We start from the raw sequence: 72,089 nt of genomic DNA, 5'->3' as shown, positions 1-72,089 counted from the left end.
ATCTCTCGTTTCTGAATCCAAAGGCTAAAGAACAACTTATTGTCTACAAATGCAATGTGTTCTCATCTGATATGTTCACTATATCTAAATTCTACTTTAAACGAAGAAATTACAAACCTGGATACTGTAAGTTTCTCAAATACGGTCAAGAAAGAAAATATCTTAAGTAGTACATCATCTACAAGTATGTCGTTGATACACGCTGGGTGGTCTTTTGTCTTTTTTCCTGTCTTGTAAAAATTTGATTTCTCGTCAGCATTTGCCTTTGATTTCGTCAATCCCTTCGCCGACTCTTGACTTGACCCATTTTGTTAATCTTTTATATACCTACATAAAAAAAAAAGAGAAAAACAAAGATTAAACTAATTAAAGTCTCGATATCAGAGAAGTTAAGGGGCGCGATCTTTTGTACGTAATAATAGAGGGCCAGGGATTCACTCTATCATTATAAAAAATATTTGAAGAAGTCAAAGAACCCTAGGAATAAAAACTGTAGTGTAATTTACGCCAGACACAATTTCTTTTTATGGTAAAAATTAATTTTTGTAATCCATCAAAAAACAAACGTTTTATACCAATTTTAAATTTAGCCTGAATCCGGCCTCAAATATGGCACCTCTCGCCCTTTTTTAGGTCAAGGCTGTTTTTACCATTATGCATCGAACCATTGTTGAAGCTATTTTACGTGCATGTACAAAACACCCAGGAGAAAGAATGAGGCCATATACTGTTGAAATATCTTTTGTTGATTTCTAATGATAAAGTCATGATGTCGTAACTTTTAAGGTCAAATTCCAAAAACCAAAACAAAACATTGCGACGCAGATATTTCCCGACTTACGCAATTTCATCATCACATCAGTGTCTTTATTATTTGTTTGAAACCTTTTCCAAACGCCCGTGCTATTTATACATAAAACGGCCAATCTATTTTTACAAAACACGTCATTTTTTAGTAAACAAAAGGCTAACGATGCCATTATGATATTTGTGTTTTGTAGTGTAATACTCCTCCGCTCAACTGCCACCGTGGCCGAGCGCTAAAGCGCTAGAAGCGTAATCAAAGGAAGTTTCGAATTGCTGGTTCCAGTCCCATCGAAACCCGTGGACACTTTTTTTCTTCAAAGTTCATGATCGCATTCCGAAATGAGTCATTTGTCCGTAAAAAGTGCATCGTATCCTTAAATGCATTTTAACTTGGAAATGCGAGTTGCTGTGAGTTGTGACAAAAAAAATCGATATATCGGTAACGCACCACACCGCAAAGCAATTGTGGCATAGTATGAACGAACCTTAACGCCATAAATAGGAAGTAGCCCTTTAATGTTTGATTTAACATTGATTATCAACATTAACTAATAATGAAACAGATAGAACACATATTTCACTTTCAAATGCTCCTAAAGGTGTTCATATCCTGTTTGTCTTAAAATCGGCTAGTTTCCCTTCAAAACAAGGGTTTGTCTACATTGTCACAAATAACAATTTTAAATACACCTGATTCGAACTCGGTTCCCTCGAATCACCCTTAATTATATCTAGGACCTTTAGGTGGATAATATTTTTGACTATAATCCTATTTTGCGCATTTTAACAAACAAATGTGACCAGCTCCAACAAAACCCGAACAGGTCGCCAGACATGTTTTTGAGTTACAGGCCTTTAAAGATGATATTCCCAAAATTACAAATCAAATTTTGGAACTCTTAATTTCATGGTATTTGACTGTGGGACTAAGTAGACTTTTAAATCCTTAAAAGTTATTATTATGCTATTTATATATTTTTGGTATCATTTTAAAGCTTATTTTCTAGAACATACATTATTATTCAAATCTTGAAATGTCAAAAATGCGACTTGTTCCTGCTTTTGTCAGAGCGGGTCACAAATTTAAATTAAATCCCCCTTTAAAACCACTTTCCCCAACCTGGAAATTTTACATGGTAAAGAAATTCAACAAATTCAAAATCAACGCCCCCTAAATTACCATAAATCATTTCTTAAACCTATAAGTGTGCCTTACTTTTGGTTAATTTTAGATAATTTGACTACAGATCAAATGAATTTGAATTAAATTCACCTGCAACTAGCACATTTTCACAACCTAGCATTTTTTACATGGATATATTCCAACTCAGCATCTCTATTGTAGAGCATACACCACTAAATCACTTTTCAAACCTTTTACGCTTGGACATTACACTCTACATGTAAAATATGTCACCTGGTATGGATCTCTTACTACGTATATCTACGTGTACATGCAATATTATATATACTCACACTAAAGCTTAAATGTCACGTTCTGGTTATGATAATGTAGGTACGTATACGCAGTGAACATGTACGTTAATTCCACTACTGTATGAATATCACAACCATCCAAGCGCCTGATCCATCCACACACATTACATAGCTTCGAGTATATTTTATGTCGTGTGTACCTGATAGTACATGTTGTACGGATGAAATAAAACTGTGTTTTTCAACAGGGAGAGAAGGTGGATATTAGTAATACACAGTCATATATCGTTCGTCATCTGATGACGTTCATGGCCATTAATTCACGACAACATCCGCTTTTCCATTTTGCCATTAGTGCCCACGCGCAGTATGCTGCAGCATTACATATGATTGATCGCGTTATAAAACGGATGTCGTTGTGTGGTGTAGACGAACTTGTTACCAATCTACAATTAAAAAGACAGGTACCAATAGAAAAAAAAGGAATACACACCGACAAAAATTACTTGTGCGAGTGGGGGTGGGTAAGTCAATGCGTAATGTGTGTGTATTTTGTTTCAGTGCAGAGTCGTTTGTTTAAACCACTTGCCTTTTTATGTGAAACGTAAGCTTTCCATTTACCGGGTGAACGTTAACCAAAAAAAGAGGATTAAAATATCCAATTTAAGAGAATTTTCATGGTTTTCCCGAGAACATGAGCAAAGTTGGAAATTTATCAAAGTAACATGTAAATAGAGCACAAGCTCATAAAGTTACACTTATAAAATGTTTGCGGAATAAATCGACAAAATAGTAAAAAAAAAAGGTATTAGAAAGAGTTTTCTAGTTCGATTATTAAAGCAGTTTGACTCTATCGACAATGTAACATGTAACTTGGCCGGTGTTTCTAAGACGGGAAAAGTGTTTATTAAAAAGTAACGAATTGAAGCTTCTGTTGATCTCGTAACAAAAGTAGCGACGTACTAATATCACAGCTCCATGTAAAATGTCTATTTTTGTCTTTTAGGTGGTGCCTAAGCTGGTAGTGTCTGTGCTGCAATATTGAGAAACTTATAGGGAAAGGTATGGGTTTAATACGTGATTTTCCATGGCTTATTTAAATGAGCATGATTTTGTGTGCATGATTTTCACTGGGAGGGTGGTAATAGAGAAAGCTTTCGTTTTGACCGATTATTTGTCATAACAGTTTTATGGAAATTTAAACGTAACCTTGGCTTCATTGACTAATTTCCTAGAAGATCAATGTATTACCCTGCAAAGAGGCCGATATGAGACCCACTATTCACTAGCAACCTATTTTATTAGTTTAAATAAGGAAGGTGCAACAATCTGAATTTTGTACTTAATAGGCCAATATTCTGTGTGTAGAGGGATGTGTGTGATGTATGGGGTGTGTAGTTTTTACCTATTTCACAGACGACTCCGGTAGTTGCATGGGGGCTTTTAAACGCCACTTTATAAAGCGGGTTCCTGTCAATTGATACTAAATCTTTTGTTATATTACCCTTGGCATTCTATTAGTCACTCTGTTTTGAAACGCATTAACAAGCACTAATCTTCATTTCATATCGTCTCTGCCCTTAAGCGTATCCATTTTCAGATGTATTCTATTTCCGCGTGGCGCCTCATCTGGTGGCTCCTGGTACAGATACTAATGACATGCTAATAACATTAACTTGAGTAGGATGTACTACTGTAATATTTAGTGGGATATACTTGAGCAGACGACGTCAGGACAAAAATATAACATTAAAAAAAAGCGCAGTGATTTATAGTGCGCTACGCACAGGCACAACGCCAAGACGTTGATCCACAAGCCTCAGCACACTCTACAGGTACTAATGCAAAGAATTTCACACGATGTGCCTTGCAATTATTTCTCAAACGATTGTCGGTGATGTTCTCATCGATTTTCTTAAAATTAATTCACACACCCCACCTCCATGCGAACAACTTGACGCACACACACCCCCACCCCCTACACACACAAACCCGTACAAATACAATACTCACACAAACACCTCCATTACCGTGGGCGCAACCTCCTCCATACCCCACTTCGTGCATTCGTATGATATCAATCGAAAACCAAGACATCAACGAAATATTTAATGTGTCTAACCTTTTCTGGTAATTCAACAATAATTTTTACCCAGATTATCCTTTGTAGTTCAACTGTTTAACCTTTGTTTTTTGGAATTTGAAATGGAACGCTTTCGTATTGTTTTTCAATTATCTTTATGCAAACATCAACTGCCGAAATACCCTAAACACGCTCTAGATACTATCGTAAACCACCCTCACCCATATGACATACACCCCTCAACATATGACGCCATACACAGAGAATCACATATTGTTGGTACCACGACACAAGGTTAAATACCACTAATAGGCCTGGGAGATACATTGAAATACAGGGTGTCCCAAAAAAGAGGCCCCTCATTGCGCCCTCTTTTTCTCCTATTTTAGAAAAGTTGATCAAGTATATGTTGATATGTAAAGAAGCCTTTATCCGTCAGCTTTAATAAACCGAAACAATTATTTCAATCGGCTCATAACTTTTGAAGATATGCCCTTTTAAAGAAATGTATCCGTTTTTCACTCTGTCCACGGAGGAGGTTTGGCAACTTCAAAGATTGAAAAGTACATATACCATGCATGAATATAAAACATTCCTTGATGATAACTTTATAAAATGACAACTTTATTTTAGGGAATGGGCTTTATCGGTGGGCTTACGGGTTATGGATTTTGTTAAGTGTCGTTAATTTGGGCGAAATTGAAGTGGGATGGGACTTCTTTTGCTATACTTGCATTTATTTATGTTTTTCTCGGTTATTTTATACCTTTTGTTTTATTATGTTTCTTACTTTCTTGTTTATTGCTTTCTATTTATTGACAACATAAGTCATTTCTCTTTTTGGAATAAAAGGTAGCCCCGAAAGGGGCTGTTTAGTTTGTCTTTGGTTCTTTTAAAGTGAGATTACTGTGCTGCTCTGCCCTCTACCTGGTTGCCTCCTTGACGAATATGAGGTCTGGTGATCTTGCAGGCCACTCCACAGCATGACCCATCGCAACCACTCTGTTTGCTATCCCTGGACAGAGTCTTTAAATAAGCATGTCTTCAAAAGTTGTGAGCCGATTGAAATAATTGTTTTGGTTTATTAAAGCTAACAATTAAAGGTTTCTTTATATACCAAAATATATTTGATCAGCTTTTCAGAAATAGGCGAAAAAGAGGGCGCAATGAGGGGCCTCTTTTTTTTTTGGGACACCCTGTACGACGAGTAACTATTTGTTTTCATGGCATTCGAAAAGACTCCATTAAAATCGCTGAAATTGATCAAGTTATATAGCCAAAAGAGTACTTTTTAGAGTTTGATGCTTCAAAATGGTACATTTTCTCTCATTATATGACATTTTTGTTGTAATAGTACCAAAATTCATTCGCACGGCTTCGGTTTTTAGTAAATATTCGCCCTATCATATTGTAACTTTCAGCTTCGAGGGCGCACTGTCATTGTAAGGTGTTTACGGTTCAGTGCGTTAAAACAAGAAAAGTCTCAGGTCAACCTATGTTGAATTTTTGATTATTTGGCATCTAAATCATATATTTTCACCTGATATTAGTGGCATTGAACTGTGAGAGTTCTGAATATGAGAAAATTCCACCCGAAATAGGCATTTTCCCATTGAAACCCGTGTAATACATAATTAGTGGTATTTAACCACAACATTTTGATATATTTTTTAAATTAATATTTAACCGTGAAATGGAAATGCTTACGCTTCACATTTAATTGATTTAACAATTGATTATAGCAAACGACCCACTCTTCTGTCGATAATTCGGTCTGCAATATTTTATAGAGCATGCTGCCTTCTTTAATTGTAGACAGTATATACGTCGCGTCGCCGGTAGCACAATCTCCAACAACAACATCCATTTTAATCATAATGCGCATGATAGCAAAGTAGAATATGCGGATATTGCCACGGCTCTGTCTATTGAACGTCATAAGATGACAAACGAGTTAAATAGATGACTGTGTAAATACTGAGATCCACCTTCTCTCTCTCTCTTGAAAAACACTGTTACATCTTTGGCTCTTTGCTGCCTATATACTACGTATACTCGACAGGGTCGCAATTTGTATCTCTTACGTACACGATACTACATACTGTGCATGATTGATTAGTTGCAATGCATCATTACTAGCGATGGAATTTTAGATGCAGGGGTGTACATAATACGTCTACTCATTATCCAGAACGTGGAATATATGCAATGCTACATTTATAGTGTGAGTATAACCAGCACATGCAGATAAATAAATAGATATACGCACATGCAAATGATTATTGGTAGACATTTTATATTATTACATGAATATTATTTCTGGAATCATTATTGTTGGTGGTGCAAGCATATGGTCCTATTTTGGTTTTAAAGTGTTACAATAATAACGATTGAATTATGTTTATGTTAACGTGTATAATTCATAACATAACATATTTAGTCATAACTATCATTGACCATGCCCCTACATGTCACATGAAACTTGTGGGGTCAAAGGTCACGTAGGGGTCATAGGGGTCAAAAACGCAAAATGCTTCTTCTCCCACAGATTACGTAGGACAGTGACGCCACTTGCACACATGCATTGTTATTACCCAGTGTCTATGGGGTCCTCACAGGTTTGGGGTCAAAGTTCATTAGGGGGTAATTTCCGGTATAAAACGAAAAACCTTCAAAAATTTTATTTGCTAAAAAAACATGGGCCAGTAACGGTATGATCATAAATGAATTGCGGTTATCCAATGTATGTGTGGTATTTTTTAAATTGGGGTCAAAGGTCATTAAGGGGTCACTTCCGGAATAAAACGAATGACCCTTAAAATGCTTCTTCTCCCACAAATTACATAGGAGACCAATGCCACTTGCACACATGCATTGTTAATACCCAGTGTCTATGGGGTCCTCGCAGAATTTGGGTCAAAGGTCATTAAAGGGTCATTTTCGGTATAAAACGAAAAACCTTCAAAAATTTTATTTGCTAAGAAAAACATGGGCCAGTAACGGTATGTTCATAAATGAATTGGGGTTATCCAATGTATATGTGGTATTTTTTAAATTGTGGTCAAAGGTCATTAAGGGGTCACTTCCGGAATAAAACGAAATACCTTTAAAATGCTTCTTCTCCCACAAATTACATAGGAGACTGATGCCACTTGCATGCACACATGCATTGTTAATACCCAGTGTCTATGGTGTCCTCACAGATTTTGGGTCAAAGGTCATTAAGGGGTCACTTCCGGTATAAAACGAAATGCCATCAAACATTTTTATTAACCATAGTATTGTAACGGTATGTTTATACATGAATTGTTATTACCCAGTGTTTGCGTGGTAATTTTTTTTTCATTTGGTGTCAAAGGTTATTAAGGGGTCACTTCCGGTCTAAAACGAAATTCCTGCAAAATGCCTCTTCGGGCACAAGTAACATATACCAGAGTGATGCCACGTGCACATATGCATTGCCATTGTCAATGGGGTGTTCAGAGATTTTGGGGTCAAAGGTCATTAAAGGTCACACAACGGCTGTGTTCGTGGTCTTGAAACGTTATATTCACAACTCGGATCTGGCAGGGGTTGGATGCCAATATTTTAGTGAGTGTATAGATGAGTTGACTTCAATGCCTGGCAGTATGCGCACGTATCATCACAATTTAAATTGTTTTTTACCTGTCAGTATGCGCGCGCATCATATTTTGTTCAGGGCTCGTGTTTTTAAAACTCCCGCCAATCACAATAACAGCGTGATTATAGTGGGAGCAGATGTGCAGTACATTGCGGTATAATTTCTATCCGGCCAGAAATTATCCAGATACTTGCCCACTATAAACATTAGCAGTATAATGTATATACGGTATATCGATATCCTTCTTAAAGGGAATCTGTACCATAAACCAATCAATGGCTATACCCATAGCAAAAAGAAAAGTTTCCCGGTGACCACCCGATGACCATTCGGTGGTCATCAGAAACCTTTCGGGTACCTTTTCCAGAGTTATCCGAAAGTGCCCGCTAGCGGATACCTTGCGGATACCTAATCAAGTTATCCAAAAGTTTTCGGGTAGACATCCGGAAGTCTCCCAAAAACTCAAATATTTCAAATGAGTTACCCAGAAGGTTCCCAGAAACTTGGATTCTTTGCAGGAGTTACCCGGTGGGTATCCGCTTCAAATTTGACTTTGAAAATAGCATTAAGCATCTTAAGAATGCATTGTGGGTGGGTATATGGTCAAAGGTCACTGAATGAATTCAAAATGGAGAGGCAAGCTGTTGGCAGTTGGAATATATTTGTGCAGAATATTTAAGTTATTTGTGGTCCAAAATGTATGGATTTACATGTAGGACATTACAAGATGTTTACTAATTAATCTGGAACATACTGTAGGAATTATAAAGCATTGAATGCCTGATTTCATATGACAATGCAGGTAGGAAAATGTGTATGAAATGATTTGTATTGATGCAGTCTTTGTACACTATGTATACCCATAACACATTTGAATGTTTTAGTTTATATCTTTTTTAGTAAATCATACATGATTTTGACAGTAAATTAATGCCAATTAAATTACTAATCCTCAGCTAATGTGTCAATTAACTGATAAGCTTTATGTTAAGCTATTGTTGTAAATAAATTATAATTTTTTATATACAAATTATAGTCTGTCAGTGATGAGATCACATTTAGGTACTGTAATACATGTATATAAGTATGCTAGATATCATAACAATTTGGTTATGTACATTAATTAAAAGGTATGCACTTTATAAAGGTATGGACCAAATTAAATCAGAAGAATATGTTTGTACAATAACTACAATTACATTGTACACTTTCAAGTTTCTTATAGCAAGATAGCACACTGCCATGACTGCAGAGTTGTATTTCTCCAAAAACTACAATTCAAATAATAAGCTAAATTGCCTAATACATTTGTGCATACTCATGAATTTGTATTTCTGCATTCCCCAAAAGGTCAACAGGAAGTCTCCAAAGAGGTCACCAGGTATATCGTCACCAAAAGTTATCCGCTAGGTCCCCGAAAAGTTATCGGGTAGTTATCCGCTAGTTCCCCCAAAAAGTCATCGGGTGGTTACCCGCTAGTTTCCCAAAACAGTCATCGGGTAGTCATCCGGTACCTATTACCCGAAAGGTATCCACTATGGTAGCTTATGGTTTCCCAAAAAATTTATCGGGTAGTCACCGGCTACCTATCTAATTTGCATGTGAAATTTGCCGGTGTCTACCCGGTGACTATCGGGAAGTTATCCGAACAGGTCTGATTTTTTGATATGGGTAGTTGCAGTAATAATAAAAACGACAAACAGTAAAAGTCCCAAGCTTAATTCCTTACGACGATCAGAGGTGAGTTTGGGATCCATGGTGGCTGCCATATTGATACCCGATGTATTTTTTATTACGCTGTAACGGTACCCTGATTTTGAAACCAGCGAAATCCGTGCCACAAGCCTCGTCCCTCGTGAACTTTGGTGACACGAAGCGAATACTACCAAAGTTCAGATTCAACATTCGTTCAAAAGAAACCGCGAACATTTTTACCCATAAAACTACAGAAGAACATGCCATACAGAATGCCATACAGCAACACACGCTCGCCGTGGGTCTGTGTGAAAGGTTACACTTCCGCTTGTGGCAGAAAGGATTCACAAGCAGCTATCATGGCGGCTCCTTGAATCGCAGAAACGAAAGATTAAAAGTGCTTTTTCTTGGTTAGGAATATTCCGAAATTCATATAGAGCGTCTGTTATGTTCAGTGGCGTATATAGCTGCCGGGGGGGGGGGCAATTGCCCCCTGGCAAAAATTGTCTATTTGGGCCCCCGCCCCCTCAGACCCTGCGCCCCCTAGCGCTATTTGGGCCCCCGCCCCCTAGCGAAGGAAAAAAAGGGGAAAAGAGAGAGAGAGAGGAAAAAAGAGAGGGAGAGAAGGGGAAAAGAGAGGGGGAGATAGTTAGAGGAGGGAAAAGAGATGGGGAATCCATACGATATGCAATACCATACGATTATACTCAATAAGCCTGGCAAAATTGTCTATTTGGGCCCCTGCCCCCTAGTGCGGGGAAAAAGAGAAAGGATGGAGAGAGAGGAAAAGATGGGGCAAAAAGGGAAAGAGAAAGAGGGAATCCATAGGCCTACGATATGTAGGGCCATACGATTATTATCAATATACTCGACAATATACTTGTAATGACTTCTTGGAGACAAAGAAATATAAATCTTTTGAAATGCTAATTGCACAAAAGCACCTATAGGAACAGTATATGGACTAAAACAATAAAATGGTCGACCCAAAAAGAAAAGTCGAAAAAGGTGGTCAAGAAGGCTGTGTCCGACATGTTTCTTGTAGCATGCCCCAACCGAAAATTTTCAGTATCGACACAAAATTGGCCGATTAAGTCATTTACCATTGAGCTATTTCAAACTTGGGGCCGGATTTACGATTAGACCAGATGGGTACCGGGCCAGTCCAGGCCCCTAAAATAGCCTAAGGTATGTTCCCCAAAACACCATGTTTTGGACCGAAATATGGTAACATTGCTCAATTTTGCGCGCTTCGAGCGCACGGGCCTGTACGTAAAATTTGCCTTCATTTTGGGCTAAAATTGTCTGAAATTGGAAATTTTTAGCGCACTTTAACCAGGAAATTAGCAAGAATTATGGCCAAAATCCATTTCTATTAAGACCAAATTAGTAATAAAAAAGCAAATTTTTCTTAGTAATAACTCAGTTTACCATTTTCTCTCTTGGGCCACTGTATTGCCAAATTTAAACGTATTTACCTTTGTTTTTTATTTTTCTTTGATATATTTATATATATGATATATGATATATTGATATAAAGTGTACTTTTCTTTGAAAGTACACTTTCTTTTTCGATGGGGGGGTGCGGCGCACCACTCGCACCTACCCCCATTTTCGTTTGGTGGATTTGGGCCCCGCCCCACACAGGCTTGCCCCCCCCCCCCCCGGGAAAAAAATCCCAGCTACGCCACTGGGTATGTTTAATTTAGGGGTATATAACTATATTAGCCATTGATTAGTTTATGGTACAGATTTCCTTTAACCGAAGGATATTGTTGCGCGATATTTGCACTATAAACACACCAGTATAAATTGTGTGCGGTATTATCGGAAGTAGGAGCTTCTTCATGATGCGCAGAATGCGCGCAGGACATTCGGAACAATTCTCACCCCAAGAGTTATCAAAACAGGAGCTACATGTTTGCCGCCACGATCATAATTGCATGGGCTGTTTATAGCTCGTGTCACAATATTTACACATTCCCCATGTGACCTTGGGGTCATTGCAAATGTACGATAATGTTAGTTGGTATATAATTTGTGCGGTAACTGTGTCTCATTATACGCCGTAGAAGTGACGTAGTTAATCGGATTAACTACCATAGCAATAGATGAATACAATTTTGGCTATATCGCCCCGCACTACAACGTTCATGCGATACCGATCAGGAATTAAAATTAATGTTGTGTATTCAAACTTTGATTTAGACAAGCTGTTTTTCTACGTATTCAAATACGTATTCTATTATGATTTTTTATCTATATAATAACTATATAATTTAAATTATGTATCTAGTAGAATTATCATTATCATCAACATCATCATCTGATTTGGTTATCATAATTGTTATCATCAATTCATCATCATCACTACCACCATAACCGTCATTCTCTCTATCAAAAGGATTAATTTTCTTACAAATTACACGTTTTCACTCATTTTTCCTCATTTGTTTTATAAAAAAGACTTGGATGTTTAATATTATACGTTTGTTACTAACATACACATAATATTATTTATAGTACAACCTGAACAGTGCACATATATGCCCATAATTATAAAAAAATCCAGTTAAATTATTTCATTCTTTCTTTCTTTCTTTCCTTCTTTTCTTCTTTCTTTCTTTCTTTCCTTCTTTCTTTCTTTCTTTCTTTCTTTCTTTCTTTCTTTCTTTCTTTCCTTCTTTCTTTCTTTCTTTCTTTCTTTCTTTCTTTCTTTCATTCTTTCTTTCTTTCTTTCTTTCTTTCTTCTTTCTTTCTTTCTTTCTTTCTTTCTTTCTTTCTTTCTTTCTTTCTTTCTTTCTTTCTTTTTTTCTTTCTTTCTTTCTTTCTTTCTTTCTTTCTTTCTTTCTTTCTTTCTTTCTTTCTTTATTTCTTCTTTCTTTCTCTTCCTTTTTGCTTTTTTCTCTTTCTTGTATCTCCTTCGTTTGTTTCCTTGTATATAGCGATTAACCAAATGGGTCAAGTCAAGAGTCGACGCAGTGGATTGACGAAATCAAAGGCGAATGCTGACGAGAAGTCGAATTATGACAAGACAGGGATAGCGACAAAAGATGACCCAGCGTGTATCATCGACATACTCGTAGATGATGTACTACTTAAGATATTTTCTCTCTTGACCGTATTTGAGAAGGTTACAGTATCCAGGTTTGTCTTTTATTTCGTGAATTCACCTTGGTTTGGGCCGACATTTTATAAATAAATTGCATTGCATTACATCTTTAATTTCACGGCCATTTTATGGACTTGGAGCTTGGCTTGCCATTGTACATTTTTAGATTTTTGTTAGTACAGGGTGTCCCAAAAAAAAGAGGCCTCTCATTAAACCATCTTTTTCTCCTATTTCTGAAAAAAAAAAACCTTGAGTCGTTAGCTTTAATAAACCAAAATAATTATATCAATCGGCTCACAACTTTTGAAGATATGCTCTTTTAAAGAAATGTACCCGTTTTTGTGGCGCCCTCTACGGAGGCGCCACAATATAGGCATGATTTTGAGAGAAGCTTCTAATTTCACTCTTGCTAGATTGACTTCGCAATTGTTTTGCTAAAATTATGCCCAGCTCAGAAATAAACCACAATTTGCTTGGATTTTATTTTATTGTTGTTTTCTGATATGCACGGGATAAAATGGTGAGCGTATATTCTTTGTTTAAAATACAAAATTAGGATTTATAAAAACACCAAATAAATCCTGACCTTTGTATGCGTTCAACCAGTTTACCGTGTGCCTTAGAACCCAATAGACGGTGACATTTGACCATACACTAGGATCCACAACATGCTCATCTATCATGGGAACAGTTCTTAAACCCTAATACATTTGTACATTCATCCTTTGAAAATATGGGTACACAAACTCATACTCTGCAACTTGAGGTCAAATTTTGCACTATGATTATGTAATTGAGGTTATTGGACTATGCCATTGGGATGAGATCCATTAACGAGGCCTCTTAAACTGATGGCTTTTGTTTGCTAATTACCATAGAATCTATATAGCGGTTATTCATTGGATTAAGTAAATAACTAAATCCTGTTATCTACCCAGCAATGTTTGCTTATCTTAGTAACAAACTGTATTGTACAAGACAGAAAAGGCATCGCAAACAGACAGAAATTTAGAGTTTTAAATTAGAGAGTTTAAAGAAGTTGTAAGAGTTAAATTGTTATGGATATGATTGGTGTAAGCGCGAAAATGTTGAATGTCAGATCAAAGTCATCTGAGGTGAATTAAGTAATGTCAATCACAAATTGTTACAGGTCATTTGAGGTGGACTAAGTTTATATTTGGATCATCTTCTACTCTTCCCTAGAAAAATCATTATAGGCCCTAATACCAAATCTACACACCATGGATTTCACCATATCACGTCCAAGTTCACATTGGGCGCCACATTCCTTTTTTAAAGGAATTTTTATTCACTCTGTCCACGGAGAAGGTTTGGCTAATTCAAAGATTGAAAAGGAGTACACATACCATGCATGAATATCAAACATTCCTCAATGACAATTTTATAAAATAACTTTATTTATGGAATGGGCTCTACCGGTGGGTTTATGGGCAATGGATTTTGTTAATAGTGTCATTAATTTGTGGGTAAAATGGGTGCCGAATGGGACTTCTTTTGCTTTACTTGCAATTACTTATTTTTTCTTCATACTGCAGTTACTGTCCGTTTTCCTATACACAATACACAGTGCTCTTACCATTGACGCGTGACCTCTACAAATAGCGTACGTTATAAGTATGGGGATTTGCCTAGTTAACGTCGCTGTGTGAAAAATAACCGGCCGATATTAAAAGTACTCTTCTAAAATTCTAGAAAATATAGTTTTGTAACATGTCTTAAATTTTAGCTAATTTAGATGTTTGGAAATATGCGTACTTTGGTGTTTTAGTGTATGTTATAGGTAATAGTACATTGCCTAGTTAACGTCGCTGTGTGAAAAATAACCGGCCAATATTAAAAGTACTCTTCTAAAATTCTAGAAAAAATAGTTTTGTAACATGTCCTAAATTTTTAGCTAATTTAGATGTTTGGAAATATTCGTACTTTGGTGTTTTAGGAAGGATATGTAAACGACAGATAACACCAAAAATATGAAGAAATTATTTCCAAACCGTGTTAAGTCAACAATCATTATGTTGCTCATTTTCAAGAATGCTGGTTAACAAAAAGCAGGCCATTGTCTCATTTCGTGAACAAAGGTCCACATACCATTGTTTCCTTGCGCTTCCTTTATAATCGGTTACCCAACTGAAGCTATAAATACCAGCTCATTGCGATACCGCACATATAAAACAGACACATGTGCACAACCAGAGAAGATCTGATTAAATCAGTTGAGCTGTTTTCAATGAGTGTTATCTTGGTTTAATAGCTTTTAATGGGGTTTAAGTCCTGCAAAGGTCGCGGTGAATTCTACTGTAGACATGACTGCATCATGTGGTTATTTATACCTTTTTGTTTTATTAAGTTTCTTACTTTCTTACTTTGTTGTTTCTTGCTTTCTTTTTTTTTTTTTTTTACATAAGTCATTTCTCTTTTTAGGATTAAAGGTAGCCCTAAAAGGCTGTTTGGTTTGTCTTTGGTTCTTCTGAAGTGAGTTTACTGTGCTGCTCTGCCCTCTACCTGGTTGCCTCCTTGGCGAATACAGGTTTCAGCCCTGGTCCTCATTGCATCAATTGTGTTGCGTACCATCCTTGTGCGCCGGATACTTGCAAACTTGCATTCAGTAATATGTTTGCGAAGATCTTGGATTTTGCCACAAAGGAAAAAAATCAAGTGGTGTGAGGTATAATGGTGATCATACAGGCCACTCCACAGCATGGGCCATCCCACCCACTCTGTGCGCTATCCGAAAAACGGGTACTTTTATTCAAAAGGGCATATCTTCAAAAGTTGTGAGCCGATTGAAATAATTGTTTTGGTTTGTTAAAGCTAACGAGTGAAAGGTTTCTTTACATACCAAAATATATTTGATCAACTTTTCAGAAATAGGAGAAAAGGAGGGCGCAATGAGGGGCCTCTTATTTTGGGACACCCTGTATAATATTGTTTTCCCTGATTTCAAAGTTTAACATTCAGATGTGGATGATTTGTGCACAATACTTACAGTTTTTGAATTAAATGTTTTCCACTTTTGCCTAATTTTGTCGATAGGTAAGAATATATAATAAACTGACTTCCTAAGATTCGGTGTTTTTTTCTCTGTTTTTGATTCGGCAGAACATGTAAACGGTGGCACAGTCTCATCAGAGAGCCACACTTGTGGCAAACTGTAGACTTTTGGAATGGCTGTAACCTGCACCCACCATGGCAGAGTCAACAGGATGAAGCTGATTACACTAAGAAGTTAGCAAACACAACAATGCGAATCCTTCAATCCTACACAGACTCCTCGCTGAGAGTGGTGTATCTCAGGGCTTCAAACTGGGCCATTATGCGATACTTGATCAATAAGTGCCCAAATCTAAAAACGCTTTCATTTCTTTCACCAGATCAACACACTCCTTCTACTTGCAATAATGTTATAATTAGGTATTTTTCCAAGATCAGATTTAGTTTACCTTTACAACTTGAAAAGCTTCAGCTATCCTTCGTTGCTGACAGAAAATATGAACGTTCTGGGTATATACCTAAAGAATTTTGGATAGTATCAATCAGACAATTCAGAAACACTGTCATGCCAAGAATTCTACAATGTCAAAATTTACGCCACCTAACACTTTATAAGTGTAATAAAATATCACCAGAAGACGTGGAAATATTGACGTCTGGATTACCAAAGCTTCAAGAAATATGTCTGCTTTATTTCATCAATGCAGCTCTAGAAGAGATCCTAAGCATAATTGTTAACAACCTTCAAGACTTGACAAGCCTTCATATAATAACGTCTCAATATTTAAACAATGATGGAGCAGTTGAGTACTGTATAAACAATATTTTACATGAATTAAGTCATCGAAGAAAGTTTAAAGATCTTCACGTCACAGAGGCTATATTTAACCCGGTATCTTTTGCTACTATGACTCAAGCACTACCTAATATGACAGAATTGGGGCTTTATGATTGCAACTGCGTAACTGATGAAATTATGACAATAATAGCACGTGATCTATCAAATCTAAGAATTTTATTATTAAACGAGTCCGGACCGTACACCGACATAGGGTTAAAAGCATTGCAGTATCATCCGTCTTTGCAATCATTGACTATTTGCAAGGAGCCGCGACATAGACCGAAACTATCGACAGTTGTAATATTTGAAACGCTTCTGTCGTTACCAAAGCTCAAGGAAGCAAAACTTCTGTTGCGCAGAAAGTCCGATCAAGATATTATCTTCCAGCCATATTTGGATGAACTTCGCGCAGTTAAGCCACATGTAAGGATCTTCACCCAGCAGCAGTTTGTGCTCGGGTTTTGCAGCACCATGTACGTTGGAATGGATATGAGAAAATTTATATTTTTTCCGTAATCAATCACCCGCGCTTTTTGATGAATGAGCTGTATGTAATCAAATTTACATTCTAACCATGTGTGTTTGTGTGTTTGTTGTGTTTGTATTTTCAGTTGTATAGACTTCACATTTAATATGGAATCTATTTTTGCACAATTCCACGACTGGTCTGGACGGAGTCTGCATAAACCATACGGGCTAAATATTAATTAGGGTGTTTCGGGAGGTGGTGTAAAATAATTGTTTGATAAAGAATGTGCTTTCCATTGGTTTACATTATGGATAATGTAGCGAATTTGCCTAAAATGGTGGATTTAGGGATGCTGAATTTGAGTTTTGTGGATTACAACATTGTTCTGTTATTATCAGTTTATTAGGGTTTGAGGTTTGGGGTTTGATATTTCCTAAACTTCAGCAATTGGCATTCATCACAGCTGAAATACACTTGCAATGTACCAATTTTTTTAACATAATTATGAGGAGCTTAAAATATGGCTCTTAAAAGTGGTACTTACTCAGACCGTTTGAATGGTCCCCTGGGGTCAAATGTTATAAACGGACGGTACAAAAGCAACTGCACGAATTCCTGGTTGTCCAGTGAACACACGCTCTTTCGTTGTGCACAGTAAGTTTTTAACATTTGGCCCCAGGGGGCAATTCAAACTTTCTGAGTGCGTACCAATTTTACAGCAATGAAATTCATTATCCTTAAATCCGAGGCTTTTTATGCTAATTATGAGCGCCATAATGTAAACTAATGGAAAGCAAATTTTCTATCAAACAATAATTTTACACCATCTCCTGACACACCCCAATTAATATTTACCCCATGCGGTTTATGCAGACCCCTTCCAGACCAGCCGTGGTATTTTGCGAAACATATTCCATATTATATGTCAAGTCTGTATAATTTGTTATTTTGTGTCTCAAATCCAATGCAGAGTCAGAGTCAGAATTGATCATTCACCTGCTTATAGCGAGTAAGATAATGGCATTACGTGTATAAATTATAGAAATGACACTTGCCATACTTGTTAATGTTAGTTTCAATCATAAGAAATTTTGGGCATCGTATCCCAACAAAAATAAACATGTTTTAAACACGTTTTGGTTTTGGTCAAAACGTTTAAATAACATTTAAATGGCGGTTGAGCATCATTAATTGATTTCGTACACTGGTAAGTAATGTGTTGTTTGTACTGTTTACTCTGACTGCTTATATCTATAAGTACCAGACTTTTTATCAGGGACAGCCTGTGTGGTTCAGTGGTTAGCGAGCTCCCCCCGCAAGCGAAAGGTCTTGGTTTTGAGTCCCCGCACAGGCAGGTATGTCCGGAGTCTTTACTCTGGCATATCTGCCTATGCATGTCATGTTTCCATTTGTATGTTTCCATTCCCCTGTATATTGATATATTAAGAATAACGATTAAGCATCATTAATTTGATCTCGTGCGCTGGTTTGTAATGTTTGAATGTTTCTATATTCCAGTGTATGATGCGTAAGCCTCTTCCCTTGTTTGTTTAATATACTCAAAGTCGGTGACGTGGAAAACATTTATTCATCATTCATTTTAAGATTGCTCAGTGCCGTGTCTTGTATTTGGTTTTGAACTACAGCATGTAGTTTTCGTTGTTTAAATTAATATTTTGTCGTCTGTCCCTGAAGAAGAGCAGTTTATCTGCTCGAAACGTCGGTTGATTTTTTGTCTGTTAGGTTTCGTTTGTCGATTATGTACACAGTGATTTTCATCACTCCAGTCTACTTATGTACTGTTTTCCTGACACCTCTGTGGGTTCTGGAATTGGCAATTTTGGCCATTACACTTTGGCACTCGGCACCGAACTTTGCCTGTTTTTAGGCCTACATTGGTTGTTTGTTTTTTGTCTAGTTATGTGCTCAGTGATTTTCATCGCTTGTTCTAGTACACTTTTTGTCCCCCTCCCCCTTCGTACTGTCTAGTCTGTATTTTACTTGTTCCCCAACGTCAACATGGTCAAGTTGGTGTACCTTGCTTTTTTTTCTTTCCAGTTGTCACAGTTTGTTAAAAAGATCTCATGATAAATAATTTATATCTACGTGTGTGTTATTGACAATAATACGCAACAGATTTTCAACATTGATTTTATTTACATGATGCTGTAAACATCAAACAATAATGAGATCATTTCAAGCAACTGTTACGTATAGAAATAAAGAGTAAAATATGATTCACAATTGATAAATTATAAATTACTTTGATAATGTCTATTTTATGAATAAATTTGTTAAGGTCCGTATTGTTGAGTTTATAATGTCGACTTTGTTTACAATGTACCATGTAGAAAACATCATTAGGACCAGCTGTGATTAACGGGTTTTACAATGACTGTAAAGATCTGAATCGTGGCAATTGGAGAGTAAATTTTAAATGAGAGTAAATTTGCTGAATTTTGAGGACATCCTTTAATTGATCGCTACGGCTGCTCTTTATAGTGAATGAATTTACCAAATTTAAAATAAATCATCTTCCCTCAAATGTTGAATGACGTAAGCTATATACCGAGATCATAACTGCAAACATGTGCATCAATTCCCGGGGACAGGGGGACATCCCTCATGTTTTAGATGGGTGATACAATATCACCCCCCCATGTTTTGGCACAATGCAAATTTTATGTCAGTAGGTAATACATTAATACCAAATTACAGATCTCGAATTTGACAAAGTGATAATGAAGTTTTGTTTTGTTTTAGGGGGTTTCCGCGAACATTTTCTCTTGACTCTCCGTGGAGAAATGGACCACGAATAGCTTAAAGAATGTCTTGTCTTGTCATAGCAAATTATCAAAACGAATAGTTTGCACTATATAGGATATTTTGTTTAATTTGCTACCAATGAAAGGCAAAAAATGGGTCACAATCAATAGAAATTATATGTATTGACCTATTTCGGTGTTAACTAGATAACGAAGCATCTTACGTATTGCCAGCTATTACTTAAATTTAGAAGTTACTTGGGTTAAGTGGTTTACGTTCATTGCAAAGATCACGTGTCTTGAGTAGCGATACGTCATCCATCACTTCTCCAACCCCAGTGCCGAAGGAGTGATGCTCGGATGAGCCACGAAAATTTCACGTAAGTTGAAATTACCCTTGCTTTTGAAAAAATTCTTAAATTTGTCTACATTATGTCTACGCCACATCAATTCAAATTACATTCCCGTCTCAAAAGCGAACTTGGCCGGATGATGGCAACAAAACTACTCAGACGTATGGAATTTCTGGAAAGAAAATCGCCCAGATTTAGGAACCACCTTCATTCTTAAAAGAGGTTTCTGTCAATCCGTGCCGTTTGGATATTTACCTATTATGTACTATAGGGTCAAAGAGACCGTTTTAAATAGTGTTAGAAGTTGCATCTCATCGCAGTCCATAGGAGTCAGCTTTCAAACTATACAGTAGGCTAGGTCTATGCATGTGTTTGTTAAAGAAAACCTGACTGCTATGGACTAAGGTGCAACTTTTAAAACGGCCTCTTTTCTTACACAATAGCCATTGTGACTGAACGCAATGACGTGTGACAATATAGACTTATTCTATATATAAAGTATTAGGGGGAACATATAAGGTGTGTACCGTATATTAAAGTAAAGTCATGATCAACGTGAACGCAGCGGTTCTTAAAGGTCCGTAACCCAAATAGATTTATTTCTGAAGAAATCGTGAAATGACCGTCCGATTTCACGTTAATTTCATATGCCCCTGAGAATTGTGGGTAGTGCCAGGGATTCCACTTCGATGAAATCTGTAGTGGACGAACGATTAAATGCAGCTTTAAGGTCATGTTAAAGGCAAGGGAAATCGTGAATTCCAACAATTTTGCAAATATCTCCAAAACCTTCCATGATACAATCTCTAGTGAGTTTGTACTTATATAGGGATATGTTGGCCATGTTATGAAGGTAATAAAACCGTTGCCATGGTAACCAAGCAGTCGCTATTGGCTTCTGACCAATCACATTGAAAGTTGTTTTTTTTTTCCTGTTTTTTCGCAAATCACTTCATTTGTCCCAATAAAAGTATACTCACATGTTGAGTCATGTTCCTGCGCACCTCCACTGATTTTCCCCCTGGTGGGTCAAAGTGAAATTTTCGTTTTTTGCCCACAGATTCCATATTACTTACAAACTTTTACGGGAAATTCAGCAGAGGTCATTCGTGATGTTCTTGAACGATTTGACACCCCAAATATATTTATTTGGACATGTGCAATTTCAACCGCATGAGGGCAGTATCCAGGTCTGAAATTTCTCGGTCCCTGGAGAGCAATAATCTGAGGAGGTAGGGTGCTGAAAACACTGCCGAAATTATTTTAAAATTATTATCTTCTTCTGTGCCAAAGATGAAAATCTTTAATCTGCATTTAAAACCACCTTAAGGAATGTATAATGGGCAGGAACCTGGTTTGGATTCCAGAGGGAGTGTTCCTGTAAGAGACACATCTATCAGAAAAGGACCAGCTCAGATCGCGCGCCAAATAAGTTTGCAGTTCAGAAATTGCATGGGACTTCCCTGTTGAAAAACTCAGTGCATTACCACTGAGCCAACCAACTAAACGGTTCCAAATAAGTACGCCCCCCCCCCCTAAGACATTCTAGTAAACTCCAAAAACGGCTTGATCATTTCTCTTGTTTTAAAGTTTGGAACGTAGACTGATTAGTTATGCATCAAGTGAATGGGGTTTTGATGCTACTCTTTATCATCTTCATTGCAAAATGCAGCCATTTATGAAATTCTCGGCCAAAAAAAGCATTTTTCTATATAGGCTTTTTATGCTTCAATTTGCGTTTGACAATTCTTCCCCTTTAAGTGAGTAATTTAATCAAAAAGGAGCATAATTTAATTAAATTAAATTTTGGCTTTTCCTGATTTAGGTGTCACACATTCAAAAACAGCTTTTATGGTTCAGTGAATAAATTAAAATGAATGCTGCAGCTTATTAATGTCTTTCAAAAATGAATATGCCTTCCTTCATGTGAGATGGCTTTCAAGCATCGTTCTTCTCTGCTGTTGGTCAAGCTGGTTCCCCGCATACTGCAAGATTTGCTGCAAAAGTCCTTTAAGGTGGTGTTGAGCCTTGCGACGGCCACCTATATAAATGTTTTTGACCATTCAAGGAAACAAGTGTATAGGGATCCAGCATAAAAGATCTAACCAGGAATCTGTTGGACCATTTGTTGAATTAATCAATGAACACAAGATTTATCATTGAAGTTACGGTTGTTCCTTCATAATAAATTTAATTAGAATGAAAAACTTGTTAAATTTACGCCTTTGAATGCATACAAAAAGCCAATTTGGAAAAGTGCAACTATAGGGTGTTGACACTGTGCAAAACGCCGATCTGACGAACAAGAAACGATTTTGACCTTCCCTCGTATGTTCATTATCATTGACTGTTATGATCCTTTTTGTTTGTAACAAATCGTTATAATAAAGGTACAGCGATGTGTTGAAAATCGACTACATTTGTACGCGATGTCCACACGCAGAGATTGCCCATTGAAATGTGTGTGATACTTTGCGTACAAAAAATGACATTGCGATTTCCCATTTTGGATTCCAACGTAGTATAAAACGCAGATGCTACGTTGAAATATGCTGATTTTACCTCATGTCGAAGTTCATAAAACGCGCCCAATTTTCAGGACGAAAGGGCCTCATTTTTGAAAGTAAAGTCATGATATATGGATGTAGTGTTCTTTAATCTGCCAAATTATATGTTTTTGGGCAACTTTAATATTTGGGGAGCATAAAAAACAATTAAGTTTATTCCTGTTAAGTCAAAATTTTAGTCAAAATCAAAAGCGGGCTGTTTGAATTAGGCAGCGACTCAGTAGTATGTACTTACTGTTAATTTTTGAATCACTATGCCCTCTATCGACCTAGATTAGATTAGATCAGATTTATAGTCTTTATTCCAGCCGACTTTTTCTCCTTCGTGACGAATGAGCACAATCGAGACTAGCAATATTTAACACCGTATTAACGTACGTCAAAGCGTACGTGAAAACGTACAGTTCACGTGCTGCGTTTGGAACATCGCAATCTAAACTATTTGAAACAAACACTTGGTTTTTGTAGTGTAACAAAAGGCAACAGACTGAAGCAGAGTCGTTATAAATCCGTGTTTTGAAATGCATAAACAACCACATGTTTATTTCATTTATCGACTGCCCTTAAGCGTATCCATTTTAATATGTATTCTATTTCCGCGTGGCGCCTTGCATAGATATTCGACATGCTAAAAATAACTTAAGAAGGATGTTCTACTCAAATATTGAGTGGGATGTACTTGAGCAGATGACGCCAAGACAAAAGTAAAATATTTTAAAGTAATAATGAAAACATATTTTTACACGGCGGTGACATACCTTGTATTTTTTTCTAATATTTCGATTATCTTAATTGATAAATAAACAATACTTATTTCTCACATTACCCTTTTTAGTTACTGTTTACCAGAAAATGTAAAGCTTTCGTGTTGTGTTTCAATTATTTTTATGCAAATATGCCAAAATACTAAACACTAACGCACCCACCCCTCCTATGACATACACTCCGCAACATATTACGCCATACACCGAGAATCACACATTATTGCCATAAATAGGTACCACATCTTCCTCAAGCACAACACAACATGATTTTGATATATCAATATTTTTTTTGCTTTTTGTTTAGTTAATGTTTAACGGGAAATGGGAAGCCTACGTTTCACAATTAATTGATTTAACATTATTGATTATAGCAAATGACCAAAAGACCGAACAAACACACAAACATACACACACACCGACCCACCCCTCCACACAGTGGGAGCGGGGGTGTGTGGGGTGGGGGTGTGTGTGGTGTGGGGTGTTATTTTCTTCTGTCGATAATTCCGACTAAAATATTTTAGAGAGCATGTTACATTTTATTAATTGTAGACCGTGTGTAGCGTCGTAGGTATCACGATCCTACACAGCGACATCTATTTTAATCATAATGCGCATGGGCAATGATGAAAAAGTAGAATGTGGATATTGTCATGGCTGTGTCTATTGAACGTCATAGGATAACAAACGAGTAAGGGCTGTGCAATAATTATGAGCCCCCCCGGCCAAAAATCGCCCCCCCCTCTCGGCCCGCCAAAATCGCTTGCCCCCCCTCTCGGCTCGCCAAAATTCTTTGCCCCCCCTCTTGAACATGCCAAATTTTGGGATCCCAAATTGCAAACCTTAAATGGTCTAGATGTATGTTGCGAGCGCAGCGAGCAGGAAAATTTGCATATTTAAGCGTTTCCGTACTGTTTTCCTAAGTCTTTTTAGAGCGTGTTATTAAAAAGGCGCCCCATGAATGCGTGCCAAAAACCCCAATTTTACCCTCCCCCCAGGGCTCATAATTATTGCACAGCCCCTAAATAGATGACTGTTTATATACTAAGATCCGCCTTCTCTCTCTGTTGAAAAAACACTGCCAATACTGCATATTTGCAGCTTACATAATTTATAATACACGTATACTCGACAGGTTCGCATTTTATTTTATCTCTTACGTACACGATAGTACATACTGTGCATGATTGATTGATTGATTGATTGTGATGTATGTAGTAGTACTGACATCACTAGTGGTGGATTCCTATAAGCATGACAATTGTTCATGTACCAACATCTGTTCATTATCCAGACCGTGGAATGTATGCTACGTTTCATTTTATAATGTGAGTATACCCAGCACATGTAAATAATAACTAAATATACGTACTTGCAAATGATCATATTGGTAGATATTTTATAGTATTACATGAATATTATTTCTGAAGTCATTGTTGTTGGCGATGTAAACACATTTCGTTTTTAAACTATGTTGCTAAAATGCTACCTAAATGACGATTGACTTCTGCAAATGCAACAAAACAAGGAACATGTCAAAAAGAATACTTTTTAAGACTTTAAATAGATATTTCTTTCTTTTTTTTAATTCACCAATTGATGAGGATTAACAAAAGTGAATTGCCAATAGTATATTCAAATAATCCTAATTTTCTTACTTTTAAGTTTAAAACCAATTGTTGTGGTATGTTTCTTTTAAAGGGCCATTTCAATTCGTGATCCACTGTCTTATCCCACCAACTTACTACAAAACAGTTTCGAATCTTATACCATCAGAAACCTACGATCAAGAACAAATGTGACTATCCACATCGAAACGCTCGTAAAGTCGGCCCCTGGTCAATTTAGTTTTCTTCCGTTTTTAGAAAATGTATATCATAAGCTTTACAATGATATATCATTTGACTTCAAACGATATCCAGAAGCGGAGTTATGGCTTGTTCAACTTTGCTCCTTCAGTAAAAGGGTACATTATTTTGGTGCTACAATATTTCTCTTTTTCTACATTGCTGGTATTAAATAATAAATTGTGATAATTGGCGGTCACTTCAAATCATCCCCAAGTCAACGAGGTTCAGGAATTGTTAATTGTTGGTTCACCCACCACTTGAACAGGATTTAGCCATAGCAAACAAAGACTAAAGCTATTTACTATAAGTATAAGCTTATTATCCTCTTCAACAATAGGATTAAAGATTGATGTGCGGACTGGACTGAAATGAGAAACTTGTAGGACAATTATTGGGTACATTATGAATACAAGCTTGATGCACATTTTGGACTGTAACGCGAAATACAATTTGCCGACTTTACGAGCGGTTTGAGATGGATGGTCACAAATATAGTTGGCACACCTTGACAATATATAGGATACTCTGATAGTTCAGCGAAATTATTGTAACTATGTTTCATTAGAAGTACAAACCATCCCCTTTCCCCATTCCCACTCAATCAATGTTGGAGAAACTGGGAAGCCAATGGTAAAGTGCTTTCATCAACATTGATTGGGGAAGAGGGTGGGGATTTACATTTGAGACCGGACACTACGAATCAGCCGTGAAGTCGGCCCTGGTCAATTTTGTTTTATTTCGTGTTTAGAAAATATATATCATAAGCTTTATTGTATATCTTTTGACTTCAATTGATATCCAGAAGCAGGGTTATGGTTTGTTGAACTCTGCTCCTTCAACAAAAGTCAACGAGGTTCAGGAATGTCCTCTCATTGTTAATTGTTGGTTATACATACCTAGACAAAATACAATGCAATTGTAACCCACCACTTGAACAAGATTTAGCCAAGCAAACAAAGACTAGCGCTATTTAATGATTCTATAGAAATAAGTAGAAGATTATTATCCTCTTCAGCAATAGGATTATTGATTGGTATAAACGTATCAAATGAGAAACATGTCGCGCCTAATTGAGGTACCTATGAATACGACCTTCACGCACATTTTACACTGTATCTCAGAATACATTTTGCCGACTTTACGGTTCATTCGTATGGTACGCTCACATTTAGTATACCAGAGTGTCCCAACATTATTTTCCCTGATTGTAAGACTACAGAATGTTTGCGTCCATATTAACTCTCTTGTCGATTCGGTCGTTTGATAAAGATATCGTCCAGTATTATATGTAATTATGCATAGCTTGCAAATTCAATATCCGAATCAGCTGAAATTGTAGAAATGTTTTAATATTGCTATACTATAGAGATCCCATTCTTTATAGTCAGCGTACAAGCAAAGAATTTTGGGAGTCGTGTATAATATCAACAGTACGTATATAGAGTGGAGTCAGCCCGAAGAAAGATCAGGAATAAAAATCTAAGTTGTGTATTCAAGCTTTGATTTTAGAGAAGTTGTTTTTCTACTTGTACATTATACGGTATACTATTATAGTTATTATTATTATATTATTCAGTTAAACTCTTTAATCATTTTATCTACCACTACGTATGAATATCCACTCGTATATTTTTCTAGTAGAATCATCATCACCACCACCACCAGGATCAGCGTCATTATCGCTAAATTTCCTTTTGGTCACGCCCTGCCCAATAGGTAGATCTTCATTCTATCCATTATAACAGTTTTTTGTATTAATTGCCTGTGTTTTCTCATTTTCTTTCTTTCCTTCCTTCCTTCTTTCTTTCTCTCCTTCCTTCTTTCTTTCTTTCTTTCTTTCTTTCTTTCTTTCTTTCTTTCTTTCTTTCTTTCTTTCTTTCTTTCCTTTTTCATTGTTTCTTTCTTTTTTCATTGTTTCTCTTTCGTTTGTCTCTTTCGTATATCTCGTTTGTTTCTTTGTATATAGCGAATAACAAAATGGGCCAAATCAAGAGTCGGAGAAGTGGATTGACGAAATCACTGACAAAAGATGACCCGGCGTGTATTATCGACATACTCATAGATGATGTACTACTTAAGATATTTTCTCTCTTGACCATATCTGAGAAGCTTACAGCATCGAGGTTTGTAATTTATTTTGTTATTATTATTAATGAGGCTGCGCGCAGCAGATATCGTGAAAATATCAGATGAGAACACAATGCTTTATTTTGATGTAGTCATGGTAGTGGATAAAAAGAAAGCCTAGAAAAAGTAGAACCCAAATTTAAAAACATTCCTGATCTGACATGCAGGTTGCAACCCTCCTCATTTCTATATTAAACATATCAAAATAAGTATAGATACTTCCCAAATAATATCGCTATGGCGTCGTAATGTGTGTAAAATTGGGAAATGCTAGCCATGTACTTATAAGTATAAGTAAAATTGATCTACGGCTAAAAATTCTACGTTTTAGTTCGCCAGTGACAAAAAACACCCGGGGTGACTTGTCAGCTAACGGGAAACTAAACAAAGGTAGCCATCATTTTGTTAGTATTTAAATCTTCTCTAACTATCTCAATTTGGCAGAACCTGTAAAAGAAGGCTCAACCTCATCAAAGAACCTCACTTATGACGAACTATAGACTTCTGGAATAGATACCCATTAAAGGCAGCAGTAGTCAAGACATTCCTAAAGCGGGGAGTTGTTGTTGATGCTAATACCAAGTGTTGCAAATACTGGTTCCTTGTTGAAATGGGTGTACCTCATGGCGTCAAATTTGGCCCTAATGCGATGCTTAACCAACCATTGTCTGAATCAACAAACACGGCCTTTTTTGTCACCAGAACAAAATAGTTCCTAGTTTGATTTCGACATCAATGACTAATTTCGTTAGTGATTGACCGTCAACGTATGTCATCGATCGATAAGAATCTGTACTGACCGCGCCCTTTTCATTTTGAGGATCAGTCTGTTGTTGATTACCTATCAAAAGCGTATATCTTTCTCACCAATAGCATAGGAACATTCCAACTCACACCCCCTTTAATCAAAACTGTGTGATTGTCGTGTCTTTTGATCAAAAACCACGTAACTTGGACATATTTCAAAGTTGATACCTAATCAGGTCTTGAGGTGAGTACATCAGTATAATAAAGGATGTAGCACAACATTTTGGCACAGATTTGGAATCATCAGCTTAGAGTTTGAGTTGGTCTCACATATCTGATTTTTGCGTCCTTTGTGCACGTTGTCTCTGTTCTTGTTTTTGTATGGCAGTTTGTTCATGTCTTCTTTTGCTTGTAAAGGACCCCAATGGAAATAAGCTTTCCCAAGGCTTTTTGGACTATCCTTGGTACTTATGTTGATTTGTAATTTCGTTATACTTCATGTTCATGCAGCAATTTTGATGTGCAATTTATTTTATTTTGTTATAATAATACTGTATATGTAGTGTAATTTGTATGTTATTCTTATAGTACCAAATCAAATCAAATCAAATCAAATCATAAGACGTACGTCAGCCTATGATGATTAAAATCGTGAACACAAATCCCTTGCCAATGAACATATAATTCATGAAAAGGAAAACATGATCATGATGTCCCATGTGTTAGAATTAACGTCACAATTAAATCATGTATGACTTTGAACACTGTAAATAACTGTAATATGGGACGAATCAGATAATAACGCGATGTCATAATAATTCTTGGCATTTTGTTTTCATAGATCTATTCTTTGTCGCAAAATGAAGTTTTCATTTCAAGAAAACATCATTACAGGGAAGCACTGCCGAGGATTCCATTATGTACACTCTAGGACATGTTATGCTCACAAATGCTCAACTTTAACATTGACATTCCCTTATTTCAAATGTTCAACTTTAAACGTAACAGAGTATATGCATATTTAACGCTGATAACCGGATGTGAATTATGTTTGCACAAAAATTCAAAAACGACTGGTGTTTTTAAAACATTATATTATTTGTTTAATATTGTTTTCCACTTTTGCCTGACTGACTGACTTTTTAAGATGCTTTTTTTTTTCTTTTTTTGATTTGACAGAACATGTAAAAGATGGCACTGTCTCATCAAAGAACCACATTTGTGGCAAACTGTAGACCTTTGGAATGATTGCAACTGGTATCCACCACCACACCCAACAAAATATAAGCAAACTGATAAGTCTGTAAATACGACCCTGCGATTCCTTCAATCCTGCTCTGACTCCTCGCTGAGAGTGGTGTACCTCAGGGCGTCAAACTGGGCCCTTATGCGATACCTAACCACCAAGTGTCCAAATCTTCAAACTCTTTCATTTCTTTCACCAGATCAACATCCACTGTATTATTGCAACAAGGACATAATTAAGTATTTTTCGAAGACTAATTTTGCTTTACCTTCAAAACTTGAGAAGCTTCAGTTATCATTCGTTGCTAGGTATAGCGGCTATGTTAATTGTGTACATGATGAATTTTCAGAATTTCAGATATTCTCAATTATACAATTCAGAGACATTGTCATACCAGGAATTCTAAAATGCCAAAATCTACGCCACCTAACACTTTATAAATGTTACCATATATCACAGGAAGACGTGGAAATGTTGACGTCTGGATTACCAAAGCTTCAAGAAATCTGCCTGCTTCACTTCACTACTTCATTTAGTGTCAGACGCGGCTATGGCCAGGCTGCAGTTCTGGAGGAGATCCTCCAAAAAATTATTAATAACCTTAGAGATCTTACAAGCCTTCATTATATAACGGCTAAATATGTTGCTGATGAACATGCAGAGGAATACAGCATGGACGATATCTTACAAGAATTAAGCCATCGACAAATGCTTAAACATCTTCATGTAACAGAGGCTTTCTTTAACCCGGAATCTTTCACTACTATGACCCAAGCTCTAGGTAATATGACAGAACTGGGGCTTTGCGCTTGCAACTGCGTAACTGACGACATTATGAAAATAATAGCACGTGATCTATCAAATCTAAAGGTTTTATTATTAAACGATTCCATACCATACACAGATATAGGGTTAAAAGCCTTGAAATATCATTCGACGTTACAATCATTGACTATTTTCCAGGAACCGATATACCATAGTTATACTCATATAGCACCGATACTGTCTACAGAAGCCATCTTTGAGACACTTTTGTCGTTACCAAAGCTCAAGCAAGCAAAACTTCTGTATTCAAGACGTCAAGATCAAGATAAAATTATCTTCCATCGATATCTGGATGAATTTCGCACAATCAATCCACATGTTAGGATCTGTTCAAAGTACGAATTTCAAATGTTACCTAACCCGTCTATGGTCACGATTGACGTTAATTTGAGAAAAAGGATATTCTTTCGTTAAACAAGCCCATTAGAACTGTTAATTTATACTGTGGATTTTGTTCATTTTGAACAATTCCAAAGGAAAATGAAGATGCCTGCCCTTGTTTTAAAAGTGCCTGCCCTTGTTTTTGCAGTTGTACAGACTGTAACAATAAATATTATATAATTGCAATTTCGCTTCTCAGAAAAATTTAAAGTGATCATGGTAACAATGTTATGCATTAGACTCGTTTGTCTTTTAATGAATGTGGTGAAATTTGGAACCAAACACGATTGAAGACCTGAGCGCAAGAAGACCGTAAGTCAACTTGGCTCCTCAACATGTATGCACTCAAGTTGCGTATAGTTTCGTATAGTTTGGTTATGTTTTATACATGTTCAGGGGCGAAAACAAATCTTTCACAACCTTTCATGATGTTTTCACCCTGTAACATGTATTAAACATTATGAAACCATAAGAAACTATACGTAACTTTAGTGCACACATGTTGAGGGGCCAAATGGACTTTTTGCGCTCAGGTCTTCAATTGAATCTCTCTAATCATATCAACCTCTAATCGCACCTTTTAATATTATGCTTCTCAAATCTGAATTTTTGCACTTCACACAAACATTCCTCATCACCCCAAAGTTTCCATAAAATAATAGATCAGATTACCATAAAAACAATAATCTCTAGAGCTGAGCTACGGAATATCCCGTTATCTTAATTTCCTAACTTTTTCAAGAAGTATAAAGTTGAACAAAAAAGCAGTTATACCCATTGTAATTCTCTTTGTATTATGTTCTTTATATTATTCTATGAATATAGTTTTGTTATTTTTTGCTCTGAGATTACTGGTTTTCTTTTCTTTGTGTTGGTTTATGCGCTTAATTCGTTCTTGATTCAGTGAACATGCCTCCTCTGTGGGTCAACCCCCCTCCAAATAAAAAAAAACATTTTTGTCCAAACCTCACACATGTATTCATCAACTCTTTGACACTCTAGATATTTAATTTCAGGGTTAAGACCAACAAATCGAGCAGAATGTAAATGCCCACATCGACACCCTCAAGATGCACTGCCTTTAAATCACCACCGAACATTGGTGAATTGAAGAGTAAGTGCTGTAAAAGCTTAAACATGGCTACTTATATGTGTTATTTTGGTGGCAGGGGCCATCATAGATTTGAATATTAAGGAATGTGTCAGCGTTTTCGTTAAATACAGAAATGAAATGTTTGGCCTTTTAAACCTTGTCATTAAATCCTACAACAGATAGGCAGTAAATTTGGTATCACTGACTAGGTTTTAGGGGTTGTAGAATTCATTCCTTCCATTACCTAAAACATTAAAAACATCCATTTTATTGAAATCCAAGATGGCCGCCAACATACCTATCATAAGTAGCTATATAAAGTGTAAGAGCAGTTCAATTCGGTATCGATGACGTTAACGGGCATGAACTCAGGACAACATCCGCTTTTTCTATTGATTTGCTATCACTGCCCCATGTGTGGCAACAGATCGAGTTGAAACGGATGTCGTTGTGTGATGTAGCCTATCGCGTTACAAATCTACATGTATTAAAGAAAATGCTGCTCTATTGAGTTAGTAATAGAAAAAAGAAAACAAAATTACACACCGACAAACATTACTTGTGCGGGTGAGGGGGGTGTGGGTCACCACTGTTAAACCACTTGTCTTTTTGTTTTAATGTGAAATATACGCTTTCCATTTCCTGGGTGAAATTTAACCAAAAATATTCAATTCAAGGGTAAATTTTAGTGTTTCTGCGAGATCAAAGGTGGAAATTCATGAGAGTAACTTGTGAATAGAGGATAGGTTTATATATATACTTTGCACATACATGACAACCAGCACAACAACAATCTAACCTTTAACTTCTTCACATTAAACAATAATAACTATGAGCAGCCTCATTTAGTTAATGTTTAAGCAGAAATTGGAGCGCTTACGTGTGGTTTTCATACATTTTATGTCAATGAATGTCATCCGATGACGTTCATGTAAACATATGACTGTGTATAACTAATATCCACCTTCTCTCTCTGTTGATAGGTCTGTCACACTACACCGAATAGGTCTTCCGTACAAGAAACGGATGGCATTTTAGTAAATCCGTTGTTGTTCGTCAATGATCGTTTTATGTTCTTTTTATGTCCTGCTATCATCCGCCAAATGCGTTTCGTGTTAGGTGATGTTCGTTAAGTCCGTCTGCAAGTTTTGTGCATACACAAAACTTTGAAACGGAGTGTACCGAATACACATGTTCGGTATTTATCCGATGTGTGTTCGTATGGTGCTGCATATTGCCGGAGTTTGTTCGCTCTCCTTTCGTTCATGTTCGTTCTTTGTTCGTTGCACTCGGCCCGTGTTCGTTGCAAATACGTTCCTGTGAGGCCTTCACCACCGGATAGCATATTTTTGCATTCGGTGATGTACGTTGATCCAGACCGTCTTAGTGTCACACTACACCGGATCGGTCTTCCGTATAAGAAACGGATGGTATTTTAGCAAATCCGTTAGTGTTCGTCAATGTTCGTTTTATGGTCTTCATATGTCCTGTTATTATCCGCCAAATGCGTTTCGTGTTAGGTGATGTTTGTTTAGTCCGTCGACAATACGTTTCAAGTTTTGTGCATGCACAAAACTTGAAACGGAGTGTGCTCGAATACACATGTTCGGAAGTTGTCCGATGTGTGTTCGTACTGTTCTGTATATATACCCTGGGTTTGTTCGTTATTCTTTCGTTTATATACCGCGGGTGTTTCGCAGGCGCTTGTGCCGGATGTAGGCCTATGGCGAACATGTGCATCGATCATGGGGGGGGGGGCTTTCTGAAGGGTGTGTGACGCAATATCATATTTCCCCCAGTACTTTAGTGACTGACAAGTAGAAAAAAGGGGGAAAGGAGAGAAAAAGAAAAGAAAGTGAGAAAAATTGAAGAGAGAAGAGAAGAGAAAAAGTTAAATTGCACGTAATTTAGTAGTAGGCCTATGCATGTAAGTAGTATTAAGGAGGGCACTTTCTGAAGGGTAGAGGACGCAATATCAAATTCCTACCAGTTTTAGTGATTGACAAGAAAGAAAAAAGAAGAGAAAACATGGAAAGGTTAAATTGTATACGTTATTGAGTAGGCCCAGGACAGTAGTACTAGTAAGCCTAAGTATAGGCCTGTGATTATTATAGACAGTGCTTAAATGTGGTTCCTTGGCCAAAAAGCCTGTGAAAATTACTGCCGGCCAGTCCATATGCAGGGCCCGTGATATTTTGTCACCAAAGTCAGTATTTAAGACGGACTTATAGGTCTATTCCTGACTTTAACATATCAATCCATGCATGCTTTACCTGAAATTACGAGTCTGAAGTGTTATATCTAAGTGTCAGTGGATCAGTGTAACATTTTAAATTTTGCAAATTCAAATCGGGCCTTCTTTGTTTTTTGTTTAAGGCAATAATAGTGTAAAAATGATGCACTAAAAACAATTTTCCAAATTTTCCATTTTTAAAACGAAATTTATACACAATAGGCCTAGGCCTAATAATGTAAATAGGCCCTACAGTCCCCATGCAAATGGCTTCAATTGGACCTTCATTTTAAAAAATGGACAAGTCTTCCTTTTTGCTTCTGCTATATGGACATCCACGTGTTATTTTTAAAACAATTGTTTATATTATAGGCCTACAATAATGGTGAAAACTTTTTAATGGCTTCAATTAGGCTTTCGTTTCTTTCGGTACTAAAATAGTACCCAATAATAGTGCTAAAATTGATCAAAAAAATGGCAAATGGCTTCAATTGGGCCTTCATTGTCCAAAGGTTTCTCACCTCTATTGCCCCGGACGCTGGTTGCCCTGATATATCAGATTTGTAGCCCTTTTGTACTTATTCATGTTATTAGCCAATATTTGACCATTTTCGTCAAAATTTACCCCCTTAAAAGTTGTCTTTCCCCACTTTGTTCACCCTCTGAAAAAGTGCTTGCTACGTCACTGCCTCTAAGGGGTCAAAACCCTCTCAAACACCCTCTCCTCCCCACTTTTCTGATAGGGTGGACGTCCCTGTTGGTGCCACATGCGACGGATTCGCCGGTCATTTGTCGGACGTTGAACGATTGAATATAAAACGCCTGCAGGATTATTAGCGGCCACAACGCATAGAGAGACGAACGGGAATCGGACCCCAAATCCGGACATTTGTCGGACGTTGACCCCAAATCCGGTCATTTGTCGGACGTTGAACGATCGAAAATAAGACGCCTGCAGGATTATTAGCGGCCAAAACGCATAGAGAAACGAACGGGAATCGGACCCCCCAAATCCGGTCATTTGTCGGACGTTGAACGATCGGATATAAGACGCCTGCAGGATTATTAGCGGCCACAACGCATAGAGAGACGAACGGGAATCGGACCCAAAATCCCACCGAATCTTCTGCCGGACTGGTGATTTTTCCACCGAATAAAATATTTTTGTATTCGGTGATGTACGTTGATCCAGTCCGTCGTAGTGTGACAGACCTATGAAAAACACAGTTAATACTGCATCCACAGTGTACTGGATCCTTGCAGCCTCATATTTACTTGGTACTCGACAGGTTATCAATTTTTATTGTGTGCATGGATTGATACATGTATCTTTACATCTAGTACTTGCAGACATTTCATTCATGACGCGTGAAATGTATGGAATAGATGGAATCATTATTGTTGGTACTTGTTCTATGTTGGTTTTATTTTGTGTCGCTTAACCTAATAGGCTACAACGATGGCAATTGCATTTCGTTTATGTATTGTATGCACATGTGTGACAGTATTCCACAAAACTAGGAACATGTCAAAAAGCATTTTTTATGATACTTTTGTATTGATTTAAATTTGTCATTTTTTGTTCATTCACTGAACCCATAGCAGTTTCAATTTTTTGTTTGTAGATGATGCCGTGGAAGGTGAAGTAAGTAGTCGTCAGTACAAATTTCATTAAGCCATGACGTATTCCACCTCCGAGAGTGTGCGATTTTTCAAGTCTTGAGGGATCTGTATCTAATCTATCGCGGATTATGTCAAGGTATTCGTCTATAGGAACATTTGTGAATAACGAGCCGACGACGTCAATCTTAGTCACGTTTATGATCCACTTTTGGAGACCGCAAGTAAGACTAACATCACTACCGGGAGTGATATAAATTCCCGCCAGGCATCAGCTGTTGGATCATCACCTGATTGTTTGTGAAATATTTCCTTTAAAGGGACACACGGTTGTTTGATGGGATCATTTATTAGTTTTTCAAACAAAACATCATGTACAACCAAATTTTAGGCCTGAACAGCTAAATGTGATATCATGCTAATGTATACAGATGCTTTTGAGTCATTCTCAACTTTAATTTTACCTCTTTTACAAAATTATTCACTTTTATAGCATTTCTATAGCTTTTTCGGATATAAAATGTATCTATTAATGACAAAATTGGTGGCGCTATTTAGTTACTGGAAATTACTCTTTTATAAGCTTTTAATACAAACAACTCCTTTTATTGTTTGCTAAAATGTGTTTATATAATTTCCTTGTTGCTTGTTTCACCTATTCCAGCTGTTTTAATGGCAATATTAATCACCTGCCCCTTGCAAATAAAGAAATATTATTTAGGATAAATAGCGCCATCTATAGTTTGCATTTAGTTAATAATGAAGCCAATTCTATATACATCAAACAAACGTGGACACTTGATATTCCTTAACTTCTTTTATACTTTTTATATTTTGTGATATGTCCTTTAAAGGGGCACCTCGTAATCCACAGTGTCATCCACAAAATACTCCACGAATTAAGTGGAGATTGTTATACCACCAGAAACCTACAAACGGTCTGTGTCCATAAACTTTCTTGCAGATTCCGTCTTTTGACAAAGATATCGTCCAGTGTGTATTTTTTACTGTACTTAGTCTGTACTACATGTGCGTAAAAACTAACCCGTAATTCAATGCCCGAATCAACTGAAGGTTTTGTGTGGGGGGTGGCGTTTGTGTGTGGATATTTTTTATTGAAGCATTCTAAAAAAGAGGATTTTCAAAATGAGATGTCTTTATTATCAAAGTGTAAGTCTGGGAAGTCTGCGAGCTAGCCTTAATTGATACAAGGCTTCTGCCCTTCTTCTTTTTCTTGTTTGATTATTTCCATTTGATCACTCACTATGAACTGAACTGTTTCTTTCTTTCTTTCTTAATGCAATTTTTCTTCCTTATTTCTCTTTCTTGTATTTAGTTTGTTTGTTTTGTTGTATATAGCGATTAACAAAATGGGCCAAGTGAAGAGTCGGCGAGGTGGATTGACGAGATCAAAGGCGAATGCTGACGAGAAGTTAAATTATGATAAGACAGGGACAACGACAAAAGACAGCCCAGCGTGTATCATCGACGTACTTGTAGATGATGTACTACTTAAGATATTTTCTTTTTTGACCATATTTGAGAAGCTTACAGCGTCCAGGTTTGTGACTTTTTTTCGTGAATTCACGTTAGCCTGGGTCCTTGGTGTTTACACGTAGTTCTATGGAGAGTGTGCCTGTTCTGGAGGCCACATTTTTAATAACAAAAGCCAATTTAAAAAACAAATAATGTAGAAATATAATAAAGTAGTTGCTCTACCTATTATTATTATTATTATTATTATTATTATTATTATTATTATTATTATTATTATTATTATTATTATTATTTTTATTATTATTATTATTATTATTATTATTATTATTATTATTATTATTATTATTAGAATTATTGTCACAATTATTATGATAAATGACTTTAAACACTGTAAATAATTATTGTACTAGATATGCAGACAGATAATATAATGCGATGCCATAATTAATACATTTTTGGTGCTTTTACTTTCAATGGATCTATAATTTGCAAATAATATTAGCTATAATCTAAAGCAAACATATATCCGCTGAGTGCACCAAATCCGCGTAACTTACTAGTTTAGTAGTTTACTTCTTTAGTAACTACTCCGCAACTGCCGCGTATCTAGTATTTTTGGGACTTGCGCTGAAGCGTATCTGGCGAGTAACTACTTCTTTAGTATCTTCGTTAATGGAGCAAAAAATCCCAATCAGCACCTTTAATATCACGTTTTTAACCACGCGGTCAATTGTTATTCAATTTCAACAATAGGCAGTGTTATGTCACTAAATACCCCGGTACAAACAAAATAACATCAGTGTGTTTAGCGTACTATGTAGTAGTAGGCCTATATAGGCTTATGATTATGATATCTATTTTGTCACACCATGCATGACAGAAGGGGTAACACGCCGGGGGTGGGGAGTGGGACTCAGCAGTGTAGTTTTAGTAAAAATCCTTTCGGGGTCAAAGTAGTTATGCTCAGTCGCGTATCAGAGTCAGCTGGGAAAAGACCAAAAAAATGGTGGCTATGTGTTATTGTGATAATTGCTAAAATCAATGATTTTCTCCTCTATCTATGCATCGTTTTGCTTACTCGCCAACTTACTCCTCCAACGATGAAGAGTACGTTGCCGAGTAAATAACAATAGCTGCGGCGTAACTTTACTAGTTTAGTAACTTACGCACATTTGGAAGTCACAAAATTCTGAGATACTCGCCAACTTACTCCGCAAAAGATGAAGAGTAAGTTGCCGATTATAATAACAATAGAACTTACTAGTGTAGTAAGTTACGCCGATTTGGAAGTCTCAAAATGCGAGATACTCGCCAACTTACTAAACTAGTAGCTTACTCCGAAGTTACGCGGATTTGGTGCACTCAGCGGATAGTTTCAGAGAAGTTCTGCAAAGGATGTCTTTAAGAATCCAACACATATACTGATAGATTATTACCTCATCCTTTTTATATAGAGCGATTATTACACACCACTATCAAACACACATGCACACACCCCGACACCCACATAATACACTTCCTTTAAAATCGTCAGTGCTTTAAATTCATTGCTTGCTAACTCTTAACGCCCAAGGTGATTTTTTGGCGTAAGGAAAGGGGAAAGGGAGGCAGGAAGAAAAGGAGAAGAAAGAACTATGGACCCGTCGGGTTATTAGGACAAGACCCGAGATAGCACGCCCGATGGGTTTCGTTGCCTATAGTATGTGTTCTTGGATCATTGCGCAATCGTATCTCGTCAGATGCCTGGTTGCCAGTCGTTTTGTGCATTGAAGTGTTTTGATGTTTGGTAGTGTAACATTGTTGTTGTTTTTATTTCTCTTACTTTTACCTGCTTTTGCCGATAGTTAAGAATATAATAAACTGACTTTCTAAGATTCTTTTTTTTTTTCTTTTTTCGATTCTAAAGAACATGTAAACGGTGGCACAGTCTCATCAAAGAGCCACACTTGTGGCAAACTGTAGACTTTTGGAATGGTTACAATCTGGACTCACCATGTCAGAGTGAACATGATGAAGCTAAGTACATTAAAAAATTAGCAAACACGACCATGCGAATCCTTCAATCTTACAAAGACTCTTCGCTAAGAGTGGTGTATCTCAGGGCTTCAAACTTGGCCGTTATACGATACTTGACCAACAAGTGCCCAAATCTACAAACGCTTTCATTTCTTTCACCAGATCAACACATTCCGTATTCTTGCAATAAGGACATGATTAAGTATTTTTCCAAGACCAACTTTGCTTTACCTTTACAACTTGAAAAGCTTCAGCTATCCTTCGTTGCTAACAAGAAATGTACGTATGAAGATTTTCGCCGTCCAAAAGAATTTTGGATAGTATCAATCATACAATTCAGAGACACTTTCATACCAAGAATTCTACAATGTCAACATTTACGCCACCTAACCCTTTATAAGTGTAATGAAATATCACCAGAAGACGTGGAAATATTGACGTCTGGATTACCAAAGCTTCAAGAAATAGGTCTGCTTCATTTCATCAGTGCAGCTCTAGAGAAGATCCTAAGCATAATTGTTAAGAACCTTCCAGACCTGACAAGCCTTCATATAATAACGTCTATGTGTGTACAAGATGGTGAAGTAGTTGAGTACGGTATGAACAATATCTTACATGAACTAAGTAATCGAAGAAAGTTTAAAGATCTTCACGTCACAGGTACGTTATTTACCCCGGAATCGTTTGGTACTATGACCCATGAACTACCTAACATGACAGAACTGGGGCTTTACGCTTGCGGCTGCGTAACTGACGTGAAATCTAAGGATTTTATTATTAAACGATTCCGGAACATACACAAACATAGGGTTAAAAGCGTTGCAGTATCATCCGTCTTTGCAATCATTGAATATTATCAAGAGGCTGAGACAGAGACTGACGCTATCGATAAAATTTATTTTTGAGACGCTTATTTCGTTACCAAAGCTCAAGGAAGCAAAACTTCTGAAGTGCGTAGATTTGAGGTCCGACCAAGATATTATCTTCCAGCGATATTTGGATGAACTTCGCGCAATTAAACCATATGTTAGAATCTGCATCCGGGAGTTTCCCTATGACTTTGTAATACCGTTTTGCGGCAACGGCTATAATAGAAAACACACATTCTTTCACAAGTTCCTAAATCAATCACACGTGCCCTTTGATAAATAAGTATATGTAATCAGATAAACACCCCGACCATGTATGTTTGTTGTGTTTTCCAGTTGTATTTGTGTCTCAAATCCAATTCAGGGTTAGAGTCAGAATGGATAATTTACTTACCTTTTTTACCAGCTGTCATTTATAACTTTCTGATACTGTGGATCATTTTTGTGTGAATTGGATCTTTGAAACCAGTGAAATTTCATGATGATTTTTTGGATGGTCATCTGAATATTTGTGAATATCTATATACCAGTACAAACATGCTACACAGCACTTGGGTACTCAACATAATGATGCAAATGACTCACAGCGTCATCATCCCTATGTGTTCGTGTCAAAAAATGCCGTGATAGTGCGGCGAATCCTCACGTTTCTCAACAGCTACGCATGGCGATTTTGTTCGAGACAGGCCGAGCGACTCAGGCTAAGCATACCATTTACACGATATGAGATACCACAGAGCCTGCCACAGAGTTTCTATTCTACACGTTTTTACGATTTGCGCATGATCAGTACCCCATATGATATTGCCATTACAAGAAAATTCGATTTGTTGTCAGGTAAAACCCAGGTTTTCTTTCCAATACACTAACTGGAAATGCAATACACTAATTAGCGGGGATTGCTGTTTGCTGTGGATATATTTTACTGCATTTTATCCATAACGATTTTGAAATCGTTCATCAAACTTGTGATATATTCAACTGTTTGAGAATTACAATTATATAAAGGAACACGTGTAAGATCCAGGTGCTGTATCTATAATACAATATACATATCGACACACTTTGCCACTTTCTTTATCTGCGTCAATAATAGAATAATTGATTTCAATCGAATTGAATACATCTCTCCATTTTGAGTTTATACTTCACCACTGAGCGATCTAGTGATCGATTTCTAGCCAATCAGATAGGACTACTTTTCTTGCGTTCGGTGAAATATCAATCGCCCGTCGCTCACCAACGGAGTATTAAGTTTATATTTATAAAACAGGGTGTCGACACTGTGTGACTGAACCAGTATCAAGAACACTTGAACTGACAAGTAATCTTCAACAGTTAATTTTATCAATATCAAGTACCAACAAACGGCTAAGTATGATCGCAACTGTATTGGATCATTGCTCACTATCTCAAGATGTTCATTCTCTTCCTAATAGCATGAATAGCAAAACTACAACTAGTATACAGTATAGCAGAAAGGAACTGTTAGGCCTATGCAGTAAGGCTTCTACATGATTACTTAATGACACTTACAGTACCCTAAAGAACTTTTAAGTTAAAACTTTATTTCGAAATAGAAGCAGGCTTGCAGGTACCCATATAAGACATACACATCCACATTCAACCCATTTTCCTGTTACTGATGAACATTCAGGTGTTTCAACTAATAAGTCTAGCAGTTCATCTGATGGTTCTCTCCGCAAACAAAACTCTGTCAACTTGTCAAATATCTTTGTGGTCCATACCTAAACATATAATGATAATAAAATAAATGTCGGTGTTTTATATAGCGCCTTTTCCCAGATCTCAGAGGGATCAAAGCGATGTATGCCAATGGAATGCTCAATCCGTGCGGAACAAGACAACAACATGGTCTGACTTAATCCTTGAACATAAAATGGATGCTCTGTTTCTTACTGAAACATGGCTTGGCCAAAGCAATGATGACACAGTATCTGGCGAATTTATTATACCAGGTTACTCTTTTATTAATATTCCGAGAGGCGCAGTCAATTATTGTTGAGTTCTGGGAGTTATTTTCAGAGATGCCTTGAAACTAAAACTTATTCCATCTGATTTCAGTACCTCTGCCTTTGCACGTGCTCTCTTATATCTGATAAACAAAGAAAAGTTATTTATGCTCTTGTATACACGGGCCATGACCAACTTCTGCAAACCAATTGACAACATCTGATTTCTTGAGTGATTTTGAAGATTTTCTAATCTATTTAAATTGTTTTTTGCCATCATGTAAGTGGTCGCACCCACAAGTGTGATCACATACATTGGATTTGATCTGTTCGCATCCTGAAGATGGCTTGTTCAGAGATACGTGTACTGGCACTCGCTTATTAAAACATGTAATTGTTGTACACTTAAAGGTGAACCTCATTGAAAATAAAGTTATATATCAATGGAAAGCTTATGATGCCAGGAAGCAGAAAAGAATATTTTTTATTTGCCTAACGTACCAGGCTAGACATAATCTCCATGCAAAGATTGGATATTGGCACCCCCCAAATTACAAAACGAAATCGTTCAAATTGGGCGCTTTCGTTGATGACGTCAGCTCGGGGACACACAGTTACTTCCGGGTTTGATTGTAAACACAATGTCCATGCATTACTGTGGCATGCATCGGGCCGAATTCAGTCATTACCAACTTACTTTACATGAAAAATATCTTCAATAAAATAAGAATAACATGAAGGAAACATCATGATCAAATCAAGAATTAAGTTCGTGGATTTAAAAATGGGGAAAGTGCTGGCCGGGGTGATTTGGGATAGGCCAAGCCATCCACGATATGCATAGGGAATATTACAGTAAAGCACGATTCGCCGAAGAACCGGAATGAAAACAGATTGCAAAAAAATACCTGTTAGTGCTACCAGTTCAGATCGTCACACCAAGTTGAGATGAACTTATCACAATGAGAAAATGAAGGAATAGAATAAGGTACATGTACATGATTTTTTAATTATTTCTTAGCTTTACAACCGGTCATGTATGATAGGCGGCGAACTCGTAGATACATACGGGATGAACTCAGTGACTGACTGAGTCTCAGTCTGGTCGCCGAGTGTTCAGTATCCGCGACTGTACTGTACTTGCAGACAAAATGACCGATTTGATATTCACATTCAGATATTTCCAACTTATTGCTGCTTCATTAGCAAAACATTGTAAATGTTCCAAATATTAAAGGGAACGATTGGTCCCCGGTGATTGATCAAATCTGCATGAAACACGTCACAGTGCTAGTGGTACCGGAGGACGAAGCGAGTCGCTGTGTTTGTGCATATCTACCTTGGACGGGTCCCTGCAATTTCTTCAGCAGCAATTCACGCATCACGCATCATGTTCGGTAATCCATAAAACATGAATGTTTCACTTTTTCAGTACCGTACACCGATTGTACTATCATTAAAGAAGCGTGACACAAGTGACAACATTTTAATTTTATTCAGATTTCAGAATTCCATCAAATAATGGTCTACTAAGCCTAAATTGTATTTATTTTATATTAAAGTATCTTTTCTTTCAATCGTGATTGTGTGGAAAGAATGTATTACCGCAATGCGCTAAATATGAAAACCTTTATATGGGCTGGATTTTTTTATTAATTTTTTGATTACTGCAAGACGATATTTTTAAAAATCAGATATTTAAAAATGAATCAAGAATAGGGAATGTCACAAACAAGTATTTAATTTGTTGTTCGATCATGTTTATTCAGTCCATGACATGAACGGTAGCAGCATGCATTTGCGCATGGAATTGATCCCAGCGCGAAATTCAAACTCAATTACCCAATTAGACCCGAGCCAGTTTTGACTGATTTTGTCAAAAATTTACGAAAAATTTATGTGTTGACAATAATTCTATTATTTCTAATATATATAGAAGTAACCAGCAACTTGAAGATTCCTCTAATTTCAAGCTTTATTGTGAAAATCAGACTTGCCGGGCAGCTTGCAAAGTACAGGAAGCAAGTCTTATTTACATGTTTCCGAGTAGGATCACGTGACTGCGAACCCTGAGCTTACGTCACGAGCATTCCCAAGTCATAGACGATTGATTTGGGTGCTTTTTGGGCGCCTTAAAAAAGACCAAAAATTCGTTCATTTTTTTAATTTTTCAGCTTTATTGGCCATCAAAAAAATCGGAAAAAATTATTTTTGGTATCCTGACATCATAAGCTTTCCAATGATATATAACTTTATTTTCAATGAAAAGGGCATTTCGTGATTCACTGCATCATACCCCATTTTTCTCAAAAAGGTTGTGATTTTTAAAACTACTGGAAACCTCTGGCTACATTATGTTTATGTACCAAATATTTCTTGCAGATTAATTCGTTAAGCAAAAATATCGTCAAATTTAAATTTCGTTCTGGTATACCAGAACGAAATTTACAACAGTGGACTATATTGGGGCAGTGTAATAGACATAATCATTCATAACTCGCAAACGCAAAATCGAAATCAACTGAAATTTTGGGAGTAAGCTTTTTTTCATGGATATTTACTGAAAATGTCATAAAAAGAGGATGCTAGGATCACAAAATCCTCCTTTAACCAAATGATGTAAAAGAAGTCAGGAACTATCGTAATTTTCAGAACATGGACGAGACATCGCTGAGCAATGATCTTGTGTGCAAATTTAAAATGCTTGGTTCTGAATCTACTAATATTGATATAGTCACTACCAAATACAATGAGATCATTACAGATGCTCTTGATACACATACTCCCAATACTAGGAAAGTTTGTAGACCAGAATTAGACAACTGTGGTATACCCAAGACATTCACAAAGCTCTTCGTTAGAGACGATTGCTTAACAGAAGATGAAGAAAAGCAAGTATGAGGGTCACCGCGAGTTGTATATTGCTCAAAACAAAGTTGTTAACTCAATGATTGAAAATGATAAGATAACTTGCTACAAATCTGGGCTTGAAAATGCAGATAACAAATTGGGGTTTAAGCTGGTAAAATGTCTCCTAAATAACACTAAGAAGGTTCTGCCAGACCACAGCAAAGGAGCTCTCTGACGAATTTGCTATTTTTTTTCTCAGAAAAAGTTGCTAATATCCGCAGAGACTTGAAGATTGAACAGAGTAGAATTAAAAATGTTGTTGATATATCCTATGATGATACTGTTTCTTGCAATCTTGCTCATAATGATCCTGTTAATAAAGATGATGTTGTTGATCTTATCAATAAGTCTGCTAACCAAAGTAGTCTCTTGGATCCCAAATGGTATATGAAGCAAAATATATCTGTTTTTGTACCTACACCGTACCGTATTATTAATGGATGTCTTTCTACAGGGGTATTTCAAGACACACTCAATCAAGCAATTATTACTCTATTGATAAAGAAGCAATCATTAGATCAAAATGTTATGAAAAACTATCGTCCTGACACAAATATTTCGTTCATTTCCAAACTGATTGAGAAATATGTTTTCAGGTGCATCAATGCGCATATTGATAAGTACAATCTTGGTGAAGACTGCCAGTCGGCCTATCGCCCTCTGCATTGTACAGAGACGGCACTTCTCCACGTCAAAACTAACATTATGCAGTACCTCCACAACCAGCAAGCTGTGTTTTTGGTATAGATCTCTCAGCTGCATTTGACATGGTGGAACATGGTGTGTTGGTTCATCGAATAGCTAACAAAATCGGCCTAAGCGGAACTGCACTAGACTGCTATAAGTCTTAAACTGGTTAATTATGTTAGCCAAATCCAATAAATATTACTCACGGAACTGAGCTTTCGCCATCTTGGCTGATGGCTTGATCACAGATGAACTGGTCCACTGCTTTTCCCGCGAAACTTGGTTGCTATAGACGCATCCTCGTTACCCGGAAGTGATGTTGATTTAAGCAGTGGGTCATATACATGATTTAGAAAGTACGCACCTTCGTCGCGGTTGAGTGAGTTCTTCCCTTTTTTTTCTGATTTGGATGGCCTCCCCAGTTTATGATCTCAACAATCCTACCAAATGAATCTCTTTGCTGAAGTTAGAAATCGTTATGGTCAACACGCAGTAAAGTCTATTCGTGATCTAGAAAGTACAGAAAGGAAACTAGTCCGTCACCGTCAACACCTTACGTTTACCCATCGTTGCAAAGATTTTGGAGTTACACCTTCCAGTCTAAAAATACGTTGCCCGATTAATACGGAATAGGCGAGAAATATCATCCGTAAAGCGGAGAAAGATCTGATCGGTGAGCGAATTCGTGTGGTTAAAAACAAAATCAAATCGCTAAAACAAACACAAGAAAGTAAAGTTCAGAATCTAGAAACACTACACATCGACGATGAGTCACGCCGCCATGTTGATTCTTTCCTCGAAAGGAAACGTAAACAAGAGGAAGTTACGACCAAAGAAAGACAGAAACAGAAGTTAAAATGCCTGGTTTTAAAGCAAGAAATCAAATCTCGTAGTAAGGAAAATACCGAATTGGACCTCAGCGGCACTCAACTCAAGAAATGAGAGAGAAATGGGTGAAAAACATCTCCGACAAGGAATTGTCAGACCCTCAACAAAAACTGCTCGCTCGTGGGTTGAATTTCGCGGTGAGTGTGGACAAGATCCCCCACACGGAGTATATCGTGGCATGTGAAACTGCGTGTGCTAAGCACCCATGGCAAGAGGCCAAAAGTCTTCGTGCAGAAGTAACAGGTATGCTAAAATCCGCTAAAGTTCCAAAATCCAATATCACAAAGGAAGAAAGATTGGCATTGAATGAGTTGAAAAAGTCAAAAGATCTGCTTATGATGGGTGCAGCTAAAGCTTAAGAAAGACCCGACCCAAATATACAAGCGCAAATTGTTAGAAAATTTAAAGCGTTTGAAGGAAGAAAAAAAGATCGACGAGGGGCAATATAGGTTGCTGTATCCCACGGCAGAGAGCGTTCCAAGACTATATTGCACCACTAAAATCCATAAAGAAGGAAATCCCATCAGACCTATTGTGGATTATACTGGGTCGCTAGGCTACCAAACTTCCAAAGCTCTTGCGGAAATTCTGGGCTCCTTAGTTGGCAACACAGATCATCATGTTGTCAATTCAAAGCAACTGGCTGAAGAGATGAAGGTGTGCTGATAGAGGAAAATGACATCTTTAATTCCCATGACGTGGTGTCATTATTTACGAACACGCCCATTGACAAGTCACGTCACTTGACATCATCAAAGACAGGCTGGAAAAAGACGAGACGCTCAATACAAGAATAAATCTCACTCCAGATGACATCATCCAACTCCTCCAATTTGTATTAACTACCACATATTTTAGCTTCCGCGGGTCAATATGGGTAGTCCCGTCAGTCCGATCGTAGCAAATCTCTTCATGGAGTGGCTGGAGCAGGAAGCAATAACAACTGCGCCGCTAGATTGCAAGCCCAAGCTATGGAGGAGATATGTTGATGATGTTTTGGAAATTATCAACAAAGACAGCACACAAAAGCTTACTGACCACCTCAACACCACTGGCCAATCTGGGAACATTAAGTTTACGTATGAAGAAGAGAAAGATGGCCAAATACCATTCTTGGACACATTTCTCATCCGTAAACAAGATGGTACAGTCAAACTTCTTGTGTATCGCAAAAAAACCACACCGACCAATATTTAAGCTTCAAATCTCAACACCCCCTTCACCAGAAATTAGGGGTGATCCGGACATTAATGGACAGAAAAGACAAGATTGTTACGGAGGAAGACGACAAGAAAGACGAGGAACAATGAATCAGAAAGGCATTGGTGGTTTGTGAATACCCCCAAGTGGGCGGTGAACAAGGTGAAACAGCAAATGAAAGACAAAGCGACAGCAAAACCTCAGAAAAAGACAACCGAGACTCCAATCAAAGGCATGGTGGTTATACCATATGTGGAGGGTACTTCTGAAAAATTGCAAAGATTTTCCGCAAGCATGGTTTTACAACAGCCATGAAGCCAACAAACACTCTAAAAAGTGTTCTTGTCCACCCGGAAGACAAAAAAGACATCGATCAGACCAGCGAAGTTGTATATGACATCCCGTGCAAAGGGTGTAATAAATCATACATAGGTGAGACTGGTAGACCATTTGGGGTAAGGAAGAAGGAGCATCAGAAAGACACTGAAAAGATCGCCACCAAAAATTTCACCAGAGCCAGCAGGAAAGCTCTCTACCACCGAACAGCACAAGTCCGCAATAACCGACCTCGTAGCACAAGAAAATCACGTCATCGACTGGGAGGGGGCCAAATTACTGGATAGAGACTCAAACGCCTTCTCAAGAAGAGTCAGGGAGCCCATCCAAATCAGAAAAAAGGGGAAGAACTCACTCAACCGCGACGAAGGTGCGTACTTTCTAGATCATGTATATGAGCCACTGCTTAAATCAACATCACTTCCGGGTAACGAGGATGCGTCTATAGCAACCAAGTTTCGCGGGAAAAGCAGTGGACCAGTTCATCTGTGATCAAGCCATCAGCCAAGATGGCGAAAGCTCAGTTCCGTGAGTAATATTTATTGGATTTGGCTAACATAATTAACCAGTTTATGATCTCAGCAATCCTACCAAATGAATCTCTTTGCTGATGCTATAAGTCTTATTTTACTAATAGAACCACTAAAGTTTGTATCAATGATACTTTTTCTGGTCTTCATCACATGTACTATGACCTCCCGTAGGGTTCCATTTTTGGTCCAGCATCTTTCACAATTTACATCATCCCAGTTGGGCGTATTATCAGGAAGCATCAAATTCATTATCATATGCGGACGACATTCAGCTCTTTTTTAACTTCAATCCTTCCTCATATTTCTGTTTTATCAGGCGATTTTCAACCAAAAACCCAAGAAAGACCATTGATTTTGACCCCCTTTTACCGGTACGACGTCAGCTCCCAAAGACCCACCAACTCAAAATTCCGGCTAGCATACCCACCCCAAATGTTTGATGTGCCCCCCGGACCACAACACAGCTTGATTTTGATAATCTTTTTTTTTTTAAGTTTAACCGTGAAATGAAAAGCTTACATTTTACAATATCACAGTAATTTGTGTGTGGAGTGTGTAGGGGTGTGTGTATGTTTCTCCTTTTTTCTATTGCTAATTTTACAATATTTTATAGAGCATGCTGCATGCTCATTGCAGCTTTGGGTTTTATTTAATAATGTAGACAGTGCGTTGCGTCGTTGCAAGGGGGTGACACTAAATTCACGGTTGTTCTATTAGCAACGCAAAACCTATGAAAAATTCCGCTGGTTTACTAGCTAGAAAGTGAGGCCAGTTATCGATCCGTTATGAATAATTCATGTTCGACCCCTTGGATCATGTTAATTGATATTGGCAAATAACAACGTTGTTAGTTTTGCGAACTTTGCCTGTTCAATGAGAGTATAGCGCGCCCCCAATACATCTGGGCACAAACCAGGCGAAAACGTTCCAGTTTAATGAAATGGCGGACGGATATTCCCATCAGGCACCAGTGATATGTTTTTTTTTCAAAGAAAGTCTACCAATTTGATATGAAATGACATTTTGCAATAGCAAAGTCAAAATTAGGACTTGAGGTCAATAATATGAAGGAAATACGTGACAGAGGCAAGGTGTGAAACACAAGTAGTATTTGAAGTTAAAATAACCTTTGATACCCAACCTGACCTTCCATAGCTTTCCATCATGGCGCCTTATTCGTCTTTATGTATTTCTATATGCTCTCAAGTAAAATAAAATACCAATCTGCACTAGGCAGACAGAATGTTACTTGGCTCCCAGCATGAATTATTGATTTTATACGGAGGTAAAGAAATACACAGTTGCCTGCAAGCCGTGCACCATACTCCAAATACTTCGGTAAATCTGAATAATGGTCACATGTTCACATACCATGTGCTCGGGAAATCACGTGGCAACATTTTAAGATTTCAGACTTGTTTACTAGTTAAATTGTCATTTGTACTATTGATTATTTATCTTTGTTAATTAATATATCTTTTAAATGCTGATAAATCGTGGTTGGCTGCCCATATTATATGTTAAATTCAATGTTTTATGAATATAATTCTACAACGCAGAGGGGGTCACACAGCATAATTTCACATCACACGATTTAGCTAGATTTGGAGCTCTGCACTTCAAATTCACGTCAATTTCAAAGTTTATACACTTACTATATTTAATATAATACTTATTTTATTGTTATAACAAACTGGAACACGAAATAAACTAGCTTATTACCTATACAGAAAGGGGATTTATACACATTCACTCAGCAATTTGACATGCCTGGCGCATCAAGACATTCTCTGTCTGGATAACATGCCTGTCGCCCTCAATACGTCTGGGCACAAATTTAAATAACAATACGCTATCTACATATGAATGCGGCTTCATGCTAATTTCTAGTGCCGCTTCCAGGCCTATTCCGTGGTCGTTGGTAGCGCTCACACATCGATATCCATTTTAATCATATGCTGCGCATGAGCAGTGAAGCGGCTGTTTTGCTGGGCTCTGTGCATGAACGTCATCAGATGAAGAACGAGTAAATATATGACTGTGTAAATAAACTGAGATCCGCCTTCTCTCTCTGTTGAAAAACAATACTGCATCTTTGCTGCCTATACTACGTATATTCGACTAGTTCGCAATTTTAATCTCTTAACGATGGTACACACTGTGCATGTATATGACATACATACAGTACTGACATGGTGGATTTCTAAACATGTACAAACGTCCGTTGATTATCGGGAACCTGTTGCTATATACATCTAAAGTGTGAGTATTATAACAAGCACATGTAAACAAAAAATAGCTATATATAGTCGTAGATACGTACACGTACATGGTCATTTTATAGTCATGCATATTATTTCTGATTGGATATGCAAGCACATGGTCCTTAAACTGTGTTGCTAAAATGCTACCACGCCACGATGACGGTTGAAATTTGAATATATAGAGTAGAACATAACAAACTAATATACCAATTTTCTCAAAAATGTTAAAAATGTCGAATACGTAAGTATATATGTGATACGGCCGACGAAATATGGCCAAAATCATATTAAGCAAAAATTCAGTTAAATCAGCTTTTCATCTCAAATTGACAACATTATTCTTTTTTCATTATTTTCTTACTTCCATACTTTCTTATCATTTAGTCTGTATTCCTTTTTTCGCATCTTTCGTTTTCTTTCGTTTTTTCTTGTTCACTCGTTTGTTTCTTTGTTATAGCGAATAACGAAATGGGCCAAGTCAAGAGTAGGCGAAGTGGGTTGACGATATCAACGACAAAATATGACCCAGCGTGTATTATCAACATACTCATAGATGATGTACTATTTAAGATATTTTCTCTCTTGACTATATCTGAGAAGCTTACAGCATCAAGGTTTGTAATTTATTTCGTGATTATCATTAATGGGGCTGCGCGCAGCAGATATCGCGAAAATATCAGATGAGAACACATTGCTTTATTTTAATGGAGTGGATAAAAAGAGATCCTAGAAAAAATTCTAAATGGAACCCACATGTCAAAAGGTTCTTGAGCTGCTGCATGAAGAACCTTAACCTGCTGAGCTAGTTTTTATATAAACTATTAAGGTTGCAAGATAACCCCCTAATTTCTATATTAAACGCCATATCTCATTCCATCCATTTGATTATTATGTTTTCTACTATATAGCGAACTGTGGCTAAAGCACTATAAGGGACACACTATTAGATTCCCAGAGGGGGATGGGAGTTTGGGTCAGGCAGTTTTTTTTTTCTAGAAACGTGCCAAAAAGCATACTTTTTGAGACATATAAATAATTTTTCGAATTTTGTCATCACTGAAAGGAGATTAATGCTGGTTTCATACTCTCTGCCGCTTGCCGCTGTGCGACGTGACGCTTGATCATACCGCTTGCACTTTTCTGTAAGAGGAGCGGCAAACCGCTAAGCGGCAGCGGCATGACTCTGAAACCCACTCTTGCCGCTCAGTACCGCTCCAAATTCGTATTTTGTTCTGATACGTCAGAGCGGCACCGCTCCGAGTTGATTTGAATTCAACTCCCAGCAGTGCTGCTCACCGTCATCGTCCCTATATCTTCGTGTTAAAAATTGCCGTGATAGTACGACGAATCCTCACGTTTTTCAACAGCTACGCATGGTGATTTTATTCGAGATAGGCCGAGCGACTTAGGCTAAGCATACAATTTGAGATTTTGAGAGCCTGCCACACTGTTTCTATTCTATGTTTTTACGATTTTCGCATGATCAGTATATGGCTGGCCGTAACCGCCACAACGTGGAGCTGCTACGCGTAGCTTACTTTTCGATTCGCGGAGCTAAATTGACCAATCATGTTGGATCTTTTCATTACGCGGAGCCAGTGGATGCATCCTCGTTCCAGAGAGAGAAAACTCTTGCCAAAATTAATGTTTACTATGGGGATTTTAAATGAATCGATTGTAAATAAACCACGACCAGTTGTACAGGATCAATACCATTGTTTGATTAGTGTATAGTCAATGTTACCTTGCATGCATGTGTCATCCGTGTTTGTTTGTTTGTTTGTTTGTTTGTTTGTCTACTGTGTCAGGCCAGGATCACTGACACCCACGGTACTGATACTGTCATACTATCACGGTGATCATATTGTTGAATGTTGTTGACTTTAAAATAATCATGATGCAGTCATGTCTACAGTAGAATTCACAACGACCTTTGAAGGACTTAAACCCCATTAAAAGCTATTAAACCAAGGTAACACTCAATGAAAACAGCTCAACTATGTTACATCAGATCTTCTCTGGTTAAATACACACTGCACTTGTGTCTGTTTTACCTGTGCAATGAGCAATGAGCTGGTATTAGAGTTTCAGTTGGGTGAACGATTATAAAGCGAACGCAAGGTAACAATACTGTGGGCTTTTGTTTACGAAATGAGACAATAGTCTGCTTATTGTTAACCAGCGTTTTTGAAAATGAGAAGCTTAATGAGAAGCTTAATCTGTCGTTTACATATCCTTCCTAAAACACTAAAGTACTAATATTTCCAAACACCTAAATTAGCTAAAAATTTAGGACATGTTACAAAACTATATTTTCTAGAATTTCAGAGAATACTTTATACGGTTATTTTTTACACAGTGACGTCAACTAGGCAATGGCCTATACTTCTAACATACACTATTTGTAGAGGTCACGCGTCAATGGTGAGCGCACTGAGTATTGTGTATAGGAAAACGGACAGTAACTACAGTATGTATGGCCTACTACTAGTATATAAAGTAAATCCGAACTGGTTTGCAGTTTGCTGAAGGTCGAATTCCGCAGGGCCACCGCGCAAGTTATACAAATTAGCTCCCGGCGATACACTGCAGATCGCAGAACTGTGTGCATAGTTTACCACCACTCTGCCTAGCTATATAGTTATGTACAATACTGTATGAGTTTCTTATGAGTGCATGTCCATCTTAATAATAAGTCAGTTCGTACTTTTCATAAACTACTTTTTGAATCATAACTTTCGTGACCGAGGATATCTTGCAACTACGTGACGCTCGTCTGGCAAATTCTTAATGAATAAATTCGCTTCACGTAATGAGTAACTCGTACTTAATTGGTCAGTTTTACCTCCGAGTAATGAAAAACTCTAACATGATCATGATCGGTCAATTTGGCTCCACGGAGCAAAAAGTCAGCTACGCGTAGCAGCTCCACGTTGTGGTGGTTGCGGCCTACCATATCAGTATCCCATATGATATTTCTATTGCAAGAAAATTGTATTTGTTGTCAGGTTTTATCTTAAATACACTAACTGGGAATTAAATACACTAATTAGTGAGGACCGGTATTTTGCTGTGGATATGTTTAACTGCAATTTGCGGGTAAAAATTTGAAATCCTGGGTAAAATTTGTGATCATATTCAACTCTTTGAGAAAATAATAATATAAAGGAATGCATGTGAAATCCAGCTGCAATACAGTGTACATTATTGTCACACTATCACTCTCTTTATCTACGGCAATAATAGAATATCGATTTCAATACATTGCTCAGTTTTGAGTTTGTAGTTGACTACTAAGCGACCTAAGCGATCGATTGCTAGCCAATCAGATTGAACTCCTTTTCTTGCGTTCGGTGAAATACCACTCGCCCGTCGCTCACCAAATTAAATTTATATTTATCGTATAGGACGTCGACACTGTGTGCTGCTGCCGCTGTCGAGTGATCGATATATCGGCTTGCCGCTGGTCACCGCTATCGTATCTGGTGCGACTGCACAGTGAAGTAAAATCATCTTCAAAGCGGCAAGCGACAGGAAAGTATGAAACCACCATAAGAAAAGTCAAATGTCAATTATACATTTATATTTAAATAATCCTCATATTATAACTTGATTCATTTTACCTTGACAGTCGCGGGGGGTCCTTTCGAACGTTCCGTTGAGCGTGTTTATAGTGAGACAATCTTTCCGTTATTTAGCTAAACTACCGAGTAGTCTAGATTTGCAATGGTTAGTAAAACATAAACAAATATAGACTGCGTGGCAGTCCAGCTAAATACCGCATAATCTGGCTCACTATAAACACGCTCAATGAGTCAAATAGAGGCCTTGCATTTGACGAATCATCCCGTAAATATGGCGGACTACTCAAATGCATTCAACAAAAGCATGATTGCAATCTACCTTGACAGTTCGTCTCACACACATAACCCTGCACTACGATCAAATAGGTTGATGACAACATTTGATTGAATGGACTGCACTCCGCTATAACTATGGTGAAGGACACCGGTTCAAATCCTTTGTTTGGAGCCAATCGATAAAATGATGCAGGGCTTCTATAGGGCCCAAACTTACGCAAGAGTGAACACGATAATGCGATTGATTTTCTTACACGTAAAAATACGGCCAATTCAGAGAGAAAATCTTGTTTCTCGTATAGGGACTACTATAGACTATTTATTTTTGTTGGCCGGCCGCTGAGCTACATCTTTTCACTAATTATAGCTACTTCATAACGTGTTCCCATGTTGAAAGTTGACAAGCTATTTCTACTTGCTTTAAAGAGAGCATAATTGAATGAAGACGATTTATTTGTGCTAGGATTTCATTTAATATAACTATTTTTTATTTTAATAATACCCCATACCTAACCAAGAACATAAGAAAATATTGTAAAGGCCATAAATATACGCACTCATGCATAGAGAGACAAACATGATAAAGTTAATCTGTTACTTTCATTCTCGATCATTAACCTTTGGAACATTTCACATGCATGTTGTTTGCCTCAATGCCTTCTCGGCAATATTGGGCTATAGGCCTATAGTAATTTAAATCGCGAAACCGTAGAACGATCTGTTGGTCAGCAAAGATATTAAATAAAATTGAATCCCATCACATCAATTCAAAGCTACACCCTTTTTTTGAAATACTGGTTATCAGCGACTTAAGGGATCCAAAATGAGCGTTTATTGCGTTTCGACAGTATTTTTTGTGGGACATGAGAGCACCTCAGACCTATCGAATTGCATTCTGAATACGAAGCATGTCTTTCTGATATCAAATAATTTTCTTTTTTTTAAATCACAATATAATACAAATTTTATGACAAATTACAAAAATTCGATATTTTTCAAATTTTTGATATATAACAGTCCTCGACGTTTTTTATATAAATCTAATGATATATTCTTAAAGTGTATGTAGCAGGGAGGAAAAGCCGACGGTCAATTGAAAATGTTGACCTTTCATATTGAAGATATGGATTTTTCCCAAAAAGACCTAATTTTTTTTGGTGTTTTGGGAAAAAAATCCATATCTTCAATACGAAAGGTCAAAATTTTCAATTGATCGTCGGCTTTTCATACCACCTACATACACTTTAAGTATAAATCATCAGATTTATAAAGTTTACTTCAAGTACTTTTAAATATCAAAAATATCAATTTTTAATGATTTGCCATAAAATGTGTATCAAATTGCGAATTTCAAAAAATCAAAGTTATTTGATATCAGAATGACATTCTTCGTATTCAGAATTCAATTCGATATGTCTGATGTGCTCTAATGTCCCAAAGTAAATACTGTCCAAACGTTCATACCCCAGCCCTTAAAATGAATTGACAAATAGACACTTTTTGTGGTGTGTTTCCTTCATGGGGTTTCCTTTAAAGTGACATTTCGTTATTCACAGCCTACCCCACCCCCTACTTACAAAAAAAAAGTTTTGATTTATACACCAATAGAAAACTATTTCGTTTCGCTTGTTTCTTTGTATATAACGATTAATAAAATGGGCCAAGTCAAAGGCATACTACACGATGCACACTACACCACATTTCGCCATACTGCATTTTAGAAACGCTTGCTGTTAGAATAAGAAAAATTTTAATGCTAATTTATTGCACATTCTAGGGAAGCGTGGTTACCTTTTTAAAATAACCGAGTGAGAGGGTTTTCAAGAAAATATTTTTCCTGTCAAAACTGAAGCATCCTCTGTATAAAAGAAAATATGAATATTAACTGCACATCATATATAACGATTCGTGATACCCAATGGTGGCACATTTGATGTCGTTTAAGAGGCAGAGAATTTTATTTCAATTTTATATACGCCAAAATATTTTTTAATTGAGCAAGAATAAGGATAGAAAAACGTTGAAAATTCTATGTGAATATTACATTAGACCCAACCAAAGATTACTGTTTCGTTTTTATGGTAATCTAATCTAAAAAAAAAAAAAAAAACATTTGGGGTCTAAAGTCGATTATTCACATACTTGATCAAAACATCGAACGTGTATACAAGAAAAAAGGTAGGTGCCTCTATAGTATTTTACTGACCATGGAAATGTACTGAGACACGAGCACGTGTCAAAATCGATATAATGTATTGTCCATATAGACGCCCATTTATCATGTTTATTGTTGGATTTTCTTTGTATAGGCCTCTACAGAACACGCAGTTAACAACAATTGAGCGCTAATAATACACATTAATGTTTTTAGGCAAATAAAATTCCAAAATATGGTACGTTTTCTGCCTTTGCTTATCACGTGGTAGGCCTATGTTGAAGTTGCGATTATATCTTCAAATAAGTTTCAAATGGATTCCAACAAGACAAGTGGCCGAGTGGTCTAAGGCGCTGGGTTCATAGTGTGTCCAAAGTAGTGCACCGTGAGTTCGAACCCCGCCTCCGCCAAACTTTAATGAAGTAAAATTCAAATTCAAATTTTACTTTTAAAAAATTTCATATTGGGGAAATGTGACTGGCAGAATTTATGTATGGCGTGGAGTGGTGTGGATGCACACCGACATCGCCTGGCTAATAATTACTTGGTACAGCAGAGATACTAAAATAAATACCCGGGATCGATACACGTGAATGGGCGATGCACGATTTTGATATTCAGACGAAAATCTTTGGATACCGTGGTAGAAAATGATGAATATCTCCCGTAAATGATTTGATCTGAAGAATCCAGATGTGGTTCCTTGCACTTGAATATACGTGTTGAACAGATATGATAGTCGTTAGCAAGCGTCTTGAGAAAGAAGCTTGCGTCTTGAAATCAAAAACAGACCAAAATTCTGATTTTATATTGCGTTGGTCCTGTATGGACTATATAGCTGCACTCACTACTCCCGTGGATGCAGTATAAAAGTCGATGACCATTGACTATAATGGCGTATACAAGCTTACTGACACAGAGAGAGAGATCAATCACCAAAAGACCCCCTTTTTTTTCAACAATTTTGGGGAAATATCTGATAATCTCTCACTAAATGGCCCCGTTTTTTCAGTATTTTTCCTAAAATTTTTCAAAAATTTTACAAATATGATGAATTTTTGAAATTTTTTTATCAACTTTAATATCTTGACCCAAATTTTTTCCCAGTCTCACTGAATGACGCCCTTTTTTGGTCAAATTTCCCCGGTCTCACGGAAAGACCCCCCCCTTTTGGAGGGGCCGCCCCACTGAAAGGTTTTTTTCAGTGTCTAGGCTCTCACCGAAAGACCCCTAGTTTCGAACTGCTATCCGCACATCCCCGTCACTTCCAAAGTCGAGTGCCCCCCCGGGACATACGTACATACACTGGGCTTTTATATTGCCCCATTTACTTTAGACCACAGCGCATAAAAATACAGCAACAACATAATATTCACAAAGCAATAAATAATCAACAATCTGAGTAAAAAAACTACTATTGAAAGAGATATGTTTTTAGACTTTTTTTTAAACTGTGTAACAAGCTAGAAGTACGGTTACTGATGGGTAATTTATTCCATAAACGTGGTGCTGCGAGCAAAAAACATTTATCGGTGGTAGAGTAGAGAGATTTGTGAGAAAATGTGGGCTCTGCGAGACGTGTGATATCTGATGATGGGCGCATGATGCAGTCATGTATACAGTAGAATTCACCACGACCTTTGGAGGACAAACCCCCATTAAAAGCTATTAAACCAAGATAACACTCATTGAAAACAGCTCAACTGATTAAATCAGATCTTCTCTGGTTGTGCACATGTGTCTGTTTTTATATGTGCGGTATCGCAATGAGCTGGGTAACCGATTATAAAGGAAACGCAAGCAAACAATGGTATGTAGACCTTTGTTCACGAAATGAGACAATGGTCTGCTTTTTGTCAACCAGCATTCTTGAAAATGAGCAACATGATGATTGTTGACTTAACACGGTTTGGAAATAATTTCTTCATATTTTTTGGTGTTATCTGTCGTTTACATATCCTTCCTAAATCACAAAAGTGCGACTATTTCCAAACACCTAAATTAGCTAAAAATTTAGGACATGTTAGAAAACTATATTTTCTAGAATTCCATAGAATAGTTTAAATGTAGCTAGTACCGTTTTTTTGTGGCATCCTTCAGAACTGAGCGGTCCGTTACCAATATTAGCTAATATTTTTGGTCAAATCTCCATTCAATTAACACGGGGAGTTGGCTAGCAATGAGCTAGCTATGCCTTGCACTCACTCATATTTTACGAAAGTGCGACTATTTCTGAACATCTAACCTAGCTGTAATTTTAGGTTATGTTAGAGAAATATATTTAACTAGGCAAATGCATATACTTCTATACATACACTATTTGTAAAAGTCACGCGTCAATGGTGAGAGCACTGTGTATTGTGTATAGGAAAACGGACAGTAACTGCAGTATGGAAGTCCAGAACGAGATTGACTGTACAGTGCGAGACAAGATGATAAATAATCTGGTGCCAGTCCATTCAAGCTTTTGAAAACATAGAGCAATATTTTGAAAATGATACGGTCCTTTACTGGAAGTAGTGAAATAGTACTATAAAGGGCATTGACATGTAAAACCACTAGTGTTCATTGTGTTGAATGATTTTTCTTTCAAACTTGAAATGAAGTGAATTGGCGCATGTGTTATGTACGACAAACGAATGTCACAGACGAACACTGCACGTCACACACGAACACTGCATAGGTCTAAAACTCGATCAGAGAGTAGTTATTCTTGAGAGGGCACTCTATTCACGTGGTTTCTTTTCCAACGCTAAAAGATCACGAATTTTGGTGGTTTGCAAATGAAAAGTCTCCGCACTATCGATTGATTACGTAACTGTTATGAATAATTTATTAGGTTTTTCAATGCAATCGCCTCGACCCATTAATACATATCAAAGTACTTGGAATAGCAATCCGGTGAGTTCACTGAACTACGCCCTAATACCGATGGAGTTTTAATGGCGTTTAATGGCGTTTCTCCTCTCCATACACAAATGAACAAATACAATAGATGAAGGTCAACCAGTATGGCCTCCTATGTAACATGTTATACGTGGTGTACAAAAACCTGAATATCATAAAGATCAGTATTCGTTTGTGCATATGAACTGCACATTTACGTTGCTAAATATTACTCATTATATATTATGACAAATATTGGTATTATGACAATACGGTATATACATTGTATATAAAACAACTAATAGATCCTACTATCATGGCGTCAAGTCAATGGTTCATCATATCCCGTATGTTTCTTAAAATTCATTCATATTTGAGACAAATTGATGTGCCCATTTTATAGGTGCACAGGTGGATCCGTGTTTTTTGTAATTTTCATTTCATTTTAATGAAAGAATTAAGGTTTTCCACTGCACGGGGGCCACAAAGGTGATACTAATTTTAATGCTATATTTTCAAAATGAATACGTGTTCCCGGTTGGCTCTACAGCGATGTCACAGAAAAGGTATTTCTAGTACAATGCAGCGTCGGACTCTAGCTGAGAGCGTAGCCTAAGTCATTATTGGCTCTAAAAATGGCTCTCCATACACAAATGAACAAACACAAAGGAGGGTAGTCTCTTCCGTGGCCAGCTTGATTTCGATGGAGCGAAACCAAATTGGCTGCGGAGGAAACGGGTCATTTTGCTATGCAAATTTTTCAGTGTCGTAGCCCTGACTCGATCCTCGCCACTAGACTATGCTGTCATAGCTCAGTGGTAGAGCAATGCGACTAGTAATGTCGAGGTCGTTCGTTCGAGTCCTCCTGTCAGCAAAGTTCATCTACCAAAACACGTTTCAAAACGTAAAAAGGGGCCAAGTTTAACAAATCTCTCCTGTGTGGCTTTTCACCCTTTTTAAAACTTGGTCCCATTCAGTAAAGTGGTACCGTAATAACATGAAGAATGAGTCCTAATTTCTACATGCAACAATTAGGTTTAAGACTGTTCGAAAGCGGTGCAATATGACGTAGGCTATGTATTATCAAAAACATTTGAAGGTTTATGTTTCATTATATTGCGTATTCATAAAGAGTAGTAGAGTATTATATATACTTAGCAAATTGACTGTCTGTCAACCTGTTACATATTATAGGCCCTACATCTGTACATAAGGCGCAGGATCGCACAAGACGATGAAGAATTTAACAAAGTGAGTATTTGCTACTTTTGCTTAAATCAAAATACATTATTACGTCTTTACGGAAAAACGTCAATCAAGCACGAACATTAATTAATTTACTCTACAAAATGAACACTGACAACTAAGAAAACAAACAAGTAGCCTAAAGATGACTTCGTATGGGTCTTTAGAAACTTTCATCAATGGGACCAAGTTTAAAAAGGGTGAAAAGCCACACAGGAAAGATTTTTAAACTTGGCCCCTTTTACGTTTTGAAACGTGTTTTGGTAGATATTAATTCTTTTTTGAGGTAAAAGGTATTGCGCGGTAAGTGGTTCTTTGTAGCCATGCGAGGCGAAGTAGTTGGATATCCATATTTCGCGGTTAATGGTTCTTTGTAGCCCTGCGGGGCAAACTAGTTGGATATCCATATTTCGCGATGAGTGGTTTTTTGAAGCTTCGAGGGGCAAACTAGTTGGATATCTATATTTCGCGTTTAGCAGTTCTTTGTAGCCCTGCGGGCCAAACTTGTTTGATATCCATATTTCGCGGTTTGTGGTTCTTTGTAGCCCTGCGGGGCAAACTAGTTGGATATCCATATTTCGCGATGAGGGTTTTTTACAGCTTCGAGGGGCAAACTAGTTGGATATCCATATTTTGCGGTTAGCAGTTTTTTTGTAGCCCTGCGGGGGCCTATGTTCGATATCCTCATTTCGCGGTTAGTGGTTTTAAACGACCGTAACCACCCCAATCAGCTGCATGGGGTAAAAGAATTATTTAAAAAAATAATAGCTGAACCCTATAGTTCAGCCAGGGACTGGAAACGACATATTGATGACTATATATAGAATGTATTCAATAGACCCAAGCGGAACGAGAGCTGCTAAGTAACCGCTATCCGAACCATAAACACATGCATTATCAGACAACGAGTGTTCCATTTCCTCATAGCTTCTCACGTTGTACACACGTCAGTCGAATTTGGCGGTGTTGGTTTGTTAGCCCTCCAAGTTATAACATCGTTCACTTTGTGTTGAACATTTTATGTGGGCCGCACCGTAATAACATAAAGATCATTCTGATCAGTGTGATGATATCATTTCAAGAGGTCAATTCCCGATTAACATGATTAAGCTAAACAGCCTATATGTGGAAGAATTTTATGCATGAGCATTGAGCAACCACATCAATGATGTAGTAATGAATACCCTCTATTGTTATCGGATTAATTTTTACGACCTTCGATTACATGGGAGTAGCAACGAGGACACGGTGTTTGATTTCACTCACATAATAGATCAATATTGACCTTCATCCAGCAAGGATCAGCCAAGCACTACAGTGGCCAAGCACGAAAGGTTTCTTGTTATCTCTTCAAGTATTTTTACCTTAGGTCTATCATCATAATGCAGGCCTAAATCCCGGGCCTAAATTAAGTGTACTGTTCGAGTAGGAGGATTTGTTTGATATTATTCTTAATTTTGAATAATATTATAGTACCTGTTTGTTTCCATATATCGGTTATTAAAATTACAATTCACCACATACACATTCCAGTTTGCGAGAGGTTTATAATGAATAAATGAATAGGTGTTATTATTTCGAATTATAATTATTTAGGGAGAGTGTTTTAGGATTTTGTTAGAAAAGGGATGATTGTTGATCATGTTTATTTTATTGTTTTATGTATTTTCCTGTCATTTCCTGCAAACCTAATAAAGATATTTTGATAATTGAAAATAGTCTTTATCATAAATCGTAGAGGTTGAAAGAGTCAACAAGCGTCAGAAATTATAATTTGCCATGGAACTTCGGTCATATTTTATTTGAAATATAACTTGATGTTAGGGTCTGCATGCATGGTATGCATAGTATGATGATTATACATACACTGACCTTTTCCTAAAACTATTAAGGTTAAATACATTCGATTTTCAAGGCTTGATTCCAGAGGGGCGTAAGTTAATAATGGAAACAGCCATGCAGAAAAGAATGAACTCACGCGTACAATAGTACAGTGGTGTATCAATCTGAACTAGGGCCACGGACAAACCGCGGCTCGTGAGTCATCCTATATGTTGCAGGGATAGGGAGGGGCGACCATGATAGGACCATATGGGTGGATGGGGGGGGGGGTTGATTGTGGGCAACCGTTTTCGGCAATTTTCCTTTGGATTTTCTAAATTTTCAATTTTTAAAATTATCCTGGATGATATCTGTCGTGAAATAAATCAATGCTTCTATAGGCTATAATAGGCCTAGTAGGCCTATTTATACCCTGATTATGCAATATATAGGCCTACAACAATAACTACAACAACAATAACAAAACCAACAACAAATATCTAATTTGTAAAAATATATTCATAGCCTAAAAATTCCTGAATTATATAATGAAAAAAAAACGGGCAAAAAGCAATCAATCGCTGCAGTCAGAAAGAAAGAATTTGTTGATAAGGAAATTCGTAAAATGAGTGTAACCAAGGCAACTGGTCTTGATGACTTAAGCTGCAGAATTCTAAAGTTAGCTCGTCCTGCAATAATTGAGAGTTTAACATACATTCTAAACCTTTCTTTATCAACAGGCGTGTTCCCATCTGCATGGAAAGAGGCTAAAGTTATTCCGTTGCACAAAGGTGGTGATCTTGATGACACAAACAACTACAGGCCTATATCTATCTTGCCTGTTGTCAGTAAAATTATTGAGAGGGCCGTTCACAATCATGTGTATTCTTATGTATCGCAACATGAAATTCTTAATGAGCACCAGTCTGGTTTTCGTCCTGGGCATTCAACAGAATCAGCCCTTGTTGGTATGGTGGACGACTGGCTCTCTAATATCAATTCTGGTAAAATGACGGGCATGGCCCTTATTGATTTAAGGAAGGCGTTCGATACCGTGAATCATGATATCCTGATTAATAAACTTCACGATATTGGAGCATCAAACAACACCCTCAATTGGTTTAAATCCTATCTGAGTGGCAGAATGCAAAGAGTGTCGTTTAACGGAGTTGTTTCAGATACATTACCCATTAATACAGGTGTTCCACAAGGCAGTATCCTTGGCCCACTTTTGTTTATAATTTTATCAATGATATGCCTAAAGTAATAAAACATGGTAAGATTTCTATGTATGCTGATGACACTACATTGTATGTCAATGAAAATGATGTTAACATTATGTCAAATAAGCTTACGGAGGATCTTGAGGCGATAACTAAATGGCTGCATAAAACAAGCTTTTCCTCAATACAAATAAGACTAAAGTAATGTTATTAGGCAGTAGTGCAAAATTACGTAAAGTGGATGAAGATTCTTTTTCAGTAATTGTTAATGGTTGTAAACTAGAGAGAGTTAACAAGGCTAAATGTTTAGGTGTTTTAATTGATGATGAATTACTGTGGCATAAGCAAGTAAATTGTGTTATTCAGAAATTGTTCTGTAAAATATCTCTTTTAAGACGTCTGAGCACATTTCTTGATAGTAACACCCTTAATATCTTGTACAAGTCATTGATTCAACCCTGTTTTGACTATTGCTGTGTTGTATGGTTTGGTCGATATGAAAATGATGTACACAAACTCAATGTCTTACAAAAACGATGTGCTAGAATTATTTTGAGCGTTAATTCCCAAACCTCGTCTAATGTTATGTTTCCAGTATTAGGATGGAATTCACTGTATGATCGTTGTAAATATTTTAAAGCACTGCTGATGTTTAAATCTTTAAATGGCCTGGCGCCATCATATCTTTCTTCCAAATGTAAATATGTATCTGATAATCATGGCATTCATACAAGACAAGCTGCAGCTGGTCTGCTAGCGTTGCCACCTTGCTCTAATGGTAATGATACCGAATATTTTAAATTTTCTTTCTCGTACAGTGGTGTTGAGGTATGGAACAAAATTGATTATGATGTTAGGAACGCCTCAAATGTACAATGTTTTAAGAATAATATAAGTTTAAGCAATGAAGTACTTCCATGGTTTAAGCCGGGGTTTAAGCTATAATATGATGTTATTAGTGGTTTCATATGTATTTAACAGTGTATTTATATAATAGAGATGTTCAATTGTTTGGGGTTTTTTTTGGTCAAATAATTGTTCCTCTAGTTGGTGCTATATTATTTTGTCATGCTGGTTTGATTTGATATGTGTTAATAATTTTTGTTGTATTATATGTAATTTTAAATTTCTGTTGTGCAATTGTTATATGATGCAGGGCCCCGTGTAAGAACAGCATTTTTGCTGATCGGGTTACCCTGGGTAAATATGATGTAATAAATAAATAAATAAAAAGAAACGAACAAGAAAAAAGAAAAAAGTGAGAGAAAAATAAAATAAAATAAATGGAATGGACCACATAGGGACTCGAACACGTACCAAAGTTTTCCAGCTCAAAACTATAGTATTAGGCCTATATAGTCGAACGTAAGTCCGGCGCGCTATCCGATTGAGCCACTGAGCGACACATGGAATTGATTGATCTCAAACTGACTATTATGGAATAGTGCATAACAGGCTCTTATGATAAACAAGCTCATTACCGCTGTAAATGTCGGAGATATCGATGGCGAAAAACCTCGTTTTTTGCAAAAGTAGCTTAAATTTGGAGTGAAATTCAAATGGTAAAGTAATCGACAGACATTTAAGAAATAATGTAGGCAGTTAGAAATCAAAATTAACGTTCCACAATCCAGATATCGATAATGTAACATAACAGTGTTTTGTGGTACAAGATTCTCGAAAATTGTTCCCAAAAACGGGCTAATAAAATTTAATCGGTACTGTATTTGGTTCTTCCCCATGGCAACATTATTTCTTTGGTCGATTTGTAGTACAATAGAAAAAGGAGAAAACAATCACCCGCCGTGGTTTTATACGGAGCGAACATTTGAAAAAAACTGCATGGAACGCGTTTTTGATCTTGTGAACATGGTGCGTAAAAATGATTTAAACGAAGGATTTTCAAACGGATTCTAAAAATTTGTATAAACACACAAAAATAATGTAAAGATACATCCATGCACCAACATTTGACTCACTGCGATATTTGATTGCTGAGAAAACGCGGTTTTAGATAACAACTTTATACGTCTTTTATACGTTTTTTATACGTTTCTTCGTATAACCTTAAGCAGCAAGTTGTGTATCACACCCATCATGGGTTCGAACCCCTTTATTGTATTTTATTGTTAAACCTGAATAGCGTGGTTACTTTTGAATGAGCGGCAGCACACATATTTTGTTTGAGGATAGCTGTATCTATCTCCTTTTCCTCACATCTTCTCTGTAGTACCAGGAAAGTTGAAAAAGAAGGAGGAAGAACGGAATTATACCCTGTAGATAATCCCGCAGGTTATCCTGTCGCACCTATTCATAGTCCTTTAATCTCAAGTAGTTACACATCTACTTGAAAGTAGCCTTTGATGTGATGTGTGTTGCCGACTACGGTTGATTAATTTTCACTCCAGAATTGAAACCATATCCAATGTTTCTATAGATAATTCCTTGAAAGTATGACACGTGTGTGTTAAGTACCTGATGTTGCTCTGCAGGGATACCACACGTGGATACTATGGGTCCTTTCATCTTTTCTGTTTCTGTTTCGGTTTCCGGTTTCGGTTTCGGATCTCATTGTTATTTTGAAGTGTTAGCATGGTACGTGTGAACAATCCTTTTATTCTAGTCTTTTGTTGACTACAGAAAAGTTGAACGAAGATAACTTCTGTTTCGGTTTCGGGAGTTATGTTAATTTCTGACATGACTTCTGACAACGTGAGATGAGAGGGTTGATGCTAATCTAGACAAAAGAGGTGTCTAAATTTTACGGTCGTAAATTCGCGATAAAGTGTACGGCTTCAATTGACTTGCGTTGGGTGTATAGGTACTCCAGCCTAAGCAGGAGTATCTCCTGAAAATAACCCAGCGTCGAAATATACATTAACATGATTAATATAAATTAATCAATAGTAATCAGTGTTGCCAAGAATTACGTATACTTGTTCGACGTGCAATCGCGCAAAAATCGGTCATATTATGCTTATGTAGCGATTAAATACACCTTGAAACTTGGTAATATGCAACACCAGAGAAGCGCGTTGAAGTGAAACTAATAGGATTTCTTTCATTGGAATTGGTAATCTGATAATTGCTTCAGGCAAAATTGCCAGACTCAAATCTATTTTAAATGTATATTATTTGAGAGAGTGGGGATGATGAGACGCGGAGATGATCTGGTAGAGGAGAGGAGAGGAGAGGAGAGGAGAGGAGAGGAGAGGAGAGGGAGGAGAGGAGAGGAGAGGAGAGGAGAGGAGAGGGGAGTGATGAGATGATGAGTTTATTTAAATTTGTCCATGTTTATGATAGGCAAACTGCTAAAGTTTTCCGATTGCGTAGCAGGGTAAAATTAGCAATAAACAGATGAATTCAGAAAGCCCAAAGTTTACCAACATCGAAGGCCTATCGGTATTAGAGGACATTAAAGCGAAAGGGGCGCTAGACCACTAAAACACCGGTCTTCCACACACAGTGGGTGTCCCATAATCTCGTCTTATCCATCCTTGTTTATTAACAACAGGTATCTACCTCTATTGAAATAAGCTGATTGGTACTTCAAACTTAACAATGAATTCAAGGAACAGATCAATTCACACAATCCCTTGCGTTTTCGTTTCTAAACAATAGAGCTCCCGAAACAGAAAAGATGAAACGAGGGTATAAGAAAGAAATGTAGTTTTGTAAAGATTCCAAAAAAATCCGCCCATTTTGGAACATATATTAATTATTTAGGAGAGTGTTTTGGGAATTTTGTTAGAAACGGGATGATTTTTGATCATCTATATTTTATTGTTTTAATGTATTTTCCTGACATTTCCTGCAAACCTAATATAGATATTTTGATAATTGAAAATAGTCTGTATCATAAATCGTAGAGGTTGAAAGCTTAACCAAGCGTGCAAAATTATTATTTGCCATGGAACTTCGGTCATATTTTATTTGAAATAAACTGGATGTTAGGATCTGCATGCATGGTATGCATAGTATTGATGGTATACAGACACTGACCTTTCCCTAAAACTAGTAAGCAGCAACTTGTGTATCACACCCGTCATGGGTTCGAACCCTTTTGTTGTATTTTATTGTTAAACCTAAATAGCGTGATTGCTTTTGAATGAGCGGCAACACACATATTTTTTTAGGATAGCTGGATCTATCTCCTTTCTTTACATCTTCTCTGGTAGTACAAAGCTGTCTTTTTATCTAGTGTTTTGACAATGTTTACTCAACCATTGCTATCAATGGATGTTGCCATTTTGACGACTTCTAACTTTTGAAATGCCCAAAATGAATCAATAAAACCGTGTATAAGATATTTGCGGGGATATTTGGGCGCGATTACAAAAAATTAGAAAATAAATGGGCACTTCTGGGTTGGGTATCTATATGATCTATAGAGGCCCTGCATGAAATTATTGATTAAAGAATTTGAACCGGTGTCCTTCACCGTAGTTATGGCGGAGTACAGTCCATTCAATCAAATGTTGTCATCAACCTATTTGATCGTAGTGCAGGGTTATGTGTGTGAGACGAACTGTAACGGTATATTGCAATCATGCTTTTGTTGAATGCATTTGAGTAGTCTGCCATATTTATGGGATGATACGTCACATGCAATGCCTCTATAGATTCTATAGAATGTAAGTATGATATATTTTCGATGGTAATATATTTTCACTTTCAAAGTTTGTAGTTTTCATAATTGCAATTTCTGAATATTATATAAAAAGCGGGAATAAGTCTATAAATGTAAGAGTATCGGATCATTTTGAATGTTAATAAATACGAAACGCCGGCGGTAGACACCAGCGATATCAGGGATTGCCGCGATTCTTGCAGTAGCTTTTATGAATAGAATACAATAGTGGATACAATAGCGGATACAATAGCGGAACAATAGAGCTCTCTTACGGGCAAATAAACCTCGTCGCGTTTTGCTAAATTTCACTTCTTCTTTTTCATGAACTAACCGTTATTTCATTAAGTAACCGTTATTTTTAAAACCTCGACGCGAGGTTTTTAATTTTTGTGATTTTCATGCTACGCTACAATTTGTTCAAATTTCTTTCGTCTTTGTATTTATTTGTCGAGCAAATCAGCTTGTAGGGTTATTTACTTCACAAATTTCTTATGTAAAATAAATATTGTCGTGAAGTAATGGAATCGCCATTAAAAAAACGGGGGATCGCCCTCAAGTTTGCGGCATGTCACAGACGAACACTGCATAGATAAAACATGATAAACTAAACTTTCTGTGATTCTTTTTTCGACAGAACATGTAAACGGTGGCACAGTCTCATTAAAGATCCAGACGTTTGGCGAACTGTAGACTTTTGGAATGGTTATAATCTGGATTCACCACGTCAGAGTGAAGATCATGAAGCTAAGTACATTAAACAGTTAGCAAACACGACCATGCGAATCCTTCAATCTTACACAGACTCTTCGCTAAGAGTGGTATATCTCAGGGCTTCAAGCTGGACCATTATGCGATACTTGACCAACATGTGCCCAAATTTACAAACGCTTTCATTTCTTTCACCAGATCAACACATTCCGTATTCTTGCAATAAGGACATAATTAAGTATTTTTCCAAGACCAACTTTGCTTTACCTTTAAAACTTGAAAAGCTTCAGCTATCCTTCGTTGCCAACAGAAATTGTACGTATGATGATGCTTACCCTTCAAGAGAATTTTGGATAGTATCAATTATACAATTCAGAGACACTCTCATACCAAAAATTTTACAATGTCAAAATTTACGCCACCTAACACTTTATAAGTGTAATGAAATATCACCAGAAGATGTGGAAATATTGACGTCTGGATTACCAAAGCTTCAAGAAATATGTCTGCTTTATTTCACCACTTCATCTTTGGACACACGCCTTCGCGGAAATGCCCAGGGCCAGGCTGCAGTTGTAGAGGAGATCCTACGAATAATTGTTAATAACCTTCTAGATCTTACAAGCCTTCATATAATAACGGCTAAATATTATAGCTATACAGGTCCCAATACCTGGTATATTGCAGATAGGTACGACATAGACAACATCTTACAAGAATTGTGTAATCGACACATGTTCACAGATCTTCACATCACGGAAGCTTTATTTAACCCCGTATCATTCGCTACTATGACTCAAGCACTACCTAACATGACAGAACTGGGGCTTTATGATTGCAACTGCGTAACTGATGAAATTATGAAAACAATAGCACGTGATCTGTCAAATCTAGAGATTTTATTATTAAACGATTCCGGTCCATACACAGACATAGGGTTAAAAGCATTGTAGTATCATCCGTCTTTGCAATCATTGACTATTTTCAAGGAATCACGACATGGACCGAAACTGTCCACAGAAGCTATTTTTGAGACGCTTATGTCGTTACCAAAGCTCAAGCAAGCAAACCTTCTGAACTGTGGTTATCGCTCCTGCTATGATATTAACTTTCAGCGATATTTGGATGAACTTCACGCAATTAAGCCACATGTTAGAATCTGCACGCAGCAGTGGCGCCACCGATCAGGCTTCGTGTCTTGCGATAACAGCTTGTTTGGAAGGGATACAAGGGATATGAGAAAACGAACATTCTTTCTTTAAAGAATCACACGTGCCCTTTGATAAATAAGTTGTATGTAATCAGGTAAACATTCTGACCATGTGAGTTTGTTGTTTGTCAATACTTGTTTAAAATACAGAAATGGCACCTGGGCCTTAAAAATAAAGACTTTTGAGCCTCGAATCCTAGTAAACACAGTCTTTTTTTTTAATGTTATAAGCGTATTATAAACACATTTTTGTTTTGGTCAAAACCTTTAAATAAAAATAATAAGTTGTATGTAAGCAGGAAAACATTCTGACCATGTGAATTTGTTGTTTGTCAATACTTGTTTAAGTATAGAAATGACACCTGTGCCTTAATAATAAAGACTTTTAGCCTCGAATCCCATAAAACACAGATTTTAATAAAAACGTTATAAGCGTGTTATAAACACATTTTTGTTTTGGTCAAAACCATTAAATAACGTTTAAATATCGGGTTATACAGGTGTCCCATAAAAACAGAACCCTCGTTCATCTCTCTTTTTCTCCTATTTCTCTATATACTTTTTTTTGGTATGTAAAGAAACCTTTATTCGATAGCTTTAATAAACCGAAAGAAATATTTCAATAGGCTCACCATTTTTGAAGATATGCTCTTGGAACGAAATGTTTTTGGACAACATAATAACATCAAAAAAAAATTTTAATTTTCAAAAACTAGATATCTAGGAATTAATAATGAAATGATTTTTTACTGAAGATTTTTTTGCTATGTAATCCAAAACTATTTGCGTCAAGAGGAGAGATTACTCCAAAACTGAGCATTTTTATCAAGAATTGACTTTTTCCATGTTTGCTGTATACTTTTATATACTTTAGACCAACAATTAGCAGTTAGAAAGCCCAAAAGTTTTTACAATTCCATGGTAAATACATAATGCACTTTTATTGTGAGTATACCTTTTTATGACTTTTTATTGAATATTTCCGTATGACCATCTGTATCAATTTTTTTCCTGTAAATTCGACTATGGCATTGTCTAAAGATACATTTGAATACCTTTCAAAATTGACCGTTTTTGGTTAATCCCATAAGCCTTTGCGGGTAGACCTGAGATATCGACTTGAGATAGCGAATATTGTTACTGCGCATTTCAAAGCCGTGAAATGTAACGACGTGTTCATCGGCGTGACGACATCACAGGTCTACCCGCAAAGGCTTATGGGACTTGCTGCGCCGAAAAGGTCATTTGCCTCTCACTGCATTCATTTATTTGTCTGATAGTGAAAATAAAGTCTTAAATAAGTTTCCCGCCAAACGCGATCCTGCAAACCACATGGTTTCCCGCCGCAGCATTAAAAAATGCTATCCGTTGAGAGGAAACTAAACTAAACTGCAGAGAACTAAAGATCGCAGCGGCGTCGGTAAACCGAAAATGCACGCAAATACCTTGATTTGATCAATCCGGTCTTAACAACAGAGGAACCGAACCTTTGTTTAACGTCACACTTTTCTCCAGTTTGGATTTTTCTT

At 37.0% G+C, this 72,089-nt stretch overlaps 5 protein-coding genes and 1 long non-coding RNA gene across 6 annotated transcripts in view; 5 read left to right on the top strand and 1 right to left on the bottom strand.

Moving 5' to 3' along the window:
- The window catches only part of LOC140143505 (uncharacterized), a 12,096-nt gene extending 11,828 nt beyond the window's left edge, over nt 1-268 (bottom strand). The window contains exon 1 of the mRNA XM_072165336.1: nt 118-268. The gene's annotated coding sequence lies outside the window, so the exon portion shown is untranslated. The remainder of the gene's footprint in view (nt 1-117) is intronic.
- A 6,081-nt stretch (nt 269-6,349) lies between these two features.
- Nucleotides 6,350-17,911, top strand: LOC140143473 (uncharacterized). The gene is made up of 3 exons (XM_072165307.1): nt 6,350-6,551; nt 12,590-12,791; nt 15,877-17,911. Exons 2-3 carry the CDS (start codon nt 12,601-12,603, stop codon nt 17,123-17,125), a joined length of 1,440 nt encoding a protein of 479 aa, XP_072021408.1. The 5' UTR covers nt 6,350-6,551; nt 12,590-12,600; the 3' UTR covers nt 17,126-17,911.
- A 6,824-nt stretch (nt 17,912-24,735) lies between these two features.
- On the top strand, nt 24,736-30,166 carry LOC140143494 (uncharacterized). The gene is made up of 3 exons (XR_011857758.1): nt 24,736-24,852; nt 27,341-27,497; nt 29,428-30,166. It is a non-coding gene; the product is annotated as an uncharacterized lncRNA (long non-coding RNA).
- Nucleotides 30,167-37,016: 6,850 nt separating this feature from the next.
- Nucleotides 37,017-40,064, top strand: LOC140143525 (F-box/LRR-repeat protein 12-like). Its single transcript, XM_072165355.1, has 2 exons — nt 37,017-37,207; nt 39,050-40,064. Exons 1-2 carry the CDS (start codon nt 37,017-37,019, stop codon nt 40,062-40,064), a joined length of 1,206 nt encoding a protein of 401 aa, XP_072021456.1.
- A 7,295-nt stretch (nt 40,065-47,359) lies between these two features.
- LOC140143524 (uncharacterized) lies at nt 47,360-47,683 on the top strand. The gene has a single exon (XM_072165354.1). It carries the CDS (start codon nt 47,360-47,362, stop codon nt 47,681-47,683), a length of 324 nt encoding a protein of 107 aa, XP_072021455.1.
- Nucleotides 47,684-50,708: 3,025 nt separating this feature from the next.
- On the top strand, nt 50,709-70,650 carry LOC140143491 (uncharacterized). The gene is made up of 3 exons (XM_072165324.1): nt 50,709-50,817; nt 51,277-51,433; nt 69,277-70,650. The coding sequence occupies exons 2-3, from the start codon at nt 51,288-51,290 to the stop codon at nt 70,301-70,303; spliced, it is 1,173 nt and encodes a 390-aa protein (XP_072021425.1). The 5' UTR covers nt 50,709-50,817; nt 51,277-51,287; the 3' UTR covers nt 70,304-70,650.
- The last annotated feature ends 1,439 nt before the right edge of the window (nt 70,651-72,089 follow it).

This window comes from Amphiura filiformis, unplaced genomic scaffold (assembly GCF_039555335.1).
Source record: "Amphiura filiformis unplaced genomic scaffold, Afil_fr2py scaffold_22, whole genome shotgun sequence".
Taxonomy (NCBI): Eukaryota; Metazoa; Echinodermata; class Ophiuroidea; order Amphilepidida; family Amphiuridae; genus Amphiura; species Amphiura filiformis.
Note: the sequence above shows the minus strand (reverse complement) of the source record. Positions and strands in the feature narration are given on the sequence as shown.

Excerpts from the sequence above, each read along its gene's own strand:
- LOC140143473 (XM_072165307.1), top strand. The coding sequence starts at position 12,601 with ATGGGTCAAGTCAAGAGTCGACGCAGTGGATTGACGAAATCAAAGGCG. Across the intron at positions 12,792-15,876 it reads GAGAAGGTTACAGTATCCAG|AACATGTAAACGGTGGCACA; the intron begins GTTTGTCTTTTA and ends TTGATTCGGCAG.
- LOC140143525 (XM_072165355.1), top strand. The coding sequence starts at position 37,017 with ATGGGCCAAGTGAAGAGTCGGCGAGGTGGATTGACGAGATCAAAGGCG. Across the intron at positions 37,208-39,049 it reads GAGAAGCTTACAGCGTCCAG|AACATGTAAACGGTGGCACA; the intron begins GTTTGTGACTTT and ends TCGATTCTAAAG.
- LOC140143524 (XM_072165354.1), top strand. The coding sequence starts at position 47,360 with ATGGGTAGTCCCGTCAGTCCGATCGTAGCAAATCTCTTCATGGAGTGG.
- LOC140143491 (XM_072165324.1), top strand. The coding sequence starts at position 51,288 with ATGGGCCAAGTCAAGAGTAGGCGAAGTGGGTTGACGATATCAACGACA. Across the intron at positions 51,434-69,276 it reads GAGAAGCTTACAGCATCAAG|AACATGTAAACGGTGGCACA; the intron begins GTTTGTAATTTA and ends TTTTTTCGACAG.